Source organism: Ctenopharyngodon idella, chromosome 13 (assembly GCF_019924925.1).
Source record: "Ctenopharyngodon idella isolate HZGC_01 chromosome 13, HZGC01, whole genome shotgun sequence".
Classification (NCBI taxonomy): domain Eukaryota; kingdom Metazoa; phylum Chordata; class Actinopteri; order Cypriniformes; family Xenocyprididae; genus Ctenopharyngodon; species Ctenopharyngodon idella.
The window spans coordinates 24,763,839-24,835,927 of NC_067232.1; the positions used below are offsets into that span (position 1 = coordinate 24,763,839).

The 72,089-nt window shown below is 37.0% G+C and overlaps 2 protein-coding genes and 1 long non-coding RNA gene across 6 annotated transcripts; 1 reads left to right on the forward strand and 2 right to left on the reverse strand.

Moving 5' to 3' along the window:
* Nucleotides 1-212: 212 nt before the first annotated feature.
* trim8a (tripartite motif containing 8a) lies at nt 213-31,697 on the reverse strand. Its single transcript, XM_051916014.1, has 6 exons — nt 29,205-31,697; nt 7,718-7,813; nt 4,254-4,487; nt 3,661-3,692; nt 3,448-3,563; nt 213-2,005 (listed from the first exon to the last, which is right to left on the reverse strand). Exons 1-6 carry the CDS (start codon nt 29,796-29,798, stop codon nt 1,377-1,379), a joined length of 1,701 nt encoding a protein of 566 aa, XP_051771974.1. The 5' UTR covers nt 29,799-31,697; the 3' UTR covers nt 213-1,376.
* Nucleotides 31,443-33,346, forward strand: LOC127524495 (uncharacterized). Its single transcript, XR_007933065.1, has 2 exons — nt 31,443-31,578; nt 31,665-33,346. It is a non-coding gene; the product is annotated as an uncharacterized LOC127524495 (long non-coding RNA).
* A 113-nt stretch (nt 33,347-33,459) lies between these two features.
* sufu (suppressor of fused homolog (Drosophila)) lies at nt 33,460-51,574 on the reverse strand. Of its 4 annotated transcripts, none has more exons than XM_051916016.1 (13): nt 50,998-51,571; nt 50,632-50,766; nt 48,155-48,291; nt 46,901-47,043; nt 46,566-46,651; nt 46,087-46,159; nt 44,602-44,755; nt 44,366-44,468; nt 38,457-38,495; nt 37,005-37,139; nt 36,393-36,531; nt 34,577-34,645; nt 33,460-34,477 (listed from the first exon to the last, which is right to left on the reverse strand). In XM_051916016.1, exons 1-13 carry the CDS (start codon nt 51,147-51,149, stop codon nt 34,388-34,390), a joined length of 1,455 nt encoding a protein of 484 aa, XP_051771976.1. In that variant the 5' UTR covers nt 51,150-51,571; the 3' UTR covers nt 33,460-34,387. The 4 variants fall into 4 exon arrangements, with proteins under 4 accessions (XP_051771976.1, XP_051771975.1, XP_051771978.1 ...); XM_051916015.1 differs by having other exon boundaries at nt 44,602-44,758; nt 50,998-51,569; XM_051916018.1 differs by lacking the exon at nt 38,457-38,495 and having other exon boundaries at nt 50,998-51,574.
* Nucleotides 51,575-72,089: the final 20,515 nt, after the last annotated feature.

The window sequence follows — 72,089 nt, forward strand, 5'->3', positions numbered from 1 at the left end:
GTGGGGTATTTTGAGCTGAAACTGCACAGACACATCCTGAAGACACCTGAGACTTAAATTGCATCTTGTAAAAATAGGTCCCCTTCAAGTCAGATTTAGAAGTTTCCTGAGGTTGAGAACCACTGCATTAGAAGCTCCATAGTTTAGATTCCTGACTTCTGCCACCAAAAAGAAAACTACATTACAAAATTACAAAAGAGATTTCGCACACATCTGTTTAAACCAGCATTTAATACTCTTTTGAAGCACATTTATTTCGATTTCCAAATGTATGCAGTCCATCCAGTTTTCTTGTATAAAATACGTGGAAAAAAAGTCAACTGTTCTCTAGTCTCACTCAGTTGAGTCTTTTTGGAGTTCTGAGTGCACAGAAAGGCTTTCCTGCATGCCTACAATCACAAACAGGAAGATTTTCAGCATGTTCATGACAATCAGTGTTCCACGGTGACCACACGGGCTTCACCGACTAAAACAGGAAGTATATCTACACCGTTATAAGACTCAGAGGTGTGTATAGGCACCAATCATCCTGAACATGCTTCACATTTGCTTAAATGCAGGAAATAACATTATCTGACAGGAAGCAGAATCCAGAAGTACTTCAGACGCAATAGCTCATGACATGCTTGGTGGAACCTCTTTGAGTGAAACCTCCAAAGAACCTGGACTGAGTTTTTGTACTGATCTTTTACAGCCTACCGAAAAGTAATGAAAAATATTAATACATAATTGTAAACATAACAGAAAAACAAGAACCTCTGGCCTCTAAGGAATGTAAGTAACACGTCAAACCATAATTGCGGTTACCTGTGGAGCGGTTCAGCAGAAACTTAAGCCCAAAATCTCAAGGTGCAGTAGAGGGGAAATGATAAATAATAAACAGACTCTATCCCTCTTTTTTAATAACAATATTCCCCATCTACTGATAATAAAACTGTAGAAGTTTAATAGCAATGTTAAAAGGAATCTTTAGCACAACCAACCAGATTCCTGATGCCCTAAAGGCAGGAAGAGGGGAGGTAAAAGGAGTTAAAACTAACTCCATTTACAAGTGATCATTATCTGCTCTGGGTCAGAACCCTCTGCAATTATCCAAAATCTGTTTGTAATTTTAAAAACTCAGCTGGGTCCCGCCTCCACATTTCTCAAAGAAAGATTCCCTTATTATTTTACTCAGGGACAGATAAGGTTTTAATGCTTAAGTTGGAAGAGATTGGTGTTTTGAAGCCGAGAGGCTTGCATTGCATGATAGAAAGTGCTGTTTTCCTTTTATTTGTGATGTTAACAAGCCTGATTTTGAAAGACAGGCGGGAAAAAAATGTCTATGAAGGAAATTATCTGAGTTATCGGAGATAAACCGGAGATGCAGTGGAAGGTTAACTGGTGACGTATGGTTTAGTGGAAGATTGCCCATACAATCCATAGAAATCAGGGTGCCTGTGGCTCTGTGAGGCGTCGATCCAGTCGTGCATGGAGAGCCCTTGGAGGGGCTGGGACATTGAGGCCGTGGAGGGCAGGGGGTGCGAGTACTCCTGTGTCCAAGGGAAAGATCCCGAGCGAGGGTAGGGAGGATGGCCGCGGTGGTTCGATATGGAGGGGACGCTAGAGCAGTAGCAGTTGTCCATCGTGCACATGAGAATCTTACGACCGCCGTACTGCGGCAGCATGGCCTGCTGGGATGAGCTGGGATTGGGGTAGTCAGCTGGAGTAAAAACAGAGCTGGAATGATGGACCGACTGGGCGCTGCTGCTACTGCTGAGGCCTACAATGTGCTGGGTGGAGCTACAGGGAGCCATGGGCGGCTGTGACGTTGGCCCGTCGGTGGAGCTGGAACCTTGACCCAGGAACTGCTGTTTGCTCATGGGGCCTGACGAGGAATCCAGCAGGCTGGTGCTGCTTTCAGGGAAGGCCGTGGAGTGTTTGCGTTTCTCACCCCCGGAGGTATTCGCACTGGAGGGGTGGACAGATATGCTCTGGAGGAAGTGTGAGGGAGTACTGAATGGTGCTGGAAACAAGGGGACAGAGGATAAAGAGTTTGATTTGTGGAAAAAAAAAAACAATGTTGAACAGAAATGTTTTTGCAAGCCAAGTTAGTGGTTTTCTGTTGGGTCAACTCCCAGATTTTACTTTGGATATCATGTAACGACAACAAAAAACAAAAGCAAAAATTGTTTATTATATAAAAATTTAAAAAAGGTCCTCAAAACCAATATTTATTTTTTCTTAGGGCACGTTTACACGACAATGATATACTAAAAATGGATGTGTTTTTTCTTTGTGCTTTTCTCATACAGATAACAATGTTGTCAAAATGATCCCCATTCACACGGATCCGCAAAAACGATTAAAAATGCTGTGTTATGCTAATGTCAATTTGTAAACAAACACTATGCGCCTATAGATGGAACCAAGCATGCCACACGAGTCCTGAAAAGTGAAGCCAAAGCGTCTCGATCGTCCTTAGGTGGCTGGATGCAGTAGGTCATAAACCCCGCCCTCTCCTTGTAATGTAATGGGGCGTGAGACAAACTAAACAGTGAAATTACACATCAAATATTATTTTTCCAAAAGATGGTTTCTGTCATTTTAGGCAGTTTTTAATCATGCTGATGTTAAAGTGTTCGTTCTTTAAATAAGTTTGTTTTTATTCGTAATGCTATAAAAACGCGGGTTTTGACGTCATGAGCGAAGTCGTCACTGAAGCACTTTCTCTGGATCTTCGGGAGGAGATTGGAGCTTTAATTTCTACATTTCCAGAACTGTTTATTTCACACCGGCATCATGAGGTGTACTGCAGTATTAACCAATTCTGCGGGAGTGTGGGCGGGACCTTAATATCGCGGCTCGCGCTCACTACTGCGCAGACTCGGGCTCAAAGTTCACTATGCGCAGACTCAAGATGTCAGTGCCATATTGGCACACTGGCAGCTTCACTTGCTACAATGGAAGAGAGTGAAGGTGTCGTACATTTTTTTTTACCGTCTATGGATGGAACACATAATACGCATGCGCATGACGTCACCGTTTTCACAAATTCACATTTTGTTGTTTACAGGAAGACGATAACAGTATCGTTTTCAAAAACTTTGAATCCCAATTTCAAAAGTTTACATTTTTTTAGGCCCCCGAAACGGCATTGTCGTGTGAATGAAAGGCCAAAACGATTAAAAACGTTCTGTTTTTTGTTGCAAACAGTGTTGTTTAATCTGCCCCTTATTTCTTCAGTGTTTTATAGGTTTTTAAGATTTTTGAGGATGAAGGCATTCCAGGGTCAATGACGAATAAGAGATAATGAAAAAATCTTTTCTAGTTTAAACACGTTCCAAGAATCTTTTTCATGTTGGTTTCTTATGGGTTTGGCAAACTTTTTATACCAGAACCCACGAACCAACTAGAAAAATTGAGCGACCCACCATTTACTGAGCCACTGAGTACGTTTTTACTTACCTTCCAGTATTTTTCTCAAGTTCTTTTCCTTTTTTGAGACTTCAGACAGGAATATTTTGGAATTAAGATGACCCACTTTATAAGGAGGCAGAACACTGCCTGTACATGATGTTGATCTGTAAAAAGACCATTTGACATCACCAGATTTTTATATATTCAAAAATATTTAATAAAAGAATTCAATGTCAATACTTTGGTTCTTAAATGACATACCTATCCATGAGTATTTTCACTGGTTTTGTGTTCTACAAAGCAAAAGAAAAGAGAGCAAAATATTAATCTTACTGCAGTCTACAAGCTCCTGCTTGACTGCCTCTTTGTCTGTAAACATGGAAAAATCTGGAAGTGCAGATATGCTGATAACAACCACACACAGACAGGGAAGCATTTCTCACAGGTATGGGCACATTCACACTGTGTATTTATGAGAGCGTGTGGGTGAGTGCAAGGGGATTTCTAGCAAAAGTCAAAGGAGAGAGTGCTTAAGGAAATATTCACTATGTCCGAAACCCAAGACAGCTGCCTTATTGCCCAGTCAGACAGAGAGCGCCTTTATATGAAGGAAACTGGTTTCAGAAAGACTTCCAAGAAACCATGACATAATGTTTAATAATCAAAAACTAATTTAAGGCAATATTCTAGTTTTTTATTGGTAGACATGGAATCATACATTGAAAACAATAGAATTATGAATTATAAGTCCCCACCCACATCCAAACTGCAGACACAGGACTAGAATATCATAGGCCGTTAAGGATGACCAGATGAATGCATCTGTGAAGGGTTAAAGAGTGAATCGACCTCACCTTCATGATGTTAATATTCTCTGCCTTGTCAAACACAACTTGGACAGAGCTGAGCAGTTTCTTGGCCTCCTGACGGCGTGCATTGAGCTGGAGGGTTTGGGTTGAGTTCTCCTGGCAGTATTTGGTGTGTGCTTTATCCAGCACCTCCAGAGTTCTCCCCAGGTCATCTTCTAAGAGCTGGTGCATTTTGTGATACTGCACACGCACCTCCTCCTTCAGCTGCTGTACCTTATCCTGCATAACAAACACAGGGTGCACACTGAATTTCTATAGTTTCCCTAAATGTAAAAACTTTAACAAATATCTCCCTGTAGGAAAGGAAACACAGACTTTATCTTTTTAATGTCTCAGTTGTTTTATAGACAGCAGTGAAATTTAATGGAAAATAAATTAATTGCCCCTATTATGCTTTTTCAGATATCACCTTTCATGCAGTGTATTATTTAGCCGTTTGTGAATTTAAAAGGTCTGCAAAGTTTCAAAGATCAAAGTGTACGACAAATGGAGGTACTGTCTCCCAAAAGAAAGAACCGATTCTGAATTGCTGAAACGAGTAGTCAGTAATTCCAGTCTTACTTAATGCTCAAACCTACGTAGGTATCTAACAAATTTGCATAATGCCAGCCTATGGTCTTTATTGGCTGCCCGCAAACAACGTCTACTTTGAACCGCTCTCAAACACTGTAGTTGCAGCTGAAGCCTGGAAGAGTTTGGTTTGTGTTGTCGACATGTTGAGAAGACACTTTTTTTTTTCTGTGCTGCAAAAGCAAATCCACTTTGCATGCACTTCCAAAGGATGAGGACTCGGGCTTGAATTGATAATGTAAAACCGCCACTAGGCTTGCTGTTATTGTAAGTGTTGACGGTGTTACCAGTGTTCAGCTGCAACACCGGTTACGTTACTTGCCCACCGCGGCACCGCCCCCCACCCACCATCATTATAATTTTTAATAGTAATAAAAATCATTTAGTTCAGTTAAAAAACAGACACTGCAATTGAAAACTGAACATGTCTGCTCAATGCAGCATGAGCCAAATGAGAGTTGCAGTACAGATCTGCAGCAGGAGTCAGATTTCATTTATCACGAGAGTGAGGAGCTGACTGACAAGACAATGTCGGAAATTTTTTGGATTTTTGCAATATTTTGGATTTAAAACCAGTGCTAATAGGGAACCTGCAAAGGATTAGTTGTGTTTTTCTAGTTGTTGTGTTTTTCATTAAGAAAAACCCACCATTCAAGCAATTGCCGCCTCGGAAATTGGCGCTAATTTGAAAGCGAAAGTAAAATGCGCAGCATTCATAGTCTATTTCCGCGGAGCATTTTCAGTTCATTCCTATGGAAGCTCAACTTTAACTGACACCATCATTACTGTTCGTATCACTGTGTTTACAAATGCTAAGGAAGCCTCTGGAGCCGAAATTCAGATATGGTAATAGCCGTTTCCTTTCTGACATGCGCTGTAAGCGGTAGACCAATCACAACAGACTGGGCAATCGGACCAATCAGAGTAGAGTAAGCTGTCAAAAAAGTGGGGTTTAGAAAGACTGAATCCTTTATCGAACCGTTTCAGACACTGTGAGAAAAGAGCTGATGCTGCAATGTATATTATGAGAAAATTAGTGTTTTTTGACCTTAGATGGATGTAAAGCTAATGTAGGAGACCTCAAAAACAAATTAAATTGCATAATAGGGGCACTTAAATTTTTCCACTTCTCAGATGTTTGTCCTGAGAAAAATCCCAAGTAATTTCTCATCTGCTGTAGAGTTTCAGAAGAGGACATTTCACAATGTCCCAAACTGTGCTCAGATTTGACCAAAGTTACCAAAGTCTGCAATCAAAAGGCAGCAATTTTAATATAAAATATCTCCCAAAACCAAATGATCTGAGCTATACTATCCACATTGATTTAATAGCTCTGTATTGTTACTGTACTGTAAAAATTGTAATGAAGTGTGATTATAATTTTAGGAGAAATATCCGAGACAATGTTGATTAATGAATGAACCTGAATTCTCCAAGTAAATCTCTAGAGCTTTGAAAGGTCAACCTCTGAGCAACCACAAAAATCGAAAAGCGAAATTTTACTTCCAGGCCCAAAATATGAAATAAAAATAAAATTAAAAAAATGTAGAAAATAACAATATACATCTGATGGTGTAAAAGTGTTTGTAGTGCAACTTACTGAACAGATCTTTGAAGGGTTAATAGCCTATGAGATGCACAGAAGTATATCTGTGCCATCTAAATTATATTCAGAAATCTTCATATACTTTCACAAGATCATCTGCAACCACACACCACCTTTTGATTTTTAGAAAAGCTTGTATACAGGGTCCAAAATGAACTTTTTACTTTACTGGCCATTAAACTGTATTTTGCTGATATATTTGTCTTTATGAACATAAAATTATCAAATTCATATTCAGTATCATTTATATACTAAACAATATAGTTATATAGCAACTTTGGTAATATATAATATATCATTATAGTATTATAGTGTTTATTAATATTTTTTTAGTGTTTTAATCAGTTTAAGATTAAATATTTTTGTTATGTGCTGTCATTTTTATTAGTTTTTTTAATATTTGTATTTACTTTCATTTATTGTTATTTAAATTTAAGTTTTAGTAATTTTAGTACTTAGCTTTTTTTAAGTTTAGGTTTTTCATCTAATATTTATATTGTACTTTATTTTAGCTTTATTTCAATCAACGAAAACCATTTTTAATAGTTTTAGTTAACAATAGCAACACAGGCAATATTTGTGTGAAAATGTGCACGTCCTTATATCACTCGATATGAGTCAGTCACAAAAAGTTTGATTTTGTTCTTGATAATTTTATTTTCTTAGCTTAATGTGAGAACATTCCACATGCGTCAGCACAACTTTATATGCGACTATCTTTCACTTTTGTTTTGACATTTTAAATTAAAAATAAACTACTTGTTTTGTCTGGAAATTTTATTCTTGTTCATGTAAGCAAGTTGAATGAAAAGTGTTGATGTATTTCATTCATTCTTTATTTAACCAGGTTAAAAAACATTGAGATTAAAATCTCTTTTACAAGAGTGACCTGGTATTTGATTGCATTAGCTTCCTTAGACTTTAATTTTAACTTATTTTAAATATTCACTGTCATTTTTTTTATGTTGTACAATTGTAGAAGCTAATGGGGATCCAAATCTGAAATCTGGGGAATTTGACCAGACCTCTCCTTGACAGCATTATTTTGTAGTACAACACTTGTCTAATACATTTTCCTTAAAGACAAAAATAAAACTGCAGACAGGAAGAAAAGGCCTACATACGGTTTAAGCACAGACGCTGCCATGTCATACCAAAACCAGCCTCTTACATATTCATTAGCTGCAGTAGAGGGTGAGGGGAGAGACATGCAGACAGAGAGACAGAGTAAGACAGAGGTGTGCGTGCTCATGTCGTATGAATGTGTCTTTACCTCCACCAGTACTTTGTCAGACTCCAACTTATACAGCTGCTCCTCGATGTCTTTCACTCGATCGTCAATGCGATCCTGCTGCTTCATTAACATATGCTGAAGGGAAGAACAAAGACAACACAAATCAATTTTTTTTCCACAGATCCATTATCTGCCAAACTCAACAAAACAGAATGACTGCAGGTTCAAGAAACATCTGAACGATGAACTATTTTTAGAAATATTGGTAACACTTTACAATAAAGTTCTATTTACATTAATAAACATAAACTAACAAATGAAAAATATAGCAACACTTTATTTTACAGTGTCCTTGTTACAAGTTAAATAGACTTACTTTAGTAAATTATGCATAATTACAAGCAACAAACCCTAAACCAAACCATAACCTTAAAGGGGTCCTTGATTATGATTTCACTTTAGTTAGTGTGTAATGTTGCTGTTTGATCATAAACAACATCTGCAAAGTTACGATTCTCAAAGTTCAATGCAAAGGGAGATTGTCTTTTACAGAAATCGCTTTATTCAGGACTACAACAAACGGCTGTTAGGAACTACAGCGAGCTTCTTCCCGGGTTGGTGACATCACTAACCCTAAAATTTGCACAAACCCCACCCCTGAGAACACGCAGCAAAGGGGGTGAGGCCATGTTGGGCTGCTTTAGAGAAGAGGAAGAGTTGTTGTAGTAGAGTGTTGTTGCCATCATTTTACGCCGGACTGCTTCACAAACGAGAGTCAATTCAACACTGGATTTGCACAAAAGATTAACATGACGCCACATGCTAGTCGATGAGTTGAATCAACTCCATAGAAACTACATAAATTTATCCACTAACCATTCAGAAACGTCCAGTTTCATTCTAAAAGTTGTAACTTCTTCCTGAGTCTCTCCATCAGTGTCCGACTCCGGTTTGAACAATGTAAGGCTGAACACCGTTACTGACAATCCTCATTTTGGCTGCGTGAGATTCTCCAGCTTTGTTGTTGTTGAGCAACCGAAGCGCGAGCTGTTAAAGCTCCGCCCTCTTCTGGAAAGCAGGTCGGGAGCAGCAGCTCATTTGCATTTAAAGGGACACACACAAAAACGGCATGTTTTTGCTCACACCCAAATAGGGTCAAATTTGACAAGCTATAATAAATGATCTGTGGGGTATATTGAGCTGAAACTACAACAACACATTCTGCGGACACCAGAGACTTATATTACATCTTGTGAAAAGGGGCGTTATAGGTCCCCTTTAATTCATATTTTTGTTATATTGTATTTGTCCTATCTTTGTAATTTGCTTCTCTTTTCTTATTTTCAATAACAGAAATTAGATGAAGTAACACAAAATAACTATATCGTGATATCGTTATCGTGAAATAAAATTTCTCATATTGTGAAAAAAGAATATGGTCGTGTCACACACCCCTAGTTTATGGTAATTTCAACATTTACTAATACATTATTAAAATCAAAAGTTGTATCTGTTAATATTATTTAAAGGACCTGACCTAACATGAACTAACAATGAACAGTTGCATTTGTATCAAAGATCAATAAATACTTTCACAAATGTATTGCTCATTGTTAGCTAAATTTTAGTTAATGCAACTAGAGTAATCTAATAGGACCTAATTGTAAAGTGTTACCAAAATATTTTTAATTTTAAAGTCAAACCCAAGCTAACAAAAGCAATGCATTCTCCATCTACTCCAAAATATGACCCCAAACATCCTGCAGTCCCTCTCTATAACATCCAAAAAAAATCTTTTTTTAGCAAATGAGTGAAACAAAACATGTCGGCAATGAGACTAATTCATCAGAATCACGTTTGCTGTGTGATTCTGCCTGCTATTAGGTGTCTGGACAGGTTTTAAATTGGATTCAGAGGAAGCCACTAACCCCAAAGCTCCCCCATCCCCCAGCCAAATCAAAGCCTGACAGTGTGCTGAAGCTTTTATAATCCCCTTTATACTCGGTTTCACATGCCCGCGAGAAGAACACTGTACCTCACCACACCAAAGTCCAGAGGATGCTGAATAACAAGCCAATTTAGTTGTTTAATCACACAAACGTCCATGCAACATTCAAAAGGCCGACTGCAAAGGGAGAATGCAGCTGTCATGACAACAATAACGCACATTGTGCATGCACGAGTGTGCGCATTAATAAGTGTGGAAATTTGAAGCAGAGCGAGAGGGGGCAAGGCCGTCTCAGGCTCTCATTTTGCTCGCTATCTCTCCCTTTGTTTGCATGGGCTTCTTTCAGTGTCAGTGACAGATTGTCATGTTATCCCTGCATAGTGAGATGTGCACGAGACCGCTGCAGGATCTATAGGTCACATGAGAGGAGAAGCATTCTTGGGGCCTACAGCAACCGGGCTCCTGCAAACCCCTGCATGGATGCCAAACAAACAGCATCTCTACAGTCAACAGTTAACAGCACTGACTGGTCACCATGGACACAGATACAGTGCAACAGTCCAGAAGTAAAAATCTCATTCATTTTCTCTGTACAGACATGCCATGAGCTCACAATCTTTGTTTAAATGCCAAATTAACAATGAAATACTACATTACCCACAATCATGAAGTGAGATCCACCAATCAGAGAACTTGCTGTACCACTATATATTGATATACTACATACTGAACCCATTAAAAGTTTTGTAAGGGAACATCCTGAGGTTTGTAAGTTGATAAAAAGCTAATAATTAAATAAATCATAAAAATGTGAAATTAAAATAAATAAATAGGGCTGCACAATTAATCAAAATAAAATTTTAATTGCAATAGGGCTTAGTGCGATTATCAAATTGCAAAGTTCTCGCTAGCAGCTCATGATCCAGTGTTTTCAGTGTCTCAGAGAAGCTCAATTCACAGAAAATACTGCTCTACTTTCACATTCGCATGTCCAACATTTTTGCAGCATTTTAGTAAATTTGTAATAAAAAGTGTTTATAAATATGTTGTAAACTAAACAGGCCTCACAGGCCTCCCTGCGGTTTTCCACTAAAATAAAAGCTGGATTGTTTAACATTTGAAGAATTTAAGACTAATAGTATTGTGACTTGTATATATATATATTTTTTTTATTTTTTATTTATATAATTAACAATATTCATTTGTATTTTCAAGTACAAGCGTGTTACAATAGTAATTTATTATTCATTTTTTTATAATTAGAGTTATTGATAATAATAATAATAATAATAATAATAATAATAATATCAAAAATAACATTCTTTTTGCCTGGATGTTTCAGCAGAAGCAATATAAGACATTTTCTTGTGAGAATTAATGTTAATCTATCATGGTTCAAATCGCAATGAGGCAAAACAAATATTTTTTGTGACCAAATCGTGCAAAAACAAATATTTTACTTATTTAACCTGCATGTCATGTGACCATTAACTAACATCAGAGAACCGTGAACATGTGAAAGTGCTGTTAAATTATTAAAATATTACAGTTAAAATCTCAGGAGAAAATATTTCTTCAAAAATGTTCAGGTGACAAAAAAAAAAAAAAAAAAAAACTGTGGGAATCTGTGATCTAGAGTTATTGATAATAATAATAATAATAATAATAATATTAATATTATTATTTTGATTAAAGGCTTTTTATTTCATTTAAAATTTGTGTTTTTTTATTTTAGAAGTTTTATTAAAGTATTTATGAATTCTGTGAAATATCAATGGCACTAAAATATCAAAGCCACCAAAAAAGTGGGAGGTCACTTTTGCACATGAGGGATGATGGTTAAATAAATGAACACTAAGTTTTACTGGGGAAAAAAAACATGATCTTCTCTGCAAAGGATGCTTTAAAGGTTTAGTTCACCCAAAAATGACATTTCTGTCATTAATCACTCACACCCATGTGGTTCCACACCTGTAAGACCTTCATTCATCTTCAGAACACAAATTAAGATATTTTTGATGAAATCTGAGGGTTTCTGAACAACACATAGGCAGCAATGTCATTGCAACTTCTGAGCTTCAGAGAAGCAGTAAAGACATTGTTAAAATAGTCAGTGTGACTACAGTGGTTTAACCTTAGTGTTATGAAGGGATGAGAATACTTTTTGTGTGCAAAAAGAAACCAAAAATAACGACTTTCTGATGTAGAACACAGAAGCTCTGCGATGTGTTTACTACATCAACAGTGTAGGAGACTGACAGGGTAGAGAAGAAATTGTTGAATAAAGTTGTTATTTTTGTTTTGTTAAAGGAAGGTCTTACGGGTGTAGAACGACATGAGGGTGAGTAATTAATGACAGAAATTTCATTTTTGGGTGAACTAACCCTTTAATCCCATAATGCATTGTGAACATGCTCTGTGAACAAATCCAAGATGGTGGACAAAGCATGCAAAATTTTTGTTAACGTTTATTGTTAATTAATTCAACTTAAGTACTGATAAAAAAAAAAGTTATGTATTTCTGTGCTAATTAGTGCATCACTTCATCTGCTTAGAAGTATGTTAATGCAAAATTCAATGTCAATTGTAATTTGATCTTTGTGAGAGAAGCTCTGTTTTTGTGTTGAGCGGAGCTGCTGCCCATGTAGAGCGTTTCGTTTCAGTTAGCAGGCTGTCATTAAAGCCAGCAGTCTATGTAGGCAGCAGACAGCAAAACAGCTCACTACATTCTGGAACAAATCAATAGTTTTTAAACAGATGAGTGTACCACTGCTTTGGTCTTACAGATTTCGAGCAGTGGTATCACACTTAGTCACTGATTACACACAGTTATGAGCACAGGAAACTGTACATCTTTAGCTCAACAATGGCCAAAGCTTCACGCAAGACGCCAGCAGGAAGTTGCAGAAAATTACTGCACTCTTGGTGCCATTTAGCTTATCAGCAATCAAAAAATATTTAAGGTTTTTAATTTGTTACAATTGTGGGTGTACAGATGAATGTATTCGTGTGCTATACATCTGTGCGAGCGCTTCTCGTTTCAAAACTCGCAGATGTGCAGATACGATCTGTCAATCTCTTTTGATTCGGAGCACGGAAGGTAGCATCTAAATAATCTACTGACTTCTACAGACAATTAACTGTGTCTGTGATAAATGTAAGCCATTTGATTGCAGAGATGCAAAGCCTGATGATAGGCTTGTTGATGGCTTTTTTAAGCTTTAAGGTGAAAAAAGATGCAAGCTCAGACTGAGACAGAAATAATCTGGTTTTTGTGGGGTAGTGTGAGGGGCGTGTGTGAATTTCACAGCTAAATGCTGGATAGGAGTTGATTTATTTCTGCAGTTTGTAAGTGACTCAAAACAACCTACATACATTCACAGCAAAGACAAAAGGTCAGGCATCCTGGCAGTTAAATGTGAAATGTGTGAACAGCACACTGCTCTGAATGCATAGTGAAGATAACTTATAGTTCACTTATAAATGGAAAAATCTCACATGCACTTGACGGTATTCATTTATAACCACAGATGAAAAACTTTGACAATTTTTTAATGAATGTTGCATGATTTCATTAAACGGATAAGAGTACAGATCTGTTCAAAGAAAGGTCAGCACAGACACATTCAGATCTGGCATGTTCCTTTGTGTGCTATAAAGAATATAGTATTTACTCTAGTAAAAAAAAAAAAAACCTACACCAAAAATACATTTATTTCATACTAAGTATACTTCAAATCCATTAACATATTTATTGACATATCACTTAAGACTTACTGATATAAAATTATAATTAAACTTTATTTGGAGTATTATGCACACTGCAATTTTTTTAATATTATGCCTAAAATGTGTTTTAATATCACTATTAATAAGGATTGTATGAACTTTGTATAATTTCAGTCTTTAAATGAAAGATATTTAAAGTGTACCTAAAGTATACTTGCAATAGTTCCACTTTAGCACAATCAAATATACTTAAATTAGTTGTTCCAATTTAGCAGACTTTAAGTATACCAGTTTACATAAAGTACAATTGCAGGGTATTTTTAAGTACATAAATATGTAAATGTATACTTAGCACAAAATAAATGTATTTCATATACATTTTAGTATATATTTTATTCACTAGGGTAGATATGATTCATAAATTATCTAACTCATCATGAAAAGTAGCTAGAGAATGAGTACATATGAAATTTACATTTTTTAAAATTGTGACAGCATTTACATATCATTTAGACTCCTTTATCAGCATTGGCAGGAAGTAATCAATCTCACTCCATTTGATCATTTTTATACATATTGTGTGTGTGTTGACTGCATTCATCATTGACTACAATCATTGAACCTTGTAACTTCAAGACAAAACCGTCAAGATATATATATATATATATATATATATATATATCAAGTATATATAGTATATATATATATATATATATATATATCAAGTATATATAGTATATATATATATATATATATCAAGTATATATATATATATATATATATATATATATATATATATATATATATATATATATATATCAAGTATTCCATGGAACAGCAGAAATGCAGCGGTTACCCCAGAAACCTTGAAAACAAAGCAGCTGTGCTACTGAACAGTAAATAAAATGCTTCAAATAGCCATTCAGTTTTTTGTATTCGCAATGTTGTTCATCACAGCACCAAATACTTGATGCTTAAAGACAGCTAGTTAGTTATCGATAAATTCATGTTCCCTAAATACGAAGAAAAAAAAAAAAAAAAAAAAAAAAAAAAAAAAATATATATATATATATATATATATATATATATATATATATATATATATATATAGAATATGAATTTATCAATAACTAACTAGCTGGTGCCTAACAGACGTGTCGATATTCTGTAATACAGTATATCACGATAATGAATATGTACGATATTGTTACCATGGGCACTTCAAAATGCAGTGAATAATTATTTATTACGAATTAGTCAAATTTTTAAAATACTTTTTTAGAATACTTTCCCCATCAACTGTATAAAATGCACAACACCGCTGTATGCTGCGTCAAAAGGACACGCGCACTCAGATGTAAACAAGCCCAACATGCATGAGAAGCACATGGTGGAACAAGTGAAAGGGACGCGCTGAATGAAAGTGCACAGTGCAAGTGCGCTGATGGAACAGCAGAAATGCAGCGGTTACCCCAGAAATCCTGTAAACAGTAAATAAAAAGCTTGAAATAGCCATTCAGTTTTTTGTATTCACAATGTTGTTCATCACAGCACCAAATCCTTGATGCTTAAAGACTTAATAGGCTAATTATTTTCAAACTTAAACATTTTATATTTTAATCTGGACTACAACGTGCCCTATAATGATTGAAAACGTTCTCATTGTTTGTTACTGTTCAGTAAAACTTAGTGACATAAGGCTTCATTAGTTAACATGTTAATTCATTATTACCAAGCGGACAATGAAAAATACTTAATAAAATAAAAATGCTCCCAATAAAGAATTTATTCATCTTAGTCAATGTTAATTTCTTAGTTAATGTTTAATAACATTACGAAAATCAAAAGTTGTAATTATTATTTAATGGACCTGAGCTAAAACTAACAATGATCTGTTGTATTTTTAACTAACATTCACAAAAAAATAATACGTTCTGTAACAAATGTAGCTATTGCTCAATCTTAATCTTAGTTAACTAATGTTAAATAATGAGACCTTATTATAAAGTGTTACCTGTTGTTCTTTATAATTCTTTTGCACTTTAATCTGTTTCAAACATTTTACTTTATAATTTTTTTGTATTGCGTTATTTTATTTAAATGTTCAGAGTTCTTTTTGTTATAAGAAAGAGGTCTTAAACCTGTTATAGTATGACAACACTTTTTTGCAATTAATTTCAATATCGTGATAATACCGTATACCGTGATAAATACTTCAGCAATTATCGCAACATGAAAATTTGATACCGTCACATGCCTAGTGCCTAATGAGTAACAACATAAGTTGCTTGCAACCCATTCTGGCATAGTTCTATTATTTTTCTATAACTTATTTCTATTTAGTTTTGATGATTTAATGTTTATTGTTAGGCAAGAATAAAAATCAATCACACAAAACAGAATTTGAAAAACGTATTTAGACGTGTCCTGTATTTTTAAATGTGACCCCTAAAAAGGTTTTGAATAGAAACTAAATCATCTGATATCATATTTAGATATTTAGATTGACCTCATGAAAGTGAAATGTAACTACCAACTACATCGTTATTCAATAATGTCTTCTGAGTGGCCTTAATATATAAGGTCTAAATTATCTCAGTGGAGAGGCTCTTGTAACTGAGGATGGATTCAAACTGGATGTAAGTAAATGTATCTAAAAGCTTATTTGTAATTGCTGACAGAACTGTATCTTCCACCTAAATGTTCATCCTGAGATTGATTACTGTATGTATAAAACATCTCTAGATATTCAACATCCTTACTTTTAGATGTGCTCTGTATGATTACACCAGAGTTTCTTGTACAGTGTTTCATCACCACCACCAAATAATAAATTATATTTCATTTTAATGAATCATAAAATAAATAAATAAATAAAATCACAAGAATCCTTCACGGAATGAACTTTTAAAGTCGTCGGATCACAGTTCTTCTCATACTACTATTAGTTGCTGTTGTGCGCACACTACACGACAGATCGGCGACAGGGGCACACACATTACGCAACATTTCAATAGGAAGATTCGCCGAACCGCTGGTACAAACTACATTTCACAACCAAACACACGCAAGAATTGATACAGGAAATAACAAAAATCATGCATGAGACTGGATATCTTCCTGTAAAAATGATGCATGAAAAAAGCTTGTGATCCAAGTTGTCTGTGCGCCAATTTGCAGTGAAAAAAAAAAAGAAAAAATGAAGAATATGAAGGAGAGAATGGTTGCTTGTAAAAGGCATGCTTGCTGATGTTTTGTTGCAGGTCTATGACTCCCCTCCATGAACTTTCCCTTGCCCTGTATCTTGCGCTCTCATTGGCTGTAGGTTGTTGCTGAAGTCATTTCCAGTCAAAGCACATTTCACACTGCATGACTCGAGTCGCAGACAGGTCCATATATTTAGCATGCTAAATATTTCACGGACATCGGCGACACATCAGCGCTTCTCTCAGATCGCATCTTTGATCATACATACTACACGTTTGTCACTTACAAGAACAAGCACTGATTTGCCTCCGAATTCTGGCATTTTGTCGGAAAATCAGGGCTAAAATCGTGCAGTGTACCCGGTAGGGCTGCAATAAACAATTATTTTGATAATCGATTAATCTACCGATTATTGGAATGATTAATCGACTAATCGTCAATTATTACACTGATTAATCAGTATGCTTTGTTCGATTATTCCACTTTAGAAAATAGTTAAAATATTGAGTTATACTTTAACTAATAAATAAAAATCACTTCAGCTTTTGAAAGTGTATTTTTAATTAATTTCGAGCCAACAGAATAGACCAATCTACTTCAGGTTTTCTTTTCTCCTCAGAAGTCATCAATAGTCCAACTGTTACAATGACTGGTACTGTGTTTTTATTTAGTCTGGGAATTATAATAATAACTTTTTAATAAGAGTAAAAATATGAATATGTAATATTGTGCATATTTTTTGAAAAATACCCCTCTTTAGATTTCTTTTTTCTTCTTTTTTACTAACTATCGAGTTTATGGTCACTGAATGGCTTTCCTTAGGTAAATGTAACATTTTGTGACATATTAGTTTGCAAGCTGTTTCATTGACGTCTTTCTGCGGTTAAAACTGTGATTAAGTGATTACATTAGAGATGGATACATTTCAGTAAGTTGTACTGTATCTTTCAACATACTTTTTGAAGTTCATTCATGTTTATTTCGTGCTGTAACAGCAGAAAAGAGGAAGAGATAATAGGTTAACGTGCCGATTGACCTGAGGTGTTACAGCGATCTGTAATGCCACATTAAAGAGCGCCAGAAACCACCTGTATTGTTTGAATCCCATAGTAAAACTGACAGAATTTAAAAGCCGAGACTGTTTTTTATCAAAAGTAACCTGATCTGTCAGCACGTTGTCAGTGTCCTCTTTGGTCTGCTATGTATCTTTCACTGCGTGAGAAAATGGACGTGGCGTGAAGACAGTGAGTTTTAATGAGAGATGGTGGCCCTGCATGACAGCATTTTTTTGTAGTTATGCTAAACGTTATGTTTGTTATGTTTTATGCTATGTTAAACTCCCACCATTTACGGGTTCGACTTCGTTTGCACTATGCACTCCGAAGCACCGTGTCTTCTTCTACTGAATTGGATTCGGGAGGGCTGCATTACAGTATTGCGCTATAGCGCCCCACTGGTCAAACCGCGTTATTGCAGGCCCTTCAAATAGGTCATATGAGATCAAAAGACTATTCGACAACAAAAATATTTGTCGACAATTTTTTATTGTCGACGTTGTCGATAATGTCGACTAATCGTTTCAGCCCTAGTGCCCGGCATTACTGAATTAACATCTGAATCACTAACTGATGTGCAAGTTTTCATGATCCAGCTACTCTATTTCAAAATAAAGTAATTGTGTACCTCAGTATCATTACCATTGCCATTGGTTGTAGTTACAACAATACAACAACATGTAGTTAAAGACAGTTATAAAAAAAAAAATTAAAAAAAAAAAAATGTAAAGGCACAATATGTAATTTTCGCCACACAAGGTTGCTTATTCAAAACAAAGGCGTAGCTTGATGATGCCGTGAATGAGCGTGGAATCATGGGAGTTGTTGTCTTCACCTCAACAGGCGATGGAAAGCAATCCGTCGGACTCGGGCAGAAATCATGTTAATGGATGAGCTAATGTTTTAAAGTTTTATTAACGTCCCTGTGGAATGAAGCAGGGCGGGTCGAGAGCCACGGGAGTCTAGCAGAGCTTTTATTATGCTTATGCTGCAGTCGGCCGCTTCTGCTCTTTTTGTTGTGTATGTGGGGTAACACAGTGCTGTTTTACATGGTTAAAACAATCATACTAAATACATCTGAGTGTGTTGAAAGTTATGTTATTCTGTGCGTTTGCTCGGTGGCTTCTATGAGAGACTTGTTGCACTTTGCAGTAATCTAGATCGATATAAGAATGTCGTATTAATAAAAATTGGATGACTTGTGTTGCTAAATGACATAAAATTAATTTAAAAATATATTGTATGATGGAAAAAGCTCTCTCTGATTATGCTATATAACGATTAGTTTTCTGTTGATAAATGTATCCAAACAGTTGCTCACCTGTCTAATAAAACACATAATATATTAAAGCGTCTTTGGTGTTTCCATGGTTTCTACGAAAGTAAAACTGGAAATCAAGGGTAACACGGATACTGACATGCGATGAAATGACACAGTCCTGTCCTGGTTAAAATTTCTCTGGATTTAAACATTATTCTAGTGGCTTTTGGATATTTTAATTTAAAAATCTTACATATTGTGCCTTTAAAACAAACATGAAAGTTGGACGGAAGTTACCTTGCTGCAAAAACAGAATTCTCTTACACTGTTTGTTAAATCTGTACAGGTAATCTAATATGAAAAAACCAAAGAGATCTGTTTATCTTGGCAGAGGCATGAGGACAATGTGAAATGGCATGGCACACATTGTGATAAAGCAAAGCACCATATTACAGTACAAACGGCTTCCACATAATCACATCATGCATTCATCTGCGGCAGCTTTGTCCAGATGAACCACTATCACAAAGGACATTGCCAGCAACATGCTTAGCTGATAAGGCAAGCTTGCTTACTACTTCCTTATTTTCATACTAGAATTTCTCCATTTGCTTTTGCAGTTTATTCCAGAACACCTTCCTGTTAAGCTCTAAGTGATTATGTAGTTATGTGACCTATGCAGAACCTACAAGTCATGGTGCAAACAGTGAATCGTATTCACCACTTTCACAATAATAAGGATGTGATTCCAAACATCTGAAGTCATCTGACTGTACTGAACGTTTCTCAAGGCCGACTGTGAGAGTTTTATAACGCTGTCCGGACTTGCCTGCGTGCATCGGTGTGATAAGAATGGCCTCTCAAATTATTCAGTGACACCACAATCAATTTTCAAGTCTTTCTAGAGCAAAATCTGGAGGGCAATTACATTTCGAATGATCCAGTCTAACTGAAAGCGTGACTAATTTGCAGAAAATGGTCAAATGTGGACTGAGCCACATGTCTATAATTCCTCACCGCTTGGGTCCTATATTTAAAAACACAGTTAATGGTGGAAGTTATTCTATGAAGCGTGAATGTCAGTGGGCCATCCAAAAGAGTAAACTAGTCTCAAGCAGACTCCTGTCATATTAACCAGCATAAAAAGGAGAAAAAGAGATGAGTAGGGTGATCCTCCATTGGATCTCCCATGATGTCATCCCTGCAAACAGGAGGCGGATTATTGGGAACGGAGCAGCGAGGGAACTGAGGTCACTCCCTTCCTGTGTCTGTCGAGAACCCACGTCCTATTCCTAAACAAGAGGCGAGGGAGCAAAGAAGGCCAGGCAGTTTTATTGTGGGACCACTTGAGTCACACTCTCTAAATTTATGCACTTGCGAAAGAAAGAACAGAGGGATGTGTGTGTCTTTCAACAGCAGCTGTGGGTAGAGCAGGCCTTGCGTCCATTTCCTCCCTCTCTTTCCCCCTCCTTTTACAGACACTTGGCTGCTTTAGGAGCCATGACACATTGGCCATCTAAAAAGCATTCCTCCACGCATCCAGAAGTCATCTCTGCCAAGTCCAGCAGCAGCAGCTCAACTCACAACAGTTCATTATTCTTTGGGAGGCAGCTGAAGGAACAGCGTGTATTTTCACTCCTACACTGCAGAATGTCCCAGCTAATTTTCTCATTAGCATATCCATCAGTTTAATTGATAGGTAAAAGAGCTTTTAATAAGTAGCTTTGAGAATTGAGAGAAATAAACACAGGAAATAAAAATGGATAGATGTCTTTACATTTCCCAATTACAGATATTATATTATCAGCTGCATAACAATTTCAGTGAAGAGTTTAATTGAAAAGTGAACAAATTCTGTCTTAATCTTTGTTTTCTCTCTCTTTTGCTTTAAAGTCACCATGAAATCAAAATAGACCGTTCTTTTTTTCTTTCTTTTTTTTATGAGATATTGCAGTATTAGGGTTGGTATTACGGCTGCAACATACGATTATTTTGATAATCGATTAATCTACCGATTATTGGAACAATTAATCGACTAATCGTCGATTACACTGATTTATCAGTATGCTTTGTTCGATTATTCCACTAGCAATTAGTTAAAATATTGAGTTATACTTTAACTAATAAATAAAACAAGGAAATCACTTCAGCTTTTGAAAGTGTATTTTTAATGAATTTGTTAAAAAATACTGACTGGTACTGTGTTTTTATTAAGTCTGGGAATTGTAATAACTTTTTAATAAGAGTAAAAATATGAAAATGTAATATTGAGCAACAATTTTTGAAAAATGCTCCTCTCTGGATTTCTTCTTTTTTTTCTTTTTACTATTGAGTTTATGGTCACTGAATGGCTTTCCTGAGGTAAATGTAACATTTTGTGACATTTGTTTGCAAGCTGTTTTATTGATGTCTTTCTGCGGTTGAAACTCTGATTAAGTGATTACATTAGAGATGGATTCATTTCAGTAAGTTGTACTGTATCTTTCAGCATACTTTTTGATGTTCATTAATGTTTATTTTGTGCTGTAACAGCAGAAAAGAGGAAGAGATAATAGGTTCACGTGCTGCTTGACCTGAGGTGTTACAGCGATCTGTAATGCCACATTAAAGAGCACCAAAACCACGTGTATTCTTTGAATCCCATAGTAAAATTGACAGAATTTAAAAGCAGAGACTTTGTTTTATATCAAAAGTAACCTGATCTGTCTCATCTGTCAGCACGTTGTCAGTGTCCTCTTTGCTCTGCGATGTATCTTTCACTGCGTGAGAAAATGGACGTGTGGCGAACAGTGAGTTTGAATGAGAGTTGGTGGCACTGCATGACAGCATTTTTAGTAGTTATGCTAAACGTTATGTTTGTTATGTTTTATTGAGCTTCCAGTGACGTAGGCGTATGCTGATATGTCGAACTCATGCGAAACGCCAGCACTCGCCATTTTTAAAAAGCCGTGTACACAGCCTATATTTACTCCACTAACTAACTCTGCAAAAACATGGAAAACAGTGATAGATGGACCTCTGAACCGTACGCTAAGGAGAAAATCCAGGGCGACTTTGAGCGTACCAACTGAAACATGATTATATATTTCTGCTAAGCTAGCGACACTGGCCATCAACCACACGGGCACGGCATAAGCTAATACTGTTTCATATACTGTCTACTTTCTTTGTATAACAGTTCTATCTAATAACGTATTAGACAGGATTGTTCGTAAACAGATCGTAAACTAATGAAGACGGAGAATGCGAGCACTGTCTGAACTGTTCTCAGCACCGTCAAAATAAAAGTCCGCCGTACCGTCAAAATAAAAGTAATGCAAACAAATGCAGTTTACGTCACTTCAGGCCCTAGGGGAACATTAGTTCTCGGGGAACCACACTGGTGGCAAAAGCCCCTATTATTATACCATGCATATGTTGACTTTTTTATTATTATTTAAAGAAGAAACCAAAACAATATATAGTTGACATTTGAGGTTTAATGCTATAGAAAAACAACTAAAAATTGTTTTCAGATTGTTTTTTTATTTTTATACAAAAATATGGCATGCAGTTGCTTTAAACAATGGTATAAAGCTATTCAATACATCATTCAATGTAAATTGTGATAATCGTAGTTAATAATCGCAATTACAATTTCAAGGGAATAATCGACAATTATGATTTTTGTCATAATTGTGCAGCCCTAATCACTGTCGTTTTGATTTTTATAGAAATAAAAACCATTTAATTTAGTTGGATAACGGTTGCTTCAATCCCATCCAGCTCTTCGAACACAAGCTGCAGCATTGTTCGTAGTGCAGCAGGAATCAGAGTTCACTGATCACGTGACGAGATGACTGACAAGACCATGGCAGAGGATTCGTTGCACAACAGAGCCTAAGTGTCTGACAAACGTCTGATCTTGTAGAATGTATGCTCAGCATCGCCGCTCCCTATTCACGGAGTACGCTTGATCGCGAAATCGAAAGTAAAACGCGAGTGCACATTCAAACGCGATTTCATTACCCCGCATTTTGAAAGCGACTACTTGATGCATGCAAATATGGTCTCTGCACTTTGAATATTGAGAGAGTTCTTTGATTATGGTTGCACTTAAGACTAAGAGAAAACTGTGTTATTTATTTTTATTTACACTGTTTATATTTCTATGATCAACTTGTGGAAAGGAGTTCAGTTGGGAGGTCAAAAGTTGTAGAAGCTCATAAATCATGTACAGTAATAAGGTCTGAAGAGACTCATAAGAAATCATACAAAAGAGAAGCCAGTCAGTTGAGTTTGTGGCAAAACCTTTTTACAGTGCTTGAGTATTGTTGTCTTTTACTGCATATGATAATTCATACTCAGAAAGTAGAAGTGAATTGACATTCATTACAAGATAAGTTAAACCATTTCAAATGCACCTGCAGACTATTTTTCTAGTCATATATTTCGTCATTGAGGATTTCTTAAAAATACTGTGTGAAAAATCTCATCTCGTCTCGTTCTCGTGAACTCAATCTCATGTCTTGTCTCGTCACACCCCTAAGAGCCACTGTTCCAGTGCATGTTCCCGGCTTGCGTCCGTTCTTGAACCGTTCCGCACATTTCCACTGCAGAAAGGTAGTTCCAGGCCAGAATTGACTTCTCAAGTCTTGACTTCTCAAGTCTTCTTCTTTTGCGTTATCTTTTGCTTGAACGGACCAATATGCACAAAATTACTTTAAAATATCCTCGTAAACAAGTGACTGCAGCCTAATAAACATGTGCTGCCTGTCATTACTGTTAATGATCTTGATTGAATATCTTTTGTGACTTAAATGAGGATTAATCTATATTTTATTTATGAAAAGAAAACTATGTGGTCATTTGATTTCAATTTCTGTACCTGAAATTTGTTCAGTTGTATTTATTTATTTAATAAATACTAATAAATAATAAATACATTTATTATATAATTTAATAATAATTTATTTGTTTGTTCTCATTTTATTACTGACTGTTTACTTGTCTTTAACCATTTAATGTTTGAAATTTATATTAGTTTATTAGTTATTCGGCTGCAACAGAAAGTTTTTCAAAAAGACAGAATAATTGTTTAATATCTAAATGTTTGATTTTATTTTTACCTTATTAGAATCAAAACTAGGATTATAAGCAGAATCGGAATCAATAAAATTCAAACGACACCCAGCCCTAGTGTTTATTATAAATAGTTTATCCGTAAGATCACAGCAAAAGCAAGCCACAACGATCCAATCAATTCCCGACGGACAAAATCAAGTCCCATCCTAGATTTTTTCCTGTTTGAGAAGCATTTTACTCAGATATACCTCACAATAAGGAAGAAAAGGCTATCGCAACTTCCGATTCATGCCGACTTCAAAAGAGCATCTTGAGCTTCAATGGAAGAAGAACATCTGAGTCACAATTTAAGTAAACACTGATATTCAGTGTGGACTTTTGGACCCCACTGTAAGTCTTTGCTAGTATATGATTATCAGACATTTGGTTTTCCAATATTCAAGAGCTTGTTGTTGAAACTTTTTAAGATGACAAGTCTATGTAAACAGTCTCATCTATAAATCAAACAAGACAAGTATTCCTCTGTGAAGTGCTACTCTGTAAAACCCGTTTTATGGATAAGCTCATTATTTCTTTCTGCTATTTGGCAATGAATCTTACAGGAAAGTAGAAAATGTGTGGGTGGAATTTATCATGCAGTGAATATTTCAAATCACTGAAAATAAACCTCTTTGGAGGCATAAATACATGATTTATCTTCAAAATGAGCTTTTAGATAATAAAGTACTTAAATAATAAAGTGTTTATTTTAGGTTGATAAACTGATGGAACAAATATAACCAAAGATTTTTAGTTGCCCTGATATTGAACAATAAGGCTTCTGAACATTTCAGGTGGCATTAAAGCTAGTTTTTCACACTTATCCTGACTGGCTTTGGGGCAATTATTCACTATTAACTTAAAAAAGCAGAAGACCTGATATTTCTGGATCTGAAGAGTGTTGACAGTCTCATTATACCAGTGTTAACATTCAGCTGGCAGGCCACAGAAATTCAGGATATGACAGAACTATCTAAGTATATACTCATGTTCCAGAACAGAACTAATGATTCAAGAGGAAGTGATTGCTTCAGCCTTTGAAAGGAAGTTTACTCTTGTTCACCTCCCTATCTAATAGGTTCATTCATGATGAAAAATGAAAAATAAAACTGATTAGGAACAAAGTTCAGTCTTTTCAAGTCCTCATTACTTTGAATATGTCTAATTAAGGTTTTTGCTATGATTAGGCTACATTTTGTTCCTCAGAGCTTAACCATTACATTAAAGTAACTAAATGTTACAGTGTAAATAATATATTAGTAAGTACTATGCAATACTAATGAAAAGTATAAAGGGACAATATTTACAGTATAAATGGACAATAAATATGGCCAATGAAACATTAATAAACAAATAAAAGTTCCTACAATATAATCATAGTAAATAAATAGTCCTTCAAACAAGCTTTTTGAAGCTTTCTGACATTTTGTTTAAATTATCTAAAAATATTCAGCGGAATTAGAAAAAAATATGAAATTTTAGTCTTGTTGCAAAAGAACTTTACTAAAACTGGTTGAATTTATGACCTGAGAACAAGACATCCTGAACAGCATTAAAAGTTCAATTACCCACTTAATTTATTTAAGTGGGTAATTTAATTACCAAAACGTTAATCTTGATTTGTTTTTTAAAACTAATTTCAGTGCATCACTAGTTTAAATTCTTTTTTTTGTGTGGCAAATTTGTCTAATAATGTGTAAATGCTGCAGCAAATTGAATTAAAGTCAGCATTAGGGCTGTGCAATTAATCGCAAAACAATCGCGATTTGAGCATGTGCAATTTCTAAATCGCATAAGACTCCAATTTTATTTATTAATTTATTTATATTTTAATATTTTGGAGTATTTTGGATTCAAGAGAGAGGATGTGTCAGAGAGCAAGGTCATTTGCAAGACATGTGAGATTATTGCAACGAAATGGGGCAATACAACAAACCTGTTCCAGCACTTAAAACAGCTCCATAAAAAAAAAAAAAAAAAAAAAAAAAAAACCTGTATGATCAATGCATGTCGACAAAGTCCATTGAAAGTAACAAAAGCACACCTCAAAGCCAGCCTGAACCGACTGAACAAGTATCCGTTGTTTAAGCATTTACAAGCATCACGCCTTATAAGAAAGGATCAAAACGGCACAAAGAAATTACCGACGCGATCACCTAACATATATGCAAAGACATGGTGCCTGCGTACATCGTCAGTAAAGACGGCTTCTGAAGACTAATACACTCGACAAAAGATACCAAAAGATGCCATCTCTGTTTATCAAGCTGTTGTGTTATTTAATTGTGAAATGTCTTATGCACTTCTTGTGCACTGAATACATTTAGAATGTAGCATATTTGAAAAAGCAAAAACAATAGTCAAAATCGCAAATAAAATCGCAATTTCAATATTCATTAAAAAAAAAAAAAAAAAAAAAAAAAAAAAATCGCAATATGATTATTTTGTCCATATTGCACAACCCTAGTCAGCATAAAACTGAAGTGGCATTAGTTTTTTCTTTCCTATTGTGACGTATATCCGAGTGAAGCAGCTTCTCAAACACGAAAAAAAAAAAAAAAATGCAGGGCAGGACTTGATTTTGTTCACTGGGAATTGATTGGATCATTGGATGGTTGTGGTTTGCTATTGCTGTGATGTCATGTAAGTGAGAGGTTGTCCCGCCCTCGTGCCAGTAAACACGAATTACAGTTCCATCGTCCTGAAGTCAATTGGTGCTTTTTGAATGGGTTTTTTGTTATGCTTGAAATAAGGTTTGTGGTTAGCACGAGCTCAAGATGCGCTAACAAGTGTCTAAATGGGTCTACTGAGGTTGTCAGGGACATTAAATGTCATCAGCCGAACAGGAACTCATCTACTCACTAGTCTGCTTCTACAGCCTCGTTGCAAACTATTATAACTCAAACTTTTTAGGGAAAATGTTTTTAAACAAAGACTGAAAGAGTTGACGGAGGCTTAGTGATGGTGACGTTGAAGTCATGAGACCGTGGTGTAGTTCGTTTATAGCCTAAGTGTTGTATTTACACTTCAAAATTCATAAAAGTTGTGTTTATTTGTGAAGATTATCACGATAAACAAAATGTGCAAGAATCATAAGCTATTGTTAGTCACAGACCTTATTTTTGGCTATAATCCAAAAGCCAATGGAAAAATACTATTGGGTTTTTGTCGAGTGAACTGGGGTGATGCTAAAATATTGCATCCCTGCAACACTCCATTGTGCACTTTTTTTCCCAGCATGCCTGTTTTACATTGGGCAACTGCCTTAAAGGCCCACTGAAGTGCCTTGAAACGAGCAGCATTATTCAATGTATTGACGTAATTTCCACATATTTCCGTAATTTTTTACATATTGAACAGCCCCTCCCCCTTTTTTAAATAGCCAATAGCATTTAGTTTATATCACAGCTCGGCCAGAGCTGCATTTTCTCTAATCTATCTCGAACCGTTTCTCCTCCCAATATCCTCCATTATTGCCTTAAAATATAGGATTCTGTGCAGAATTCAAATAGGTCTGATACATTTTGTGGTCTGCGCCGACTCGGCCATGTGATCCGCTCTGTGCTATCTTGTCTCTGGACCGGAGCAGACTGTGTGCGCTGTGGCGGTTCATGTGAAACCAGACTTCATTCGCCCCAATGGAAAGCATATTTACACTGTCTGAATGGTTCCCTATCCTGTATATGTGCCACTCACCATGTAGAAAATAGTAAATGTGTGAACAAGTGACCGATTTCAGCTGCAGATTCAGCGTCTATTTGTAGTGTAGGGGGCGGGGCGCTTCAGATCCTAGAGAGCATTTGATTGGACAGAAAATCTGATGAGAAGCGTGATGTCATCAAAATGATTGATCCATATTGGCGGAAGTGACAGACTTTAAGTTTTAAACGCTTCTAAATACGAATTTTGTCATTCGCTGCATCTTAAATCGAATACTTCCCTACTATACAGCATGCGAAAAACAGTACGCCAACAGAGTAGTATGTCCGAATACATAATATTCGAAAAACAGTAGGCGAAAAGTCCGCCCTACTACTTCTGCCGAGATTCTGAAGTGCACATTTGATAGACACTTTACTATCCCATAAGGCCAAGGGAGAGGATTTATACTGTGCGTTCACACCGCTGCCGGTGAGAGCATCAAAATTCGCCTTGGCTGCCCTGCCAACAACGCTGTACTGTCCCGCCACCGACGGGAGGGTCAAAGTAAATGACAAGTTGTGGTAACCAATCGGAATCCTCTCAAGCGAGGACCTCTACATTCCGTTTGGTTGCCGCTGAACCGCGTCATAGCTCATTACCATAAAGTTGACCTGACTTCAACTCTCCTCGACGCTCTCACCGTCCAAGACGCGCCGCGCCGCTCTCGCCGGAGCTCGCCGCTGGCTCACATTGAAAATGAATGACTTCCTGTCACTTTGACGCTCTTGCTGGCGGCGGTGTGAACGCATGGTAAATGGAGGTGAAGCGACGCAACAGACGCTGGTAGGTCACATGATAATGACAACATGGCGGATGTAGTATGTCCGGATTACATTCATACTATATAGAATGTACTTTAACGGTCGCAAAATAAGTTCATTTTCAAATGTAGTACCTACTCAGACAGTACCGATTATTTTGGAGCACACTAGCTTATAGATAATATTAGGGCTAACATATTCATTCTAAAAGCCAAAAAACGTCAATTTTGATTTCATGGAGACTTTAAAGTTGGCATGAAATATAAATTCTTCTATTTTCGACATGCATCCTGATGATCTGATGTGAATAATTCATCCATGCATGTTATTTTTTTAATTTTTTAATGAAAATGTCATAAGGAAAGGACAGACTTCTTAAATTTGCTTAAACCCCGCCCCTTTCTTGCAATCAACTGCAAGCTTGCGTTCAGACCATCATCTGCTGCTGCCTCCATCCAATCAACATCCAATAGCTCTACATTCTTTCTTCTTCTTTTAATAATTGGTTTCGATGGTGCTACTACTGTGTTACATTTTGAGAACCAACTATTTAATTATTTATTACATGTTAGCAAAGTTCATTATGGGTAATATACCAATATACCAATTCCATAACAGGGCTGTAAACCATTTCAGGGCCTGAGTTACCAGGTTAAACAATAGTATACCTCAGATGTCTAAAATGGACTATGGGCTCAGTCCCTGATGCAGGCGGAGTCTAGTTACACCCCTACTGACAATTTCGGAGCAAAACACTCACCCTGATGTCATTGCGTCGTACTTCCACGTCGCGCACCGCATGGCCATGGTTCGGCGCACATCTGGAGAAGCAGCAGTACTGGCAGACCGCCACCTGTTCCACATCGCAGTGATACAGTCTGTATTCGTCATGGTGCGGGCAGCTCCAGGCCCGGACCTCCTCAGCCGCCACCAGTATATGTCCAGGAGCTGGACAGGGCTGCTGGAGATGCGTCTGGATGTGAGACTGGCAACACGGTGCATTACAACGAAGACACACTTTCTGCGCTTGAAGAGGAGGCCCTCGCCTGCACAGAATGCAGTGCAGAACGGCCGGTGCTTTTTCGACGTTCAGCGCGTTAAATTTTTCCACAATATTATTGAGTTTGATGTTTTTCTCCAGGTTTGGTTTCTGGTTATACGCGTGGTTGCACTCCGGGCAGCGCACGTTGGCCGTGTCTTTGGCCCAGGCCTCGCTGATGCAGCCCCGGCAGAAGTTGTGTTTGCACGGCAGCTGCACAGGCTCCACGAACACATGCAAACAAATGGGACAAATGAGTTCCTCCTCAAAGCAGTTCCGCCAGCTCTCAGCCATCTCAGCCATTTGATCAGACATCCAGTTTTGAGTTGTTCCGCTCGTGGAAGGCAAACATTAAGTTCTAGCACCGTCCTAACAACGTTTCGCTCATTCTCGTGACTCCTTCATTTATATCCAGATGTTAAGGCAGTTGATGAAGACCATACAAGCACAGAAGCCCCAGAGAAACAGCTGTTGATAAAGACCCAAAATATGCCAAGGGAGCGTTTCTGCTTCTGGCAAAGTTAGTCAGCAATCAAATACCACAGTCGGGCGTGAATGAAGGAATCTGACGTCCAGGGTTTCTTTTTTTTAATGAGAGAATATTGCCATTTTTTAACGACAAATGTTTATTTGACAACAAATTAAACTATAATTTAGAAAGAGCGAAAAATGACTTAATTTAAAATGATCCTAATATGAAAAATGACTACAGATTGATAATGGTTGCTATTTTTACGAACGTTAGAAGCGATTTTAATTATTTTTTGACAGACGAATAACTAAATGAAGCAAATAAAACATAATATGCGTTATGGATATTTATTACCACAATAATAATGATGATTTAATTTATTTAAAGTTGTTTTGTGATCCAAATATTGGCACATTAATTTTCATCTTTGTTTTGGGCTTTCTCTGATTGTTAAGCTACGCATTTCTCCCTTCAGAATGAATGACCGTTATTAAAAAAAAAAAAATCCAACCGATATATTACAAATTGTTGTTACTTTACCTGTAAATAGGCTACTATTCTTCAGATACCCCGTAAATGATATCATGTATCGTTAAAAACGATAACGAAGAATCGATGATCGAGCAGAAGTGTAAATTAAATATAAAAAGTATCGGCCAAACCAATTATCTGTCTATCTTTAATTATGGCAACCAAATCAAACACCAGAGACGTAGCGTACGTTAAATGCCTAACTGACAGATGCCTGACTATCCGCTGAAAGACAACTAAACTACTAGTTAAAGGCTACGATATCGTCTAAAGTCCAATGTCAGTCAAGATAAGATCAGTTAAATCCATGTGAAAATGTCTAATCATCGGAAGCATATAGTCATTTGCTAGATTTAAAACAGGAAAAGGGTGACGCCACAAGTTCTTGAAACCCTGAAAACGTCCTTTCGTACGCATTTACTGAAGCAGTCGATCACGCATTTGATTTGTGCTCAGGGCACATGACATTTGCCCTGCTGGAATTATTAAAAAAGTAGACCTGAGCCTCTGTGCTGCTCGTGTAACACTATATCGATAGGATTTCTGTCCCCTACAACTATAAGGTAAAGCTAGAAACACCATTTATCTATTGCCGTGACGCGACTTTGAATGAACAAACAATTGACGCGTATACTCGCATGCCAACATGCTCTCGTAGCATTAAACCCCAAAGAGCAGCGATTTTATCGTTGTCAAAGCTATTCTCTCGCTATCTGTGTTGGTTGAACATTATAGAATGATCCATAACGCGATCCCTGTCCATGTTTCGCCTGATGTTTACCTGGTCGCACTTACCAGAGACGGATTGCATTCATTTTTAGTGCCTAATGTCATGTATTTTATTTTGACGAAGCTAACTCGCCTAAAATATTCATGTATTAAAGCCAGATACCTTTGTTGCTCTTAAAGGAGACGATATCGTTTGGCCCTTGTTATCGCTTATCAGCCATCTTGTTTTCCTGTTTAACGCGAATTAAAAACGACGTATCTATTTACTTTTCCTCTCATTTGTATGCCCTTTATATAGACGCTTCACGTAAAGCAAAAAGATCCAGGTCGGCGGTCATCCAGGGATATCACGTCCTTTAAAAGGTTAGTCCTGATTGAAAACAGATGCTTTACCGCCGTATTCCAATCTGCGTCTGTTATTATTTATGATTTTATTTTCTCCTTTCAAGCAAATCCTAGATGAGAGGAATGCAGGCACAGGACTGCAACTCAGGATACAGTTCACATACTCCCCCTTCCCCGATCACGTGATCAGCGCGGACTTGATACATAAAACTGGGAGGGGTTAATATGCGGAGGCGGGGCTTGATTTAAAGGGGCACACCTCTAGTTTTTTGTGATCTGTCCAACATTGAAATTCTGATTCTCTCCAGTAAATTGTTATTGTAGACCCCCTGTGGTAAAAATTAAGTTTTTATGTGTCTTTGTGGTGGTTTTAATATGCTTTAAGACAAACCATGTGCAAATTCATAAGTCAACACCATTGCTGAGTATTTTCTCCTTAAAACTGTAGTGATCTAAAGACTCTGGTGTCTGTGACGTCACAAACTACCTTGTAACCAATCACGTTAACGTGCTGGCTGGTTTTAGCATATCATTAACAGCGAACTAGCAGGGGGGTTCCGAGAAAAGCCAGGTTATCCCGGTATATTTTTCTGTTGATATGAAAAATCGTGTAGATTTAGCAATATGGCAGGTGTATGATGTATATTACGATGTTATGATGACTGTATGCCTTTCTCCACTGACGTTCTTTAGTTGTTCAAAGCATTTGTAAGGAAACTAAAGCAGTTGGCTCTGACATGGTGAACGGGAACATGGTTTGTGTAACATTAGCAACACATTATTAGCTGTTTGATAACGTAGTCAAGCAAAATGCTAATCATATTAATTACCCTTATGTGTCTGAATCTGATGTTGTAAAGAGCGATACCATTGTGCAGCGTTTACCTCAGTAAGTTGACCGAGTGGATCTCTGAGCTCCGTGAGTGGGTGGAGGCGGGGCAAATTTGCATATTCATCGATTTGCGTATACTAAATGAGGCAAGGGTGTGGAGTTACATTCAAGCTATTTTAAGGCATGAAGATTTTTTTCAGAGGAAAAAATGTTTAAATATGTCATTTTGGTGATCAAAGATGAGTTTTAAGGAATAAAATGATTGACTACAGGGGGACTTTAAGCAGCAATAAACCACACGAGACAGGAGTAATGAACTTCATCCATCTTGTTTACTATTTCACTTCCATACTCGCACACATTACAGCACACTCCAAAATAGTAGTCACTAATTCTATTATTTACTAAAATTATTTTACTGGGTTTTAATCTACCATCCAGCATCTCATCCAGTTAGGTCTCATCATCCATCCAGAGATTGCTGTATATCCCTAAGTCAAAGCTGAAATGTAGGGATGACCGGACCTTTTCAGTAGTTGCCCCCAGACTCTGGAATGCCCTACCCATTTCTATTAGATTTGCTCCATCTTTGTCTGTTTTTAAATCGAAGCAAAGATTTATGTCTTTGATATGGTATGTAATCAGTGATGAAGTTTTATTGCATTGTATTTTAGTGATGACATTGTTCTGTTAAGTCTGTTATGCAATGTGTTTTTCTTTTTCTTGTTGTTATGCAGCACATTGGTCAACTTTAGTTGGTGCTATACAAATTAAATTGACTATCTCAACAGCCCACCAGAGTGCTGTTAATCATTTAACATGCAAAGAGGGCATTTACACACACGTCTTGAAGGGACAGCATCAAAATACAGGGCATACAATTCTAAAGGTCAGAGACAGACTTGGTTCTCAATGAGGAATTTTGGTGCCTTGGTCACAAAAAAACAAACAAAACAGATATACTATTTTATGATAACAACTCATGATTCATATAATTCAATGGGAAATAGGCATTCTTTGCACAGACGGGTGGACTTGTGTAATCAAAATGAACACAAACACCCCGATTTATGTAAATAACTTTAATGCACTTAAGGGTAACAAAACCACAGGCAGTGTAGTGATTCTCCAGAATATAAAAAACACCAGTACACTCTAATTAAATTCATATTTTAAAAAGCACTAATAGAGGTTCTTTTTTACACTTTGACCTATATTATTGAGCACATATCCCAAAAATTACAAATGCACATTCTAGAAAATAGATTGCCGTTTAGGAACCAGTTAGTTTGCTTCCCTATAAAGAGACTTGGAATGCAATCATAAAGTCAAAGGAAAAGTAAAATAGTTAAAATAAAACAGATCAGGGAGCTAATTAATGCTTCTCAACTTTACATTAGACTTGGTTTAAAAACACCCATATACTGTACAGGCTTTGGTATTATGTAGGTGAACTGACTAACCACCTATTGTTTGACAACTAAATGAAGACCTTAAGATCATCAACCTTAAATAGGCATTACTGTATTTTATATGTAAATTGAGTGCAACCAGATACTCAGGCTTAACAGTATCTTTTAGATAAACATGGTTAAAAAAAAGGCCTTTTCCTTAGTATGCTTTCCTTCACATTACAAGCAGGATTTAGAAGAGCGGATTTTCTCTCAAAATGACACTTCAGTCCATTCCAAGGTGAATAAAGGCACCAGTGCTAAATATTCAACAAGAAATATAATGTGTCTTTTGAAACAGACCAGAAAAACAATCGCTATTTTTTTTTTTTTAAGCTTCCTGAAGAGTGAATAGGTAGACCAATACAAAGGCAAGTGGTATAATGGACAATACAAAATGTCGCACATTTACAATGCTCTCTGGGAAAGGGGAAAGCATCTGAATGTCTGTTTCCTTCAGCCGTCTACAGGCACATGTCTGGGAAAAGAGTTGGGCTCCTTCTGGAGATGTGGGTTTGTAATCAGGGACAGCGAGCTCCCAGTCTTATTGCAGTGGGCTGTCAAACACAGTGTCGGGCAGGACAGAGATCTTTAGCTTCTTATCGGGCCAGCTGTACTCTTTCGGCAGCTTAGACTAGGTAAGGGGAAAAGAGATATACAGCGTGTTAAAATATTCAAAAGTTTACAAAACCATAGTGAAATCACTTAACATGAGGTGTGGGTAGAACCTTACCATTTCACGGGTGCTCAAATCCTGAACGTCAGCTAGCATCTGCTCTACAAACTCCTCAGTAAGTAATATCTAAATTAAGGAGATCAGAACAAGGTCACACGACAATGAATTTTAAAGGGGACCTATTATGCCATTTTCAAACTGTAGATTTTGTTTTTGGGGTCTACTAGAATAACTTCTTTTTTTTTTTAAAGGGGACCTATTATGCAAAATCCACTTTTAAATTTTGAACACTGATGTGTGTCTGCAGTGCGTGAGAACAACCAGCCTATAATGGTAAAAATCCAGTTTTTTTTATTTTTTTTTTTATAATTGCCATAAATCAGAAGCAGTCTCTTCAAATAAGCTGATTCAGATTCTCCCCTACAATGATATAATCATAGGGAGAAGCCCCACCCACAGCCAGTGACGATCTGCCCTATCAGTCTGCCATTTCTGTATCCTCGCTGTAGCAGCTGGAGTCGTACAAGGTCTGTGCCAAAGAGGCATTACAAGTGTTGTGTTTTGGGATGTACCATAAGAGTCTCCATAGACTCCCGCCATCTGAGTCACTGAGGACATTGCGTTTAAATTTAATTTTCGAAGGAAATGTCCCGAAGAAAGTCCTAAGTCCTAATTTTGCGTCAATCATTTTGGGTCAATACCAATGATTCGTGCGCAAACTTCAGATCCAGTCAAAGTATCACACGTCATATGTTGCGTGTCCTTCCAAATTGCTTTTCTGAAAGAGCTTGTTGGCACCCTGTACGGCTAATGTTGCTAAAGCTAACATTGTCTGTGCCCGTTTTCAATGATGCTGCCCTCATGTGCTATCAGAATAAATCGCAAAATAAGAGTTTCCTAGTTAAAAATAGCACATAAACGCCCTTTGAAGTCTCTCACTTGAATGCAACAAGCTCATAATCACGACTTAAGAAGTGGGAATTATTAAATTTCTGATAGCACATGAAAGCACCAGGAGACCACAGTTATGTTATTTTTATGTTGCCAAGCTCACCGTCTGCGTAATTCATAAACGTGCATTTATTTAGTCAGGTGACTGACTTTTCATTTTCAGTGCGTGAGATTGTCCTATTTTGTTGCTCTTTAAGCTCCGACCTCTTCTTGAAAGGGGGGCGGGTGCAGAAGCTCATTTGCATTTAAAGGTACACACAAAAAGTCACGTTTTTGCTCACCCCCCAATTTTAACATGCTATAAAAAAATTATCTGTGGGGTATTTTGAGCTGAAACTTCACATACACACTGTGGGGACATCAGAGACTTATTTTTCATCTTGTAAAAAGGGGCATAATAGGTCCCCTGATGTTCAAAAAACACATTTTTCACTTATTTTACATTATTGCAGCACCTCTCTTTCTAGTCTGTCAGCAACGCTCTGTTTAGTTCTGTCTCTATGAAGCCCCTCCTTCTGAAAAGCGCAGTGTGCTCTGATTGGTTGGCTGGACCAGTGTATTGTGATTGGTCAACTGCTTTGAGCGTTTGGGAAATGTCCCGCTGCTTACCATAACCACGAGTTTTAACACACTACTAACTAACTCGACCAGGCCTCGCCTCTTTTTTTTCTTTGCGTATGCCTTGGGCAGGAATGAAGAAAACTCCCCCTTAAGAAAACTCAAGACTACAACGGAGGTGTTTCAGGGAGTTCGGAAACAGTGTGCACTAATATAGAGAATAACTCCCTTTGGAGTGACTTTGTGCTTTGTAATTTTGCAGAACTTTTTCATTCTCAAACAGCAACATTACACACTTAAGAAAGTTGAAAATTGTAAAAAGCATAATAGGGTCCCTTTATGGGATGTAATGCATGTCTGTTACCTGTAGCCATGGTCCATGCGCAGCATACGGATGCTCTTCTGTGGCAAAAGCCCCTTCCACCCCAGTGGATACAAAGGTGATTGCTGTATCTCCATTAATGCTTTTATATGTGAAATGTCGGCCATGAAGCAGCCGACCTCTACAAGAAAAGGTTAAAAAGAAAAGAAGTGAATCAATCATTTACATAGACATTGATAAGTGTCGTATCTCTTAAAGCAAGCGGGAAATATCAAAGACTAAAACTATAAGCAACCTGATGTTCACTTTCTCCCTGCTCACATTTGGACTTTAAACAAAGACTTCTCTGTGAGCCTTGTCTCTGTTTCTGTCCAAACAAGGAGATTACATAAAACTCATATCCCACTCTTTTAGTGCCAGCAAAATCAGAGCTGTTAGCATTTCAGTGAGTTGGGTTGGTTTGTAAAACTGTAATATATTGGTAATATGAACAAAGTGCAAATCAGCACACCAGTACAGTGTGTACTTTTATTTTTCACTTCTGAGTGAATTCACAACCCCTGGCCCCTCATAAAGTTATAAAAATCAGGCCTCAGCAAAATGGATTTCGAGAAAATATAGAGCAAATGGAGCTTCATACAGTCTATGTCCTACCTGAGGCACAGTGGGAGAAGGGTCCCAGACTCCTGGTTGAACTTCAGGTGCACGCTTTCCAGCTGTCGTGTTCGCACCAGCTCGTGAGGGACAATAGCAGCCGAGCTCTCGCTCTCCAGACTGTCCTTACGACTCCTGGGATATAGAGAATGGGATAATATAAATAAGAAAAAAACTGAATGAGGGCAACAGGTAGAGCTGCACGATTAATCGTTAAAAGATTGCGATCTCGATTCAAACACCCACATGATCTTATTCCTAAATGCCAACGAATGACAACAAAATCACAGCGGAACATTCAGATCTGTGTTGGCGCTGTCGCTGAGACAGAGAGAGTAGTTGTCATGTATAGGTATGAAACCGCTTCACAGTCTTTTCAACCACACAGTATCGTTATTTCTGTGTTACAAATATTCAAATTATCACAGAAGTACTGGGATAAAAGTTTATAGTATGGATATAAACACTGATGTCTACGGTAGCAAATCACCTTTTGAAAGTAACGACGTTTCACGTTAATAAAGATTGTGTCATTTACATCATTACACCAGTAGGTGGCAACAAGTGACTTAAATTTGTCTGATGTGACTGTTGTATTTGTCAATGAATCATTCATTCAAGTGATTTGTTCAAAAATGCTGACTCATCCAGTAATGAAACAATTTTTTAAAAATAATTCATTCAAATTAGGCTGCCTACTTAAACGTTTTTAATGTTTAAATTATGACTGCAGCAATTACTATTTTGTCAGAACCTCTAGTAAATTACATGTTATTTTGTTTGTTTGTTCAGAATCATAAGAGAATCATGATCTCTGTTTGAAACAAAAAAATCGTGATCCTCAATTTATCCAGAATCGTGCAGCTCTAGCAACAGACTAACAAATCCATTCGAAATGTCATTTGTGTCCAATTTGTCCAGTTTGTGTCCAATTTGTATGGTTGGACAATTAAGGCACAATCAAACTGTATAAATATCAGTGCATTAGTATATGAAATATCAAACCTCTATAGGTTTGCAAACAAATAATGCTAGAGCTTTTCACAGTGAACTTCAATAACATGGGATTTATTTTAAATAATTTGTCTGCCTTAAGGTAATTTTTCTATTTGAGACAGGTGTCCTAAAAAAGTAACCACGTTCATCGCATTAGCGATGAACGTGATCCACTAACGTTTAACAACCAGAAACTGTCCAAATACTAATACTGCAATGATATTCATACAGCTTAAGTGTCCAAATACATTTAGAGGCCACTGTAAATGAGTAAAAAACAAAAACAAAAAACAGAAATATTGCAGTGCAGAGCTTTGTGTTTCCTCATTGTTCTAACAAAAGTAACTTGTAGACACTGTACTGAACACCCATTTTCAAAGTGGAATAAAGTAGAACTGTCTCCATAGCCCATTTGCTGAAGAAATAGTTTCAGTTTCACTCGTAATTGGCTCTTACCTTGATATCTGCTGGGTCTGGAAATGTCCAACTGATTGTCTATGGAGAAATTAGGGGCAGATTTGTACCACAGCGAAGTGAATGAATGCATTTACCACTACTGCCAAATGGCAAATCAATCTTATTCTTTTCAACAGCTACTTAGAACAGAAAAAGCTCTTCCCTCTTTTAATAGGTTTGAAGAGGCTCATTTAAATGAATCTACATATTTGAACTTTGTTAATTCAGTTGCTACTCTAAGGCAACTCAAGGAAGTGCTTAAAACAAGTTGAGCAACGGATTACATAAATCACATAGGAACTGTTTAACAACTGACAAATAAATTCATGACACACTTAAAGGTAGAGTAGGCAATTTTGGAAAGGCTAGCAATAGCAAGCTAGCTTTGAAATCATAAGATCAAACCCCCACCCTTCAGAGTGCTATCCAAAGCCACGCCTCCTTCAAAACACATGAACGTGCACAGCCAGAGTCTGCAAAGTGTCAGGAGAGACGGCGTTAAATTACCTCATGTCTCAAAACACATAACATTACAATACTAATGAACGTACACAACTTAAAGAGCGCTGACTTGTACCACCTGACTGCTTAAGATTCGTTTCAGCATTGATAGTGTTGCCACTGAAATGCATTAATCTTAAATGCATTAGTCCTAAAGTCTGAGGACGTGAACAGCTCCGGGTAGAATGTCACGGGTTGCCATCTCGTAATTACAGTTAAGATGGGAGTAAAAGCAGCATAAGCTCATTGTTTTGGTTCCGGAGGAACAGTAAAAGGTGGCTGCTGTTTGTTTGTGGTGCTCAGCGACTGTCTGTCTACAACTCTGCATAGAGCCTCATGAAACGCACTGATGACGTGATGTCTGTGCGAGCAGGGTGCGCAGAAGTATGCAAATACATACGTTGACAGGCAGGTATGACATCCTACTATTGCATTCAGACTGAATGCAATGACTGGACAAACATTTTTTGGTCCTGAGACTTCCATAGAAGATATATGTACATTTATTGATTGCTATCAGGATGTGAAGCGAGTTTCAATCAGTATAACAAAAGTGTTTATGAAAAAAAAATTGCCTACCCTACCTTGAAGTAGTCTTGAAAGTTTGTCAGTTAAATTACCATAATGATAACTGTCTGCTTTATTAAGAATATATTATATATACACACACACACTGTGTTCCAAATTATTATGCAAGTGACATATCAGTAGGATTTCAGTACAATAAACATTCAGATTTTGTTTTTTCTAAGAAAGTGTTTGTTTGTTTATTTATCCATGTCTTTTTAGATAACTGGTAACAATCTCAGACAAAATAATTTGCCAGGTCTACTTAGGTAAGTGGAAATCATACTTAGATGTTGTTCCACATTATTATGCAAGTCACAGTTCTCATGCAATATGGTGAGGAAGAAAGATCTTTCTGAAGAGGAAAAGCATGAAATGGTGCAATGTTGTGCAAAAGGCAAGAAAACAACTAATATTGTGTGAAAACTGAATGGAGATTATTGAATTATCATTTGTGAGTGATTTAGAGCACAGCAGAACTTGTGCAGATGACGGCTTATTAAGGAAAGTTCCTGTCAAAAAATTAATTGTATTAAAAGGGCAGCTATAAAAAAATATAGTTCAATAATCTGCATTCAGTTTTCACACAATATTAGTTGTTTTCATGCCTTTTGCACAACATTGCACCATTTCATGCTTTTCATCTTCAGAAAGATCTTTCTTGCTCCCATGCATGAGAACTGTGACTTGCTTAATAATGTGGAACAACCTCTTTAAGTAGGGTTTCCATTTACCTAAGTAGACCTGGCAAGTTATTTTGTCTGAGATTGATACTAGTTATCTAAAAAGACATGGACAAATAAACACTTTCATAGGAAAACTAAAATCTGAATGTTTATTGTACTGAAATCCTACTGATATGTCACTTGCATAATAATTTGGAACACAGTATATTATATCCACACACACACACACACACACACACACACACACACACACACACACACACACACACAGTCAAACCACACATTTTTGACACATTTTTGATATATTTTTACTATTGGGTGCAGGACACTATAGTTCATTGATGTAAGTGAGGATAGCAAAATAAAGTAAGCTGTGACATAATATACCCAAAAATTCTTCATACAGTGGACTACCAGTAAAATTGATTAATTTGGAACCAAAAATTATTCAGACACTTTGACCTGACCATGTTTTGCTCAAGTGTTATCTAACATAATTAAGATTATTTTTTCTGACACAGTTTAACTCTGAGATCTTGCCATATTTTATTACCATTTTTTTTAAATGACAGTGAATAAACTGTATTAATGAATGAAATGTTCAAGGTGTCTGAATAAATTTTGGTTTGACTGTATATACATCAAATGATTTTAATTAAAGGATTAGTTCACTTTCAAATGAAAATTACCCCAAGCTTTACTCACCTTCAAGCCATCTTAGGTGTATATGACTTTCTTCTATCTGATGAACACAATCAGAGATATATTAATAAATATCCTGCCGCATCCAAGCTTTATAATGGCAGTTAATAAAGGCCTTCTGAAGCAAAGCGTTTGTGTAAGAAAAATATCCATATTTAACAGACCACCTTCCGTATTCAATTATTCAATTTGAATACGGAAGGCGTAAGACGTAGTGTAAGCGTTTTGAACTGAGAGAGAAACACTTTCTTCGTAAGTTGAATACGGAAGGCGGTCTGGTGGAAGCTAGATGTTTTACTTTATAACTTGTTAAATACGGATATTTTTCTTACACAAACACATCGCTTCACTTCAGAAGGCCTTTAATAAACCCCCAGAGCCATGTGGAGTATGTTTATAATGGATGGATGCAGTTTCTTGAGCTTCATACTCGTTGATCCCATTCAATGCCATCATAAAGCTTGGATGCGTCAGGATATTTATTAATACAACTCCGACTGTATTCATCAGAAAGAATAAAGTCATATACACTTAGGATGGCTTGAGGGCGAGTAAAGCTTGGGGTAATTTTCATTTTAAAGTGAACTAATCCTTTAAGTCTGGTTCTGTTAATGGTTGTTTAACTTCCACCAGTGTGAACAGATCATACTAAAATACTCAGAAAATACTGACAGTGTTCCCTGTAGTATTATTATTCACTGCAACACAGCTACCGAATCTTATTAGCAGGGATTTTTTGCTGAATCAAAACATATATGAATCAGTTGGAGGGGATAATGAATGAATTTATTACTTACTGAACTGCAAGATGTTTCCCATTATTTTTGTCATGTCCAACTTGAAATTCAACACAACAACTTGATCACAAGTACTAAAAGAATCGTTAATGAAACTGGAATCGCTAAGAGGAATCTGAACCAGAATTGTTAAATTCTTAATGATTCCCATCTTATTCATGCAGAAGCCGAAAACCTATTTCTCTCTATGAGAAAAATATATACAGAATTGATGCTTGTCATTGTTACGTTTTTTTTTATTAGGAAACTGTCATTACTTGCATACAAAATCCACCTTCAGTTTCTCGATCCGCAGAGTCCAAACTCTTTTTAAGCTTTATACTGACACAAATAGTGTCAGGATGCCATTATCTAGGTAGACAGAATGACTACTAGTACATAAATGGGTGAAAGACTTTTCTATAGAATGTATGCAAAAATTCAAGGGAGCACAATATGCTTGAAGTCAGCATTATGTTTTTTTTCTCATCAAGATTATTTGGATTAGGCAACAACCAGCTACAACAGGCATTCAGGCTAAGCTCAAGGATGTATGTTTGAATCTCTGGCTGGGCTACAAGTAGCAGGGGGCCATGAGCAAAACAAGGGGGTGCAGACAACAGGATAGTGAGATTAACCCAGACAAACCATGCACGGTGATGATCTGGATTGCACAGCGTTTAATGAGATGAGGATGGAAGTGCTTAAAACAGTCACCTCAGCTAACTGCAACCATCATGGTCTTAATAACAAAGTAGTATGTGCTAAAATGTTGATTTGTCGCAAAGTTTAAATGATTATAGGGAGTATAGTAAAACACAGACCCGATTTAAAAGCACATTTGTACTGGCAGACTATTGGCACTTGAAGCTAATTTCCTGAGCAAGTAACGTTATGCTGTACAATAGCAGACCAGCTGGCAAGAGTCAGCACTCATGAGGACAAAGATTGAAGGGACAGGCTATGTCTGAAAAATACCTGCAGGTAATTTTCCACATACTGGACAGGCTTCTGAACTGCTGTCAAACCAATAGTGATTTTAATATAATATATATATATTAGTGGTTAAGCTGAACCAACCAAATTCATTCCTTTAACTCCTTTAAAATTGCAGGCCTGTTTAAAAGCCATTTTTAACTGTGCACCAAATAGGGGTGGGCGGCATGACTAAAATCTTATATAACAGTACTGTATGTAACAATATATATATCTTGATCAGAGTTTTGTCACATTGCTCTCTTGCAGTATATATTGGCTGTTAAGTTGTATCTTTGTAGTGTCAGAATGATGTTTAAGCACTAATTTTCACCAAGTAAAATTTATGGATTTATGGATTATGGATAGTAGGGGTTAAACGGATCATAGTTGATTCGTGATCCATATGGACTAGGTCCCACGGTTCGGCACTCATGTGATTCGTGGATTAATTGCAAAGTTTAACCATCATAGAGTTAAAGTTTATCATTTGCATGTGTTTTGTCTGACAATTTAAACATTCAAGCCATTTTAAACCATTCAAGTACAAGAAGAGGCAAAAGAGAACTCAATTCGGTACACGCGCGCTGTTATTTGTGCGCACACATCCAGAGAGGCGCGTTTCAGATAGCGCATGAACACCGAATTGATTCCTCTTTCACGTCTCCTTGCACTTGAACACACACATATGTTCAAAATACCCATCTGGGCAAGCATTCTCATAAACAGTCGGTTGTCTTACGTGAACGTAAACAATTGAGAAAGAAATTGGATATCTCACTATATTGGACCCGTGCATTAGATTTTCAAGGGATAGTACACCCAAAAATGAAAATTCTGTCATCATTTACTCACCCTCAAGTTGTTCCAAACCTATATGAATTTCTGTCTTCTGTTGAACACAAAAGAAGATATTTTGAAGAATGTCAGTAACCAAAAAGTTGATGGGCCCCATTGACTTCCATAGTTTTTTTTTTTTCCCATACTATGCAAGTCAATGGGGCCCATCAACTATTTGGTTACCCGTATTCTTCAAGATATCTTCTTCTGTTTTCAGCAGAACAAATAAATTAATATTTAGAGCAGTTTTGTTCATGCATCAACTGAAAAGAACATAGACTAAAAGACTGATCTTGGGATTTAAGAATCAATATTAGTTCATCAAAATGATGACATTGAAATCAAGAAATCAGTATTGTCAACCCAGCCCTACTAATTTATATGTCTCTGCAATCATGCACACAACAGAAATGTCTGCGATTGGTTACAATGCTCAACCACTGCACTATAATGCGATGGCAGTAGACCTAAATGAACTGATACTCACTTTTCATGATTCACAGCACCCATAATCATTATCTCGATCATTTATGCGATTAATTGTGCAGTGCTGTGTGCTACAAACAGTATAGCAAAATCTCTAACTGGTGACACACTTTTCACACCACATATGTACAGTCACATCACCTAACCCTTGCACCAAACATCTTTTTTTTTTTCCTCTTATCCACAAACCATAACGATGCCATCCAGTCCCGAACAGGTGGCATAGCAAACCAAAGCAGTTTGGTGTCCTGAAACAAACTCCTCAACCTGCTACTTCCAGAATTAAGGTCACAGCAATGCGTAAACCATACATCTGCTTGACCAGTATAATCACGCAGTCCTGAAGCTCTGATTGTCAGGAAAGGGCAGGACTTACTGTGGCCGGTCGTGACTGTGCCTCTGACTGCTGATGGGAGGAAGGACAGACTTGCTGTTAATCTCCAGTCCTTTCCTCAGGGCTTCTCTAATTTGTTCAGTGTCTGTATGAACAACACACATTTACTTGATACAACGATACAGTAACTTGAGGCAATACAACATCTCTGAAGCATACAGGGTTCGGTGTCTTGTTTTTAAATGGGTCACTCTGCGCTTGTCCTTTGCACTCCTCACCTTTGTCGGACAGCCTGCGTGGCTGTGACCCAATGCAAATGCTCCTGCTGTCGTCCTCATCCTCGGGAGGTCGGCTCAAGTCATCCCAGGCACACTTGGCACTGACACCACTCAGGTTAGAGCCGTCCGTCTCTATGCCCTTATCCACACGTTCCTGCTTGGAATGAGCAATCAACACACGCACAAATCAGCAGGGGAGCGGCACGGCTGGACATGTGTCCGTCTCGGTGCAGAGAGCGAGAGGGCAGAGGACTAACAGCAGGTGGAGGTGTTGAGTTTAACAGCCACAGACTTAATTACACACCACTATTTCCCATGCTGTATCACTCCTGAAGCATAACAGTATGCGTTTTATCAGATGACCTTAATCACCAGGAATGATAGTCATTCATTACTTGAGAGAGGTAAAATGTGGAAAAAAAGAGCAGTAAAAAATATTCAAAGGAAATGACAATTTTAGCTTGGATAAACTTCAAGTAAATTATCTAGAAAGGCTACATTGTTAACAAGGCCTTTAATTTTAAAGAATAATTCAGAGAAAAATGAGCAATTGCACCAATTTTAAATATGATACAGATAAGCAGATCATTATTTCATGTTATGGCCAATAATCAACAAATGGCTGATATTAAAATTCTAAACTATTTCATATAAATAAATTAAGAATAAATCACTTTAGTAACAAACTAACATAAAACAAAAAAATGAATTTAGGCATCACAATATTATAATGTACAATATGAAAAATGGATATTCATTTTGAGATCTGGTAAAGACTACACTTAAAAGTGTTATTAAATTATTAGTGTTTATAAAGATTCATTTTAAGTCAGTGTTAGATGACAGAAACTACGGTTCAAGATTAATACTTTTATTCAGCAAGGATGCATTAAATTGATCAAAACTGTCAGTAAAGACATTTATAATGTTACAAAAGATTTCAATTTCAAATAAATTCTGTTCTTTTGAACTTTGTATTCATCAAAGAATCCTGAACAACAAAAACATATCACTGTTTTTAAAATATTAAGTAGCACAACTGTTTTTAAAATTGATAATAATAAGAAATGTTTCTTGAGCAGCAAATCAGCATATTAGAGTGATTTCTGAAGGATCATGTGATACTAAAGATTGGAGTACTGATGCTGAAAATTCAGCTTTGGAATAAATTACATTTTAAAATACATTATTATTTTACTCCAATTATAATCATATAAATGCAGCCTTTGTAGGAGATTAAAGAATGTACATGTTCCTTTTTAGCAGTGGTTCTCAATTCTGGTCCTGGTGGTATGTATATATATATATATACACACACACCACCAGGACCAGAATTGAGAACCACTGCTAAAAAGGAACATCTGCATTCTTTAATCTCCTTCTTTGTTACACAGAAAAAATAAGTATTTTATGAACAACATTAGGATGGATAAATAACAGCATTTTCATTTGTGGGTGAATCAAGCACACTACAGAAAACCTTACTTGCAAGTGTGGATCAATGTCAAATATGGTTTCCCCTCTTCTCATGTCAGTGATTAACCATGGACCCCCAGCACTGTAAACAAAACAGCAAAAAAGACAAACATGAATTAATGAAAAACAAGAACAGCACAAAGCATCTCAGAACAAATGAAAGCTCCTGACCCACTTACTATAGAGTTACAGCATTCAAAGTACAGTGCTCTTATCTACAATGCCCAAAATGCCTCAGCAAGAGTGGAAAAGAAACAGCATTAAGTAACACGAGAAACATATTCTCACATTTGCTTGTAGGTAAATGTATAGACATACCATCTAAAAATACTTTTCAACAAGAGAGAGACAAAGTAATACATCAAGGGAATTAATTTAGTGTCTCTGCTGGTTAAATCAGTCCTGCAGTTTCTTTAACACAGTTTTCCCACCAATTGAGCACGAGTGTGTCCTTGGCCTGTCTCGTGGCTGGCTGTGGAATTACTCACATGTGCACTCCTCTCAGCAGGTCCAGAATGCCTTGACCGTTCCACTGCTGCGCTGCCTGCAGCTCCTCTGTGCAAACACCCACAATCTGACGAGCACAGAAGGAAAAACTTAATTTACACCGATCTCAAGGAGATATATGCATAGGAAGACAAGGTTAATGAATGTAGCGTACAAAACTGAACCTAGATGGCTATATGAACATATCCTGAACCAATCTCAAGGGCTAAAGAAGAAAAAAAAAGAAAAAAAAAAAGAGAGAAACTAAATTACTGTGGAAAATATGTTAGCCTACAGTCAATAATCTTGTTGAAACTGTTAGCATGTTGTGCCTGACCTGAAGGAAGCTGACGTGACCAAAGGGGGTCTGCACTGGCTGCATCTGCGGGTCCTCCGTGAGAAGCATATGTTGGATTCTAGACTCACTGTTGTCCAATGGACTGTGCCACGAAATGTGATCGCCGCTACAGAAAGTGTTTTCTGTTACAGAAAAAACATCTTGTCTAATTTGGTTTGCAGACTTTCAAGAGAGTAATATGTTAAAGTTTATTTTAGTTTGATGACTATTTTTAATATAGTGTGTGGTGCTCCCTGCAGCACCATATGACATCCAGCTCCACCTCTGCAGAGCTTGACCTCTGTGAATATAATGGGTGGAGGTATATGGTTATGGGTAGGGTTAGGGTGTGGTTGGACATTCTAGCTCCACCCATTATACCCAGAATACATCCAGAGAGGGGGAACTGGACGTCACGCTCCACCCGATTGGCTCTACAGTGAACAGCCTCACCCCTGTTATAGTAACATATAGATGCAACCAAACTTTATTCCAAGGCTTTATTTTAAGTTTGCAAATATCACTCAAGATTGATTATTACAACTTTGAGACAGTATTGGTGTAGACAAAAAAGACAGAGGCTGAGAAATGGAAAAACTAAATTATGGCTGTTTTTGGCAAAAGAAATGATTGATGACTAACCATTTGGATCCCTTTAGGGGAGTCCATTTAGATCAATTATATTAAATGCCTTTAAAGGGTTAGTTTGCCCAAAAATGAAAATTCTGTTATCACTTATAATAGATTCACTCTTACATCGTTCCAACCCATAAGTCTTTCGCTCAACTTTTGGAGCACAAATGGATATTTTTATCGAAATCTGTGAGATTTCTGTCGCTCCACTGAAAATCTATTCACCCAAAACTTTGATGTTTCTAAATTAAACCTGTTCATCGTATAAAGATCATACAAAACGTGCCTTCAGAAGACTTGGATTAAACAACTCAAATCATATGGATTTATCATACAGAGTTTTAAATGAATAGACTTTCAATGGAAAGACAGAAAGCTGTCAGATTTCATTAAATATATCTTCACTTGTGTTTCAAAGACGAAAAAAAGTTTTATGGGCTTGGAACAACATAAAAGGGAGTGATGACATAATTTAATTTTTGGTGAACTAACCTTTTAAATCTGTTAAACCTGAACACAACATGAAAACCACAGCTCCTAAATTGTTTTGCAGTTACATAAGAAGCATGAATTGTAAAACTTTAGACTCCAACCCCTTCAGATAGAGTGTAGGTACAGTACCTGATTGAAACACATATCGAGCCAGGCCTTGCATGAGCTCAGCTGGCCAGGTAGGGGGTGCCGTCTCTCCTGCTTCTCTCTTCAGGCGAAATGTGAGCTCAAAACCAAAACCACTTGGGCCCTCTTGACCTGTGAATCTATAAAGAAGCAAAATACAGCTGTAACTCAAGCACGATCAACCTACGTCAACACACCTCTTCACGTATAACTAAACATCAGACTCTTTCAATAGCTAAAGGGTCATTTAGTGTCAAATCAACCAAATCTCAGAAACTTCCCCGGCTTAAATTTTTGATTTTGTTCAAGGGTTAGTTCACACAAAAATGAAATTTCAGTCATTAATTACTCACTCTCATATCATTCCAAACCTGTAAGACCTTTCTTCACCTTCGAAACACAAATTAAGATATTTTTGATGAAATCCGAGGGTTTTTTTTTTTTCATCCCCCATAGAAAGCAACGAAATTCCAAAGCCGCCTTCTTGTTCTTATGAAAATATCTGAGAACTTAAGATTTTTTTGAAAATTGCATTTAGGAACATTCTTACAAACTTCTTAGAATTTACCTTAGGAATTTTCTTAACTTCTTTCATAAGAAGATTTTGTGAGTCCAGCCCCTGGCTCTTAAACTTTTCTCTATATAGAAGTCAATGTGACTCCCAAGAGTAAATTGTTAAATTGTACAAATTTTCAGGGGTCAAAAACCAAATGTGGGTCATTTTGCATACAGCTGATCCTCTTTGAAAGAAAAAAGTAACAGCTCTTCATTTTGCATACAGCCGATACTTCTTTCTTTCAAAGAGGAACAGCTCTTCAGCTGTTCCTCTTTGAAAGAAAAAAGTATCAGCTGTATGCAAAATGACCCACATTTGGTTTTTGACCCCTGAAAATTTGTACAATTTAACAATTTACTCTTGGGAGTCACATTGAGATCCCAATATCTCTGGGATAGAACCATATAGAGCCTTCTATATAGAGAAAAGTTAATTAGAAACAACTAGTAACAAATAATTAGAAATGCATCTCTTTTTTCTAACAAAACAATTGCCTAGAACATACCTGTCTGTGTACCATAAATATTCTTTTTCTAAAGTTTGTGCGCCTGTAACTAAAAAGGTATTAAAGATATCATAATATGATTTGAGATTCTGGTTCTTAACAACTTTTCTTTTGTAATCTTCATTTTAAAGGCTCTATATGGTTCAATCCCATATATATAGGGATATCAATGCAGCTCCATGTTCAAATTGTTGAATTTTACCCATTTTTCAATGGTTGAAAACTAAATATGTGTCACTTTTCATACAGCTGATACTTATTGCATTTAAAGGGGAATGTCTGAAGAATAAATAATGTTGAAACTAGAAATGCATCTCAGTTTTTTCTAGTGAAATAACTGCATTCAACATACCTCTCTGAGTGCAAAAAATACACTGAAATGGGCAAACTAAGGCACATTAACTTGCTCTCAAAGGTGTATTTATAAAAACCTACATTTGAATCAGTTTCAGGGATATTTGGAAGATGGGATTTGTTTTTTTTTTTTTTCATTTTAACAGCTTCTGAAGCAATAGTTGAAATTCACAGTATCATTACTATGTTACCCCAATGACATCCCAATATCTTTGTGACTGAACTTTATGTAAGTTTCATAATATTACGATATATAAGGAATATTAAGATATCTTCAATACTTTTCGAGCTACAGACATGCAAACTTTGGGGGGAAAAAGTTTGCACTCAGAGATGTATTTTGTATGCAAATGTTTTGATAGAGGGAAACAAGATAAAAAAAAATGACTTGTTCTTCAGACATTCTTCTTTAAACATATCAAGTGTCAGCTGTTTGAAAAGTTACCCACATTTGGTATGACCATTGAAAAATGGGTAAAATTCAATAAAAATTTCAATAAAAATCATATAAGGCCTTTAAAAATGAAGATTACAAAAAAAAAAGATTATTAAGAATGAGAATCTAGAAGGATATTAAGATATCTTTAATACTTTACAGGCATGCAAACTTCAGGGAAAAAAAAACATAAGTTTGGCATATAATGCAACAATGATTGCTAAAGTCAAAAGGTTTTACTAATAGACCTACCAATCTCTGAGTAAAAATAAAATAATGATGCTGCCATCTTTCTAAAGTCATTTTCACCTCCCTCACATTAGGCTCCAAATCTCAGGTGAAAATTGACATTTTCACCCCGCTCTACAAAATACTGGATTACTCAGTTAATAAATTCATCCATGACATTTAATATTTTGGTTTTCTTTCATTTATGAATTTCTTTCACCAGAAAAAAAATGATCAAAATCAATATTTTTAGCCAGGGACCTCTGGTTGAGTTGACATAGAATGACCCTGAAACATTAACTAAATACATCAGGTAAATATGAACATAATTGCTGATCTGTTGTAATAACATTATCATGTCATGAAACAGTTGTAAACATCACATAATCTATCAATCTTACTCATGAACTCTGTTGTCCCCATACAAGTCACTGAGACCCAGGCTGACATAGTGCCAATGCTCCGGTACATCTTGTCCAGGACATCCCATGTTTCTGTACATACTGATGTAATCCAGAGGATCTGGACCCCCTAACCTGAAAAGAGGATTATGAGAGTAAAAAGTGAGAGATAGAAAAGAAAAAGTCCACTTGAAAGTTTGTTATTTGCCTATTAGTGATACTTCTGCTGACTGAAACTTGTATAAAGATCATAATTTAGCATAAAGTTAAAACTATTCTTCAAGCAAAATTATTTTTTGTTTTAGGTGATTTTTATGTGTGCGTATCAAGCAACAACATAAAACTGGAATGCTTCAGGCGTCTCACCAATACTTCACAATGGCTGTGACTTGCAGAGGGTTCGCCTGATCGGGATACAGGCGCCTGCATTCCCCATAAATGGCCTGCAATCCCGGGGGAAAGAGCGAGGCGAGGCCGAGGTGCGCTGCTGCTCCGCTGCTAGGCCGCATCTCATCCATCCCCACACGGCCGCACCAAACAGTGAAAAAAGTTGTCGAAAAGCAAGAAAATTGGGTATTCTTTTCAACTTCCGATTCAATCGCTGATATTGGAAATATGATTTGTAACACTTTTCCTCCTCTGTTTATCCCCTGTTGCAGTTTTTCCTCTGTGGTTTGATGTCCAGAAAGGGGACGTGACCAACACTTTGACTGACACTTGATTAACCCAATCAGAACAGCCGTTAGAAAGACACGACATGAGAGCCACGATGCGTTTGGACGAATGTATTGCGATCAATGAATTTGTTAGTTGTTGCTCCATAAGGAGGTGGGGCTCAGAGACATCCATAAGGAATATGCCATTCACATGAACACTACTGTTTCTGTTATTCTTATTTCTTTATTAGCTTTGCGACATTTAAAGACGAATTTGCCTATTTTTATGTATTATTATGGAGTATAATTGTTAATAATTATGAATGTATTATGTCTTCCAATTCAATACATTTTATAACATTCTGTCCAATAAACATAAACAAATAATATATTCATTTATAAATTATAATTATATAATTTCATTCATACTTAGATATTTTACATTTGATCTATGTACTATTTATTGCTAATGCCTAAATTTGTTTGTAAATCTCATTGTTTACCTAATGTACTTTCCAAAGTGGGAACAAGTTTAGTGCCACCTGCTGGACAGACTATTTACTGCACATGCGCCTGCACGCGGTGTCGTCATGACTAGAAGTATTATCTGAATCAATCACCTGATACTGGAGCTTATGTTATACAATATATATTATTTCAGACGAAATATGTAAAATACTTTTAGTATATGTTTATTTTGTTTAAATATCTGAATTCGCTGAGTTAACCTTCTAGCAAAGCGCTTCAATTTACGGGTTCAGGTCTTCAGCGCGCGCAGCTCAAACAGCAATGATGTCATTTAAAAACGGTCATATTAAACACTTTAATATTACAGTAATATTAAAAATGTTTAATTTTTCTTCAAAAATATTGATGTGTTCTTATTAACTAGCATTTTTATTGTTCTCGTATTATTATATACTATATAATTTCCTTATTGTCCGTGCGGAGGCTATTTTATTTTATTTATCCGTGGCACATTCATTTTGTTTCTTTATATAAGAATCTAAGTTATGTTGTCTAATGACTTGTTTGCATTATTTGGGTGTTTAATTGTATTTTATTTATTTTTATTTATTTATTTTTTGTTAGGCGATAACAAATTTACAATAAAGTCTTGTTAATGCATTAACTAACATGAACAAAAAGAGAACAATAATCTTTGTTAATGTTAGTTAATAAAATATTCGTGTTAGTTCATAGAGATATTAACACATACAACTTTGGATCTTAAAAAAAAATGTTGAGATTAACATTTAGATTAATAAATTCGGTAGAAGTATTGATCATTAATTAACTAGTTCTAACTAAATTAAAACTTATTGTAAAGTGTTACCTTTTTTTATAAAGAAAGTTGGCCATAGGGGTGTAAAATTAATTTTAACGTAATGAATCTTACATTGGTTCAAACTAGGCTGTATTGTATATGTATGGGTGGGCGATCTGAAGATTTTATATCGTGACCGATCTTTAAGACGTCCACGATCTACTTTTCAAGCGAATCATAAAGATCGCGATCTTTTATGTCCTTGTAATAGTGGGACTTTTATTTTGACGGCGCTGAGAACTGCAGTGCACACAGCGCTCACATTCTCCGTGGCTGTGTCCCAAATCGCCCCATATGCACTATTTGGAGGGGACAGCCATTTGTAGTGGTGTCCGAAATCACAGTAGACGTTATTGAGTTCACTCATTCAATCCCATAATGCACCGTAATAAAGAGTGTACAACTGATGTACGACAAATACCCATAATGCACTGTGAGAGTCGCGCGTCGAATGAATTCCCGCGTCTAACCTGAAGATGGCGCCCGCAGCTTTTCCAAAACCGCTGGTCGTATCATAATACAGGTATAAATCCCTTTTAAATTATTACAATTTTTAATTACGGTTTAATTCTAGTTTCCATGACAGAGTTCAAGATAAATCTTTTCATTACTAATGGAGCTGCCAGTTTGCTACAAGCACAAATATTTTAACAGCAAGCACAAATATTTTAATGAACAAACTTTCTTATACGATCATGGCTCAGTTTGATTGAGATAAACTTGCTTTAAACCCAGATGTTGACTGCGCTTGGGAATATTTTTATGATAGTCATGTTAATTATTATTCACATTTATAGCGCTTTTCACAATACATACCGTTTCAAGGCAGCTTTACAGAAAATAAGTACGAACCTATGAGGAAAATATCTAAATGCCAGGATAATCTGTGGTTCTCGACCGCCTCATGTGATACTCAAGAGCGGGAAGCAGGCTAGACAAACAATTTTTAATTATGATTGGCTGCATTTTAGGCAGCTTCGTACTAAATGCACAGTTGCGACCAGAAAGGCTAAAGCAGATTATTTTCTTGATAAAACTACAAAAATTCAACAAACTTTAGGAATTTCTGAAGGAGTATTAAGCTTTTATCTGGCAACAAAACCACTACAGAGCTTCCCCCTTGTATAATGAAAGACTATATTAAAATTGTAGATAAAAAAGCAAAGGCTTAATAGTTTTAACAGTCATTTTATCGCTTCAGGGTCTTTATTTCAAACAAATAATTATATAATTTAGAATTTAGAATTCCTTGAAGCAGAATGTAATCTATGGACATGAGATTTCGCTTTTGAATAATTATTCCTCCATTTGTTCTGCTTTAAAAGAACTAGGCCTAGATGTGAATAAATCGCAAGGTCCTGATCATATTGCTCTGTTGTTTTTAAAATTAGCAGCTGATTTTATTTCTCCTCCTGATGTATTTGTTTAATCTTTCTTTATTAACTAATAAAATTCCACAATCTGGAAGTCAGCATTTGTAGTTCCTCTGTCATAAGGGGGTGATCCTTCTTTAATGGATAATTATAGACCCATATTTAAGCTTTGTACTCTCTGGAAACTTCTGGAAAATCTAGTTGGTGAGTAATTGATATGGTACCTAAACAGTCATAATATTGTCTATTAACCAATCAGGATTCTGTAAAGGGTACAGTATTACATCCATTTTAAAAGTCTCGTGGAGTCCTTAGATGATAAGCAACATTGTGCTTATCTCTTTATCGATTTATCAAAGGCCTTCAACACTGTGGACCATGACATTATTAAATAGGCTTAGATGGGTAGGACTATCAGAAAATGTAATTTTGTGGTTCACTGCTTATTTAAAGGGAAGAACCCAATGTGTATAAGGTGGAAGGTATTCACTCACATCCTAAGGAGCTTAAGGGAGTCCCTCAAGGATCAGTGTTGGGGCCGCTACTCTTCAGTAGTACTATATCAGTATATATAAATCGTCTTGACTTTAGTATTGATAATGCAAGGTTTCATTTTTACGCAGAATTTTTTACTTTTATTTATTGTCCAGCTACCTCTAGTCAGCAATGAGTGGCTTTTTTTACAATCTGCTTTTGATATCATTCAAAATAGGGTTTTGTGCTTTGAAGCTGGACTTAAATGATGAAAAAAACAAAATGCATGTTATTCTCAAACTCTAAAATTTCTTCCGAAAATTCTATCACTCTTTGGACTTCTCAGGGAAGTCTGATTACATCAGTGTCAGAGTACAAATACCTTGGTATTATTATTTATAACACATTACGTAATAATTCACATATTAATTATTTGAGGCAAAAACATAAGAAAAAGTTAGGATTTTAGAAATAAGTCTTGCTTTTCATTCAGTGTGAGGAAAAACTACTTTACCGGTTTTTGATTATGGGGATGTAGTGTATCAGCATGCTCCCTCTTACCTTCTCGCCTCTCTGGATGCTTTGTACCATGGTGCTCTGAGATTTATAACTAATTATAAATTTAAAAACACACTATACAAACTATACAGAAGGGTTGCTTGGCCTTCTTTAATATTCGAAGAAAAATGTACTGTTATTTATTAGTGTTGTCATAGGGACCGACTTCGGTACTGAGTCGGTACTGATATTTTGAAAATGTGATGATACCAGCATTTCCCCCTAGCATTTTGAGTGCGGTTGAATGGATTCTTAAACACCTCTGATTGGCCATTGTGTTCACACACTCAACAGATATCTGTGATTGGCTACAATAATCAACACTTTAAAACATGTTGTAAATAGACATCTTACACAGCGCTTACACGGATATCATGTGTATCCGTATAAGTGCTTGGTGAAGAGTGTCAAAGATGTCTATTTACAACATATTCAATTAAATTTAATTCACATTTAATTGTATAGCGCTTTTCACAATACATATCATTTCAAAGCAGCTTTACAGAAATGCATGTGTCTACATTACAATTTAGAGTGATCTGTTATCAGAGGTGACTGTGTCCAAGTTATGTATTTCAGAAATGTACATATACAAATCATGCAGTTAGCTAACAATGCATTAATTTAAACAGAGTGTTAATTTAAGGCAGAAACAATGAGCTCTTTGAAGCAATGAATACATGTGTTAACAAATGATTAGGATAGAGAATTTAGCATTGGTGCATGTTGATCCAGAGTTTGCTTCATCTGAAGTCCTCGCAAGAGTTGGGGTCGTCTTTTCACAGGTGTTGGGCATCTGAAGTCTTCATAAAAGGCTTGATCCAAACTTGAGCTGACATACTCTCTAGTTACCTCAGGATGGGCATCCCAAGATAAAACAGGAAAGCAAATGGAAATTATAAGCGTAGCTGCTGTTCATAACATTAAGCAAAGATAATCATGTGCATTTGATCTGATATAATTGGAGTACAAAGTTATAAGATGCACTATGTGAACGCTTGGCTAAAGAGATGCGTCTTTAATCTAGATTTAAACTGAGAGATTGAGTCTGAGCCCCGAACATTATCAGGAAGGCTATTCCAGAGTTTAGGAGCCAAATGTGAAAACGCTCTCCCTCCTTTAGTGGACTTAGATAGCCTAGGTACTAAAGCCCAGAGTTTTGTGATCTTAAATAGTGTGATGGATTATAAGGCAATAGAAGATCTGTTAAATACACAGGAGCTAAACCATTCAGGGCCTTATAGGGCAGTAGCAATACTTTGTAATGGACTTAATAGATAACCAGTGTAGAGATGATTGGTCTTGTATAATCGTATTTTCTTGACCTGGTACGAACGCTAGAAGCTGCATTTTGGACTAACTGAGCTTATTTATTGAGGATGCAGGACAACACTGCTTACTTAGAAAATACTTTTCTTACTTAGTATTTTTGTCTTGTTTCCAGTCTAAATATCTAAAAATTCTTAAATTCAGATGTTTTTACTAGATAAGTAAAATGACATGTTATTTTTTCTTGTTTTCTGGGGGGAGAAAAATCAAAATGAGTTTTTGCTTAAAACAAGCAAAATTATCTGCCAGTGGGGTAAGAAAATTAATCTTGATTCTGTTTGGGACAGAAACAAGAAACAAGATTTCAAACAGAAACAAGATTATTTTTCTTACCCCATTGGCAGATAATTTTGTAATGCATCACAGTAATCTAGTCTAGAGGTTATGAATGCATGAACTAACTTTTCTGCATCAGAAACATAACATGTTCTGTAGCTTAGCGATGTTTCTGAGGTGGAAGAAGGCTGTTTTTGTAACATATATTATTTTTGAAAGACAAGTTGCTGTCTAATATAACACCCAGGTCTTTAACTGTAGAGGATGGAGTAACAGTACATCCTTCTAAATGCAAATTGTATTCTAAGAGATTCTGTGTACAGTTTTTTGGTAATACCTCAGTCTTATCTGAATTTAATAAAAGAAAATTACAGGTCATCCAATATTTTATATCTTTAACACACTCTGTAAACTTGGATAATTTAGAGATTTCATCTGGTCGTGATGAAATACATAACTGAGTATCATTGGCATAGCAGTGGAAACTAATTCCATGTTTTCTTATAATATTACCAAGTGGCAGCATATATATTGAAAATAGCTGAGGGCCTAACACAGATCCTTGCGGCACTCCATAATATACTGATGTTATCTTAGATTTTTCCCCATTTAAACTGACAAAATGATAATGGTCTGATAGGTATGATCTAAACCACATTAATGCCTGTCCCTGAATACTAGTGTAATTTTGTAGTCTGGTTAAGAATGTTTTATGATCTATAGTGTTGAACGCAGCGCTAAGATCAAGTAAAACTAGAATCGAGATACAGCCTTGGTCAGAAGCTAGAAGTAAGTTGTTTGTCATTTTAATGAGCGCAGTTTCTGTGCTATGATGAGACCTGAATCCAGACTGAAATTTTTCATAGATATAATTTTTTTGCAAGAAGGAGCACAATTGAACTGACAACTTTTTTAGTATTTTAGACATAAATGGAAGATTTGAATGGGTCTGTAATTGAATTGCCAATTCATTTATATCTATGGTTTCTTAATGAGAGATTTAATACTGCCAGCTTGAACGATCTTGGGACATGACCTAGAGATAAACAAGGTAGTGATCAATGACATCGTCACTTTGCCGTAGAAAATCAGTAGGATTGGTTTCATGTGATATAATTAAATCTAATGTATTATTAAAACAATGAGTGGGTCCAATGATGTTTTGCTTGACCCTAAAGGAGTTTAATAAATCTGTAACACAACCCCTAATGCATCATTTGTCTACATGAATGTTAAAATCTCCAACAATGCTTTATCAACATTGACCAATAAGTAGAGAGTAAGAGTGTAAACAACCCTAGTGATAGTGGGACCACGTTACTAATGCTAACAGGCTAGTAGTGGATGTTCGGGAAAACTAAAACTAGCGATATCAAGGCAATCTGATGATATTTTGATATAGAATACTGTCGGGGATATGTTCACCCGCTGTAAAAATAACTTGATTTCACAAGTTAAACCCCCCCATAACAGTACTGCATAGAGGGAGAATAAGAGAAATAGAGGAGGAGATGGGGAGGAGGAGGAGGAGGAGGGATGCTGGAAGAACTGTCGCTGGGATGGCGCAGTGACTGCTGCTTATATACGCTCGTAATGATTGACAGGACTGAATGTTTAGGCTCCTCCCGAACCTACGTTTGGAACTGCATTTCAAGAAGAAAACAGGCAATTAGGAATCAACTCAAACAGCGCGTTCAGTGATGTCATTGTTTATCTTAATCTTTCGTAAAAATGTGTTGACAGCACACAGCAGCATTGCTAATGGTGACTATGTTATAAAATGTTGCACAGAAATCATCCTACATTTGAGCTTACGATCATTTCTCCAATGTGCATACGTGTGATTCAGAGAATGAACACGTACGTACACGCCTCTATTAAGGATGTGAAATCTAAAAATCGCAAATGATCTTGAATTTGTGCATACCGCAGAACACTGCTAACTGGCTTCTGTGTGAATTTCTCTTGTTTATGGGTTCTTATAAGTTTAGTTACATGCAAAAAATACTCAAGTAGAAATCATACAGCTGAAATATTAGGGGAAAAAATCAGGAATATTACCAATGAGAGCTGAGGCAGAAAAAAAAGAGGCAGATCATACTGATTGCCTATAGTTCTTTAAACGTGTCAAGTCTAATACGTAAATCTATAAGTAATCATATATAGTATAATTGGAGCAGCAAGCATCTGATGAGGGCCGCCGCGGAGGTTAATGCAATACAGTCAAGCGGAAATGAAGGTCAAAGAAACAAATGTTCTTTCATAAGTTACATGTGCTCAAGCAAAGAAAAAAGCAACATCAGCGACCCTTGAAAAGGTCATTCACTTTGTCTGCTGCTCAGTGTTCTCATCCAATAAGAGCTACCCTAAATAAATTGCAGCTTGTGCAAAATTCAGCTGCTAGAATCCTGACTAGGACCAGGACAGGGGTTCACATCACTCCTATCTTGGAGTCCTGGCACTGGGTCACTGTCAGATTTCGTGCTGATTTTAAAATTCTCATGCTTACCTACAAGGCTCTGCATGGTTTGACTCATCAATATTTGTCAGAGCACTTAACCCCCTACACCCCAACGTGTGATCTCCGCTCCTTCGAAGCTGGTCTTTTAACCGTTCCTCCAACGTTTAAGATTTATGAATAATAGGACTTTCTCTTCATTTGCTCCAAAACTATGGAACTCTCTGCCCTTGGCTTTTGTGCAGAGGTGTAAAGAGTACCTGAAAACCATACTTGAGTAAAAGTACTGATACCGTACATTGAAAATGACTCCACTACAAGTAACCAATTCCAATACGACTTGAGTAAAAGTCTTAAAGTATCTGATTTTAACAGTACTTAAGTATTTTACTCATGCTGAATGTAGGCTCAGAGATGCACTAGTCCTGAGAGACATGCCAGTGAAAATAAGAAACAATTGATTTGTAAGATGAGAAATCAAGTTTATTTTCTAAAATCAAAATAAAACTGAACACTTCAATGTTGCAATAAATCAAGGTCAACACAACAACCTTTTAAACGTCTACAAAGTCTCAGTTAAGCTCAAGTGCACAAAAAGGCCATAAGTAAACCAATATCCTTCAAAAAGGTCTTGTCAATATAGCGGATAATTAAAACAATGTTAAGTTAAATCTACTAAGTCTACTGTATGTGCTGGTTAGGTGCCATGATCGCATTACTCATCACAAATGTAGTGGAGTAAAAAGTACATTTACATGCTCAAAAATGCAGTCAAGTAGAGAGTAAAAGTTGCCAATATCTTTGATACTCAGTACAACTACAAAGTAGCCAAAAAAGATACTTAAGTACAGTAACTAATTACATTTACTCAAGTACTTTACACCTCTGCTTTTGTGGTATAGAGTTTTAAAATATTGAGGTCACAGATCTCTTCAAAAAAGCACAAGCACTTTGCTTCTGTCATATGTGACATCTCTGTACTTCTCCTTCCCATTTAAACAAAAACAGAAAATCTGTGTGGCATGGAAGAGTAAGAATTATATTTTGAACACAGACTCTGCTCTCACACGCAGTTATTCTCTGCTGAGTAACAACAGTTCTAGTAGCACAAAAAACATCAGGCTCCATATTCATCTGTCATAAAGAACAACATCATCATCACCTGCTGTTTGATTTGCACCTGCAGCACCTGAGGAGAGGGAAGACACTTGTGATGATGTCTTCCAGGAATAAGATTAGTGTAAAATACTGTGGTTAAATGACTAAGCCTCAAACACAATGTTTTGGCTGTCACATTTCCTAAATTCTGATGAACTGAGCTTATACTCCAGGTTTAGCACCTGTGACTCCTGCTCATCTATCATAATACATGTATAAAACGAGTATAAAACTTGCTCTCATCATCTGAGCTAAACCCTAATCATACAGCAGGATCATGAATGTTTTACATTATGGGTTAATGCACTAATGAAGAACACGAATAGCTGAACTTGCCATGCTAAGATGAAATGACGAATAAAAACCAATGGTGTGTGGAATTGACATCAAACCTGGCACAACACATCTTCATGCTGCTTATCTGAATATTTGAGAAAATGAATGAGATTTAAGAGCTGCTGCAGAGGAGGGGAAGTTTTTCAGCGAATAATCCCTCAAATCTAGGTCTGACAATATAGTGTATTTAACTACCAAGTTTCACCACCTTATATTTGTATGCCACAAAAAGTCACAAACGCCACTAAATTCTTGATATCTAGCTAAAGATGAATGAGATGCTCCACTATAATCAGAGTTACAGACTGGTGGACATATTAAGTGGCTTTTGAACAGTTTCTGAGATGTTTTTAGACAGGGTCTGATCCTCACAATAGCGATCACTTACCGGCCGTCACGGACACCAGCACTCTTTCACCAGCAGTGATGTGAGAATTCTCAGAATCCATTAGCACTTGCTTGAAAACACTTTTCAGAGCATTTCCATCTGAGAGCCACTGTCCAGTGTTGAGTCTATGTGAAACATAACAGAGGTTAACCCTAACATGTTTAACCCTCAGAGGCCTTGGTTCTCCTTATTATTTCCCCTATATCAGTCTTGCGTATGAATGCAATAGACATCAAATAGACATTTAATGTCAATTCCATCTTTCTTTTAGATTTATTTGAATGGCACTTTTCACAATTTTTCATAGCAACTTTACTATTATGTCTTTAATGCCCTAATGATTTATCATAGAGCAGTTTTAAGTCTGGTCTATATGACAATACACTGAGATCTAACTGTATTGTATTTATTATTTTACCTATATATCATACATACAATAGATGTACTGTTGACGATATATCAGAGCCACTTTTAGTGAACAAGACTGCATGGAATTATTGACATTGGAGAGCAATAATCAATAATCATGTTAAGGGCAATAATCTACATTTGCAGTTTTTGCCATAATCATCCACATTTGTTTTTTTGAACATGAACTAAAGAGAGGAAGAGATGGTCAGCAGACCTTGATTGTGAATGGGTTTTTTCTCCAGCAGTCATGAAAAGACATGATCCTGTTCTGAGAGACAATGACACATTAAAGGGTTAGTTCACCCAAAAATGAAAATTCTGTCATTTATTACTCACCCTCATGCTGTTCCACACCCGTAAGGCCTTCGTTAATCTTCGGAACACAAATTAAGATATTTTAGTTGAAATCCGATGGCTCCGTGAGGCCTTCATAGGGAGCAATGACATTTCCTCTCTCAAGATCCATAAAGGTACTAAAAACATATTTAAATCAGTTCATGTGAGTACAGTGGTTCAATATTAATATTATAAAGCGACGAGAATATTTTTGGTGCGCCAAAAAAATAAAATAACGACTTATTTAGTAATGGCCGATTTCAAAACACTGCTTCAGGAAGCTTCGGAGCGTTATGAATCAGTGTATCGAATCTGCTGTTCGGAGCGCCAAAGTCACGTGATTTCAGCCGTTGGCAGTTTGACACGCGATCCGAATCATGATTCGACAAGCTGATTCATTGTGCCCCGATGCTTCCTGAAGCAGTATTTTGAAATCGGCCATCACTAAATAAGTCATTATTTAGTTTTTTTTGCCGCACCAAAAATATTCTCGTCGCTTTATAATATTAATATTGAACCACTGTACTCACATGAACTGATTTAAATATGTTTTTAGTACCTTTATGGATCTTGAGAGAGGAAATGTCATTGCTCCCTATGAAGGCCTCACTGAGCCATCGGATTTCAACTAAAATATCTTAATTTGTGTTCCGAAGATTAACGAAGGTCTTACGGGTGTAAAACGGCATGAGGGTGAGTAATAAATGACAGAATTTTCATTTTTGGATGAACTAACCCTTTAATATTACATCAATACCTGCTTCTGTCATTCGAATAAATATGACAGAAGTGGCTCATACAGTGCATCCAGACAGGTTATGCTATTATAAAAGTCTTTATGCACATTTGATTTTTCAAAAAGATTCTAAAAATGATTCGAGTCTCAATCGGATAACAAAGAAAAAACCAGCTTACTCCTTGAAGATGATCACAAATAAATGACCCAATAAAAACTCAAGATGGCACTGTTCTCTAGTACTGCCATCTTTATGACAGAGAACACAAGCTTCTAGGATTCTCTGGTGGGATTTGGCGTCTAGCCAGTGACACCTTGGAAAGGCTTAACAGAGCAACCAGCCTCCTGAAACTCAACCCTCAAATCCTCTTAAAACACCCTAATGATTCCTGACGATTCTATTAATGCTGCTGGAGGAGCCACTTTAACTGCAATCCACGGCCAGAAGACGCTGGCAGGTTCCTGTGTTAGTGATGCCAGCTCAATCAGTGAGAAGACAAACATCCAGCGTTTCTCTTTGCACCACCTCCAGCTCTCTCAACACTCAGTGTTTTTAAAGTCAGAGCGGTTCATCTAGTCTAGTGTAACTGTGTGGAGCGTTGGGAAAATCTCTGGAATTAACCTGAAGCACTTGTTAGGGTCTGGGTGCAGATTGGTTATCATTAAATCTAGTAAGCCCATATTAATGATATACTCCAGTTGATGCAGACATTTGGTGAATTACAGTTAACCATTGATTTAGTGAATTACAGTTGCATGTTTATTTATGTGGGCTCTATCTAGAACTATATCTAGATAAGATCTATATCACATTCACTTTCTTACTTGCTTCATAGAGCAATAACAATACTTTCTAGACAGAGGACTGACGTTCAGTGATAATGTTCGCTTGTGTAATTGTGTAATTTGAACTCCATTTGAACTAAATTTCAACGAAGAATCATGTTAAATAACAATTTCTGGTAAAGCATATTGTTTTTAAAAGAATATCAGTAAGTCAACAGGTTTTCTTTTTTTGTAATTGATCTATTAAAGGTGTAGTTCATCCAAAAATGATCATTCTGTCATCATTTACTCTCCCTCGTGTTTTTCTAAATCTGGATGACTTACTTTATACTGTGGTAAACAAAAGAAGACATTTCAAACCACACTGGAAAAAAAAGGTTTGGAACAACATTGAGATGTGTAAATGATGACAGAATGATCTATCTTTTTAATTTAGTCCCATTGCTTTGTGGATATTGTAAACCAATGGAGGTACAGAGGTTTCTTTGTTTGTTTGAAAGAGCAAAACACTTCCAAAACCAAGGCTACTGAAAAGTGGACAGTTATGATTGTGTTGTGCACATTAACTAGAATGTCGAAATAAAAGTATAACTTTAAAATATATACATATACACTGATCAGGCATAACATTATGACCACCTTCCTAATATTGTGTTGGTCCCAGTTTTGCTGCCAAAACAGCCCTGACCCATCGAGTCATGGACTCCACTAGACCCCTGAAGGTGTGCTGTGGTATCTACACCAAGATGTTAGCAGCAGATCCTTTAAGTCCTGTAAGTTGCGAGGTGGAGCCTCCATGGATCAGACTTGTTTGTTCAGCACATCCCACAGATGCTCGATCATATTGAGATCTGGGGAATTTGGAGGCCAATTCAACACCTCGTTGCTGTGCTCCTCAAACCATTCCTCAACCATTTTTGCTTTGTGGCAGGACGCATTATCCTGCTGAAAGAGGCCATAGCCACCAGGGAATACTGTTTCCATGAAATGGTGTACATGGTCTGCAACAATGCTTAGGTAGGTGGTACGTGTCAAAGTAACATCCACATGGATGGCAGGATCCAAGGTTTCCCAGCAGAACATTACCCAAAGCATCACACTGCCTCCGCCGGCTTGCCTTCTTCCCATAGTGCATCCTGGTGCCATGTGTTCCCCAGGTAAGAGACGCACACGCACCCGGCCATTCACGTGATGTAAAAGAAAACATGATTCATCAGACCAGGCCACCTTCTTCCATTGCTCCGTGGTCCAGTTCTGATGCTCACGTGCCAACTGTTGGTGCTTTTGGCATGGGACTGGTCTGCGGCTATGCAGCCCAATACATAACAAACTGCGATGCACCTTTCTATCAGAACCAGCATTAACTTCTTGAGTAATTTGAACTACAGAGGCTCGTCTGTTGGATCGGACCACACGGGCCAGCCTTCGCTCCCCACGTGCATCAATGAGCCTTGGCCGCCCATGACCCTGTCGCCGGTTCACCACTGTTCCTTCCTTGGACCACTTTTGATAGATACTGACCACTGCAGACCGGGAACACCCCACAAGAGCTGCAGTTCTGGAGATGCTCTGACCCAGTCATCTCAATTTAGCCCTTGTCAAACTCGCTCAAATCCTTACGCTTGCCCATTTTTCTTGCTTCTAACACATCAACTTTGAGGACAAAATGTTCACTTGTTGTCTAATATATCCCACCCACTAACAGGTGCCGTGATGAAGAGATAATCAGTGTTATTCACTTCACCTGTCAGTGCTCATGATGTAATGCCTGAACGGTGTTTAAACAATATAGTATTTCCACTGTTTCTGTAGTGTGTTTGCAGCTCAGTTTATTTGATCTTCTCTCAACCACTGGATCATTGAGAGGGAATGATGAGGGTCATCATGTTTGAGGTCATGGTGAACTCTATGTAGTCTGAAGTATTATGAGTCATGGCATATTAGTCAAGAACAGAGAGAAGGTAATTTACTGAGACCTCAATTTAATAATGTTCTTGTTCCATTTCATCAAATAAAAAAGCATAGTTTCAGCCACCTATAACGGAGCACCTTTCAATGACATGAAACTGAATCAAATGAAACTATTACTGCTTAAAGCAATCTCCGCCATCGCTAATAACCGGCAAAACGAAAAGGAGTGCAGGTTAAAGAGAGACACTCAGCGCATGTCAGGAAATCTTCCAGTGTCAATGATATTTGAATTATTGCAGAGCAGATTCAGCGTTTCGTTAGTAGTAATTAAAGAACATGGGCTGATCTGTGCAGCAGCTCATGTTGTATGCAGAGATTAAAGAAATAATTTAACCAAAAAGTAAAATTCTATAATTATTTACTTACCCTTACAGATGTATTTTGCTATTGAAACACAAATACAAGGTTTATGAACAGTAAAATATCAAAATTATAAGTTGTGTGCTATATTTCAAGTTTATGTCATAAACTAGCTTTTCAAATCAGATTATTTTCTGTTCTACAAACACACACTGCAAATGGAACCACATAATTGTAAGTAAATAATGTCAGAAATTTTGGGGTGAACTGAAGGAAAGAAGAGCCTTGTGAAGGACAAAGAGGGAGAAACTGGTCCAGATAGAAGCAGAGTGATGCTCTGAATGACAGAGAGAGAGAGAGAGAGAGAATTATGATAAGAGAAGGCAAGCCCAGGTGAGGGCACATCATCACATCCAGATATGGAAAATGCAAATAGCTTCAAAGCAGAAAAAACAGCTGAGAGCAAAACATTCATCTCCATCACATCAAGCCCTGGGCAGATTATATGCATCACAAACACATTTATTATGATCCTGTAATTAGGATCTCAGTCAATATTCGTACAAGAATGAGAGAATAAGTTACAGAACATAACACCATGTGTGTTTTTCCAGACACAGTCTCATCTGTCACTTCAGCAGCAGCTTCTTAAGAATGACTGAGCTACTGATGATCTACTGCATTTTGTATTAAATACAAACTACATTTTGACAGAAGAGGAAAAATTGGCAACAAAAACTGATATAAACACTTGGTTATCATTTTAAAGGGGTCCTTGATTATGATTTCACTTTTTTAACTTTAGTTAGTGTGTAATGTTGCTGTTTGAGCATAAACAACATCTGGAAAGTTACCACACTCAAAGTTCAATGCAAAGGGAGATATTTTCTTTTACTGAAATCGCTTTTTAAGGACTACAACAAACGGCTGGTAGGGACTACAACGAGCTTCTTCCCAGGTTGGTGGCATCACAAACCCCAAATTTTACATAAATCCTGCTTGTGAGAACACGCAACAAAGGGGGTGAGGCCATGTTGGGCTGCTTTAGAGAAGAGGAAGAGTTGTTTAGTAGAGTGTTGTTGACAATCCTCATTTTGGCTGCGTGAGATTCTCCAGCTTTGTTGTTGTTGAGCAACCAAAGCATGAGCGGTTAAAGCTCCGCCCTCTTCTGGAAAGCTCATTTGCATTTAAAGGGACACACAAAAATGCTGTGTTTTTGCTCACACCCAAATAGGGGCAAATTTGACAAGCTATAATAAATGATCTGTGGGGTATTTTGAGCTGAAACTTCACAGACACATTCTGGGGACACCAGAGATTAATATTACATCTTGTGAAAAGGGTGTGTGTCAGTGTATGTCAGCCGCTTCAGTTGCTCTACACCCACCTTAAAACACTGTGTCAGACCTACAACACCCCCTTATACGCCCCTTATCTCTGGCCTTCACTTACCCTTGTTTTGATAAACTGTAGCTGGCAACTTTTTGAAATAAAGACTTTTATCTTCTTCTGACAAACACTGCAAAGGGCTGACACTGCATGGGTATTTCCAAACAAACGATTCCCGATCAGGATAAGACATAAAAGTGTATTGCTGTGAATGAATTTATGGGGTGTCATTTGAGATTACCCTGGTATATCCATAGCTGAATATATGAGAGCTGTGTAAAGTTAATGCCTCCCTCACTGCTGTTCATCATATCTGAGCTTTGGATCTGAACTCAATTACAGCGGTTGGCAATGAGATAACCACTAAGGATCCAAACGCTTTGATGCAAAGTCACACATCAGATGAATAATTGTCAGAACTCATTCAGGATAGACAAGATCAGCACAGCACAGCCTCGGCGTTTGGTTAAACAGACGTAATTGTTTAGCTAAAAGCAAGAAGAACAGCAAAGCATGTGACTCAACTGATCTCAGATCAACATGTGCATATGTGGATACAGATGCAAAAGTGCAGTGCAGCATTTACAAAAACTTCAACACTATTCTCTGTTGCTGCAATGATTTCCTGAAATCAGTCAACAGCATGTCCTGTTAGATTGCGTGATCAGATCAAACACAATCGCTGTAATAATTATCACCTTGTTAATATTACTTTATGATTTCAACTGAACAAAACAGAAAGGCAGAAACTTTGATTAAGTTTAATCTTCTGCAGGTAAATTTTCAAGCAACTCATTCTTCCCAACCAACTGAATATTTTTCAAAAAAGCCATTAGTGGCCTATGAAGCATTTTAGTCACTTCAGGTCTTAAACCTAAATGACAAAACTGAAATAATTTACCAATTTTCCAATAAAACAAAGTTTGGCCATGTTCCCACAGCATTAGCAACCTAGACTGGATAAAAGAAGGCATGAAGGAGATGTGTTTACTGTGAGTTATTGTGGATGTCCGGATATGTTAAACTTTCAAATTTCCTTGTTAAGACTGAAAACATTTCTAAAACAAGCTACTAAACTCTAGAAGACTTTTTTCTGCCTATGTCTATGAAATACTTTTTCAAGTATAATGACCTTGTCTCAAATCACCTTTCAAGGCAAGGTAAGGTGAAGTATACTTTGACCATTTATGGAAAAACTTGGGACATGCTAGAGCACTACTCATCTCGAAAAACACAAATAAGTGACCTGATAAAGGCAGGAGTCATGGTTAGCAAAGCATACATGAACCTATAGTGAAAGTGTTCCTTATGCTGGTTAAAGGTTAAGCCATGCATGTAAATGCATAATTCTTGCAGGTTTTTGAAGAGCTTGCATGTGCATGGAAAGACTGGATAAGCTAAGGTGCAGGAAAATGTGAATGCCACTTTTTGCATCTTGCTCATCAGCCGCCTTTTACATACTCATTGCCTCAGTTTAATCACTCACCCTCTCTCAGGCCCTGTTTCCACCTGGTATTAAGATGTGTTTTGGACGACTGGATCACAAGTGGAGGAGGGAGACACATTCCCGTTTACACTTGGTGTTTTAATCTGTCTCTTTTGTCCACTTTCAACCACTTCTGTCCTGACTTCTTCAAGCGGAGGGTCTATGGGTGGGTAAATGTATGGGTTTTTTCCGATCTTTCGATCTGATGGACAAAATAAACACATGCAATTTACAAATGAATGCGCCCAGAGATGATAGAAAAACACACGGAGAGCAGCAGCTTTCATTTCTGCTCTGACAGCCGTGTAGACCATGCTCAATGCGGTTAGTGTGTGTTAGAAATCAAGAATGGTGAGAGAACATTGTGCTTGGTACATTTTTCATCTTCAAACCAAACTTGGGTCTTCAGCCGACAAAGTTTAAATCCTGTCTGGCTAGCACACTTCCCATAATGTTTACACGTTAGGTCAGTATGCGGAGAGTAGGCGCATCTGATCACGAGCGTTTCCACTACGAAAACAATCCGGTCAAATGCGTTTTCGACTACTTCTGGAAGTGGTCGAAAGTGGACAACCTCAAAACGTTTACAAGTGGAAGCATCGTCCACTTGTGATCCGATCGACTAAAATTCATCTTAAAGGGTTAGTTCACCCAAAAATGAAAATTATGTCATTAATTACTCACCCTCATGTCGTTCCAAACCCATAAGACTTTTGTTCATCTTCGGAACACAAATTAAGATATTTTTGATAAAATCCGATGGCTCAGCGAGGCCTGCATCGCCAGCAATAACACTCCCTTTTTCAATGCCCAGAAAGCTACTAAAAACAGATTATTTAAAACAGATCATGTGACTACAGTGGTTCAACCTTAATATTATAAAGCGACGAGAATACTTTTTGTGCGCCAAAAATAACAAAATAGTGACTTTATTCAACAATATCTAGTGATGGGCGATTTCAAAACACTGCTTCATGAAGCTTCAAAGATTTATGAATCTTGTTTCGAATCAGTGGTTCGGATCGCGTATCAAACTGCCAAAGTCATGTGAACTACTGAAGTTTCAAAACACTTATGAAGCCTTGTTTACTGAAATCATGTGATTTTGGTGCTCAGAACCACTGATTCAAAACAAAAGACTTGTAAAGCTTCAAAGCTTCATGAAGCATCGGATTTTATAAAAAATGTCTTAATTTGTGTTCCGAAGATGAACGAAGGTCTTACGGGTGTGGAACGACATGAGGGTGAGTAATTACCCACACAGCAGGAGACTCCTAGGCGGATCCGCATTCAAGTCGCCAAACCCGCGTGACTGTCACATTCGTTTTGGTACCGCCCAGAGGATCAGCTCCGCCTCCGGGTGGCGCCATAAATTTTACTGTCAATCAGCGGATCCTGAGTGGACCCATGTTGGATCTGCGGACGCGCACGCACCTTTACTGTAACGGTTGTATCATTTTGCCTTCGTTGCAGATCGGTCACTGCGCACAAGTGGACGCCGATACGGGTCCGTTCGCGGATACGTTCCGGAAGCCGCGATACCTCCGCGGCCGATCCGCCGCGGAATACTTTTGCTGTGTGGGTAATGACAGAGTTTTCATTTTTGGGTGAACTAACCCTTTAATACCAGGTCTCACACACAACTAATGTGTATTACTGATAACAGTAGATATAGGCTCAGCCTAGCACCTTTACCAGTGCTACACATTACCCTTTTCAACACTTTCATTTTGTTTGTTATCATAAGCAACCAAAAAGCAATAGAAAAGATTGAGAATCTATAGAAATAGCTTAATCTCATACATGTGATTCTTCACTCCCAGCATCCTCTAACACAGACAGACAGAGAGGAGCTGTTGAATCTGAAATGAATGTTGAATCTGTTGAATCTTGGACTTAGTTGTGAACAGAGCCAACATGACAGCAACAAATGACTATAGTGAGCCTCAGATCAGTGACATACAAGCTGTAAGTGCCTTCTCACTGATTCTTCAAACTAATAAAGTTTGTTGTTAATGTTTTTTCTTCAGAAAGCATATTTATTTAGCATATTTTTTTCAATATTGAAGTGTGGTTTTAACACAATGTTTTCATCTTTTGCAGGACACAAATGTAAGTAATTGGTTTATATTGCTTTCATATTTTTCGGCTGAAGGGGCAAATTCTATAATTGCTTTTTATAAATCTTAAAAAGGATTTATTTTTTTAAGGATACACAATGAAAGAAGCCGAAGGTCTTATTTAATGTTCCTCTCAAAGACACAGCCTGTTGTTTACTGACACACACTAATACCAATAAAAGTTCTTCCCTCCTTCATGTTTCAACATAATTCAAACAAGAGAGACCAAATGTTTTCAGGTTTTCCAGTTAAAGATGCTTAAACAGACCTATATTTGTGACACACAGACTCACAGTAAATGACTCCTTGACAAATGCTTTAATATTCAATCTCTGGATAGACAGTCCAGACATTTTACACTAACCGCCTATAAATGTTTTAAAGTACAGCACTTAAATGTTCAGATGTTTTACCATCTTCACTAATCGCTTTGATGTATTGAATGCAGGGGGCATGCTGACTACAGCACTTGCTAACAGGATTTAACTGATCTGTTTACTCTTGTTTTTATTAACATAAATTGAGTTAGTAAATCACAGTAATTGACGTGTGCATCGTCACATGTGTGGCCACAAAAGAGTGCCAGTCGTACTGCATAAAAACCTGATGAGACAAAAATACCCACCATCAAATCTTCCCGTAAGCCTTTTAGAACTTCAACCAGATTTATAAAGTGCAGAGTCTTCATAAACACAGCTCCTCTCTGCCAGGACAGTAGGAAGTTCAGATCACGTGTTCTACAGTCTAATAGATGAGAATCCTCAGACCCAGGTAATGATGATCTGGATGGGAAAACATAAATGAATAACATTATAAAACCAATGTATACAGATGTGCAGTTAAAACAGGCAACAAACAAACAGATAAATACTCTAAAAAAGCCTGCAAACTGTACAGTGCATGTGACGGGAATTTCACCATCAGCACAGCATGCGCATCCTGTACGCACACAGCCTGATTTTTCTAACCGCGCGTACATCATATGCACATTGATTTATTTTGCACTGTTTAGTTTGTCCACGAGGTGGCAACAGTGCGGTTGAATCATAAGTTAGTCAAAAAAAACAAATAAATAAATAAATAAATAATAACACCTATTTGCCACCTGTTTGCCACCTGATGTCACCTGTTGGAGTTTGGGTTCCTTGCCGCTGTTGCCTTTGGCTTGCTTAGTTGGGGACACTTGACATTTGACATTTGATATTCAACAGTGCTTTGCATCTGCCTATATTGACACCATTTTCTTTAAGAGCTGCTGTGCAGCCAAAATTATATACCAGTTATCACTGTAAAGCTGCTTTGACACAATCTGCATTGTAAAAAGCGCTATATAAATAAAGGTGACTTGACTTGACTTGACTTAAACAGAACAGAGAGAAAAGCATGCAAGCTACAACAATGGATGCAATGTTGCCAAGTCTGCGGTTTTCCCATGGAACTGGGCTACTTTAACACTGTTGGCACGGGTGGTTTTTCATGTCTGTGAGTTGAAGCAACCCCAAATAACATGATATTTAGCCCCTGGAATGTGAATTTTACCAGGGGGATTCTGCCAAAAATGCAGATTTTACCTCCCAGAACGCGTGTTTT

What these genes read in the sequence shown, in the direction of transcription:
- trim8a (XM_051916014.1), bottom strand. Translation starts at nt 29,798, where the DNA reads ATGTCTGATCAAATGGCTGAGATGGCTGAGAGCTGGCGGAACTGCTTT. An exon ending in AGAATATTAACATCATGAAG is followed by an intron (nt 3,693 to 4,253) that starts GTGAGGTCGATT and finishes TTTGCTTTGTAG; the next exon opens with AACACAAAACCAGTGAAAAT. An exon ending in GTGAAAATACTCATGGATAG is followed by an intron (nt 3,564 to 3,660) that starts GTATGTCATTTA and finishes GTCTTTTTACAG; the next exon opens with ATCAACATCATGTACAGGCA.
- sufu (XM_051916015.1), bottom strand. Translation starts at nt 51,149, where the DNA reads ATGGATGAGATGCGGCCTAGCAGCGGAGCAGCAGCGCACCTCGGCCTC. An exon ending in CACAGTCACGACCGGCCACA is followed by an intron (nt 38,496 to 44,365) that starts GTAAGTCCTGCC and finishes ATTTCTCCATAG; the next exon opens with ACAATCAGTTGGACATTTCC. An exon ending in ATTTGAGCACCCGTGAAATG is followed by an intron (nt 34,478 to 34,576) that starts GTAAGGTTCTAC and finishes CCCCTTACCTAG; the next exon opens with TCTAAGCTGCCGAAAGAGTA.